This window comes from Pyrgilauda ruficollis, unplaced genomic scaffold, assembly GCF_017590135.1.
Source record: "Pyrgilauda ruficollis isolate IOZ18807 unplaced genomic scaffold, ASM1759013v1 scaffold21, whole genome shotgun sequence".
Taxonomy (NCBI): domain Eukaryota; kingdom Metazoa; phylum Chordata; class Aves; order Passeriformes; family Passeridae; genus Pyrgilauda; species Pyrgilauda ruficollis.
The window spans coordinates 9,630,603-9,700,418 of record NW_024520318.1 but is presented as its reverse complement, the minus strand read 5'-3'; the positions used below and the strand labels follow the sequence as shown (position 1 = coordinate 9,700,418).

Genomic DNA, 69,816 nt, shown 5'->3' with positions numbered 1-69,816 from the left:
GTTCTCACCAGACGTTTTTGATGGGAAAAAAATAACACATTTCCCAAACAGCTCTAGTTACTGCAGACAACTTCATTTCCCATCTCAGACACTGCTGTGGCAGGAATGTAAAAAGCAGAATTGATTAGACCAGATTAGGTTAGATAGGGAGCCTGGTGATGAAAAGCTGCTGCTGCTCTCCTTGCACCCATCCAGGGCCATTAGCAGCCTCCATCCCTCTCACTCAGGGATGCTGCCCCACTGCTGAATTCTGCTCTAAGCAGCTATTCCATGTCTCTCAATTTCTCACTGCAGTCTCTGTTTTCAAGCACATTTTCCCCCACTGGAGGTGGAGCTCCACAAAAATGGCAAGGAATTTCTGTACACACAATTTGACAACATGCTTTGGGATCCCTTGGGATAAAGATTGCTAGATTGGTCCACTTTACTATCACAAGGATGATGATGACTATCCATTTTCCCCTGAAAGCCTTTTTTTTTGTTTGTTTTTCTTTTTTCCTTTTCTTTTAATGCAGCAACACTTCCTTATAGCTTCCCCCAGGAAATCGATCTTTCCAGTGTAGCTTCACACTAGGTCACCCAAATAATCTGGAAAGAGCCATTTTACCAGCCCCTCCTGTCTTCAGCATAAAACTACTATATCTTATTTGCCAGTGCACTAAGCTGGCTGAGAGCAGAGCAGGTTGTGGATGCAGTACAGTTCACTCTAACTCTCTCCTTCTTTTTTCTTTCCTTGGATAATTTCACAGTCCATTAGTTTCCTGTAGCTGCTTCCCACAAACGCACAGGCATCACCATGGTGTGTATGAGCTTCCCTCTCACTAGCACAGGCACTGGGCAGAATACCCAGGTAGCTGCCACACTTGCTCCAGGGCACAGGAAGAGCTGCTGAGCCGTGCCCAGAGCAGGATCCCCAGGGATGCTGATGGCCAGAACAGCCAGCACATGCTACATGGAGCTGTGGAAACGCTGAGCTGAACCACTCGGGGAGGAGTTGTCCCCACTGACACTGTCCCAGCACAGTGTGGTTTAATGAGACCCATCTGGCACCCACTGCATAGAAAATACAGCAGGGAGAAGGATGAGAGGGGGTTTTCCCACCAGTGTTTTCCCACCATCCAGCCCTTCAGCTACAGCAGGAGCTGGAGCATCCGATCACAATCCCTGGCCAGAACAACCTCTGGGCTGCCCCAGCTCACCCTGAGAAGGCAACAGGTCCAGTGCCCACAGCACCCTGCCCTTGCAAAGAGAGCAGCTGAAGCCTCATTAAGAGTCTTGCTCTGGAAGACACAATTTTGTGTCTCTTATTTTTAAATCACCTGGAGGGAAAAAAAGAAACAAAACAAACCTGTGCGTGAGGATTTTGCAGCTACATTTCACCGCTCAGTTCTGAAACGTGCAGATTTGGGGAATCACTTGCCAACATAGAAATCTGTGCTCAGTAGGTGTGAGACTGAACTTTCAAGGAGAGGCTTCCCTGTCCCTCAAGGAAAGGCTGGGGACAGCGGGGTGAGCAGCCCCCTGGACAGGCATGGTGTGGGTGGAGGGGACTTATGAGATTGGTGTCTCTCCAAAACAACAGCTTTTACTTGGAGTACACTTTCATTCTCTGACAATTGAACTTTGGGAAGGAAAAAAAAAAAAAAAAAAAAGAGGCCAGAGCAGAATGTGAATCCTGCAGAGAAAGGATAAAAATAAACAAAAAAACCTCTCCGAACAACCCTCAACAAAACAAAGGAAGGTGGGAATGGGGGAGAGAGCTGATGGGTCTAACACACAAAGAAATGTTATTCACAGGCATTATTGATTAAGTTTTCCTCACCAACACATACATAAATACTTATCTCTCAAACGAATAAGAGGCTCTGTAATGCTGGAGGGAAGGAGGAAAAAGATTATTGAAAACATGAGGGTCAGAGAAGCATCCGGCTGCAACAGATGCACTGAGAAGATAAACGAAGATGTCTTTGTCAACACGATGGTCTGCCAAAGACCAAATGTGATAGAAGGCAGCGACTTTCAGGCACTGGAAACCATGCTTGGACTTTGATAACAATGAAATAGACACTATGGAGCAGATCCTCACCTGGGCTCATTCAGTGCCAGAACGCTCATCACAGGGCAGCCACATCATTTACACCACCTGAGGATCCTGCTGGCTCTGGACAACGCAGCCCATTAGCAGCAGGGCAGAAGCAGGTATTTATGACAACCTCTGTAGGGCACAGGAGAAAAGAGAAGAGCAGCGATGAATGAGATCAAAGGAGAAACAGAGGAGTGGTGGCTCTGACCCATGAGCCCCCAAACCTGCCTGGCTCCCTGGAAGCCATCCCTCCCCAGCGCCGCCTTGCCTGCTGCCACACGGTGGAGCACACAGCTGTTTCTGGGATGGCTGGGACATCAAGGAATTGTGCCAGATCCAGTGACACTAGACCTGGCCCGTTCACCTGTGGCTCCTTGCAAACCAGGCTGGGACCCACACACACCCCCTGAAATGAAAGGGAGCAGAGAGGAAGGTTTGGTGCTGAGCATTTGGTGATATCAGACAAGAAGGTTTTGAGCCATCTGAAGGCTAGGAGGGACCATCAGGATAATCTGTTCAGCACCCCCATGGGATCACCTCATGCACCCTGCCTGGGATTCACATCTCCATCACCACGCCTTTCTCTCAGGGCAGCAGGATTGTCTCAGGGATATTTCCAACCCACTCAGCACAACTCAGGTCTTACCTTTCTACAGCTACATCTCTGCATCTGCCACCATGCAGGGCAGAAATTCCTGGATCATACAGGCAGGATTTTTATCAAATAGGACATTGCAGTAGGTGTGTTGACAATGAAGTTAAGAAGTGAGCTTCCCCCAGCACAGTGGCTTAACAAAGGGGTGCTGGGCTAGCACAGGTGTATGAGTGCAGGATTGAGGGTGCAGCTGCAGCTGGAGACACTACAGTTCTCCCAGAGAAGCTCTGGTGCTTCAGGTCCCAGCCATCAGGTTTGCCCAGCTGTTCCCAGAATTGGGTCCCCCCAAGCTCTCCCAGTGTGTCTGGATTTTGCTGTTATTACACACACACAGACACAGAGACACACACAGGCTGTGCTCCTGCCCCCTTTCGTGGCAGCAGCCACAGACAGGCACTGGGCTCTGTGTGATAACATCCCCCATGCAGCTTTCCTCTGCCTGTGAGCAGGGACACAAGGTACATCCCTGAGGTCACAGGTTTGCTGCGACACCTGCTAGGAGAAGAAAGGAGAAAAAAACAACTTCACGTCTTCTCCTGATTCCTCCAGCACAGGCAGCAAAGCTGCAGTTATCCCAAGGAGTGGAAGCTCAGGAGCTGGAGCAGGGCAGCCTCTAGTGGCTGCAAGCCAGGAAATGTGGTCCCCAAACCCGTGCGGAGGGACGTTTGCTCCCCACAGCACCCACCCGAATAAGCCACAGCCTGTGCTGCTGGACTGCCCCATAGCCCAGAAATATGGGTCCTTGGACTCCCCCTCCCTCTTTTACATCCCTGCCTCCCTGCTGCTGCAGCCACCTCTCAGATGCCACTTCCTGCTCCTCCAAACTCCTCTGACCCCCTGCTCTGCCCAGAGGTACCAAGAGACACATCCCAGACCTCACGGATGTGCCACCCATGCCCACAGCACCTGCAGCATGCCTGGAAGCAGCTCCACCCCCAGCACAGATTTGGCCATGCAGCTGATTGTGGGTAGCTGTTGGATCTACAGCTGTCCAAGTGCTGGAGCTGGCTGTGACAGTAAATCCATCCAAATTCATACATGTTCCATCTGGAGAAGCCTGGCCTTCTCTACTGCAGGATGCTCTGGCCCTAGGGATGCCCAGGAGCCTGCAGTGCATGGGGAAGTTTTCCCCAGGAACTCTTCTGACCAGTCCTAATCCCAATATTGCATCTATGGCCAGAATCACAAATGCCTCCTTCGCTGTCTTGAACTCCCTCTGCCAACAAAACTTTGTCTACCAGGTCAAAGATTCATGCTCTGGAGCCATCCCACAGCTTCATCCCAGGCCTTCAGCTTCCTCTCCCACAGGACATAAAAATGAGTAGAACAACCAAGCAGGACAAAAATCCTCCTGGCTGCCTCCAACAGCCTTTTGTCTTCTCCTCAGCATAACTCCACTCCCTGCCTCATCCCAGTTCTACTGGTGAGTCAGAGTTCTCCTTTGGTGTCTGAGCACTGGGGCAGGAATCAGGAAGGCAAACAGGAATCAGGGTGTTTGTGGGACCTATCAAAGGACAGACACCCAGACAGACGAACATAAATCTGCAGATAAGGCAGAAGGGGAGTTATTTACACACCAGTGGGGGATGGTTTCTTGCCATGAGTTGGACAAAACGTTTTCCTGCCCCATGTTTCAGGGAGAGACTGGTACAGAGCACAGCACCAGTGTAACAGGCTGCCTGACTTCTGGCTGCCAACTCTGCAAGCAATTTAAACACAGTTTATGTCAACAGTACAAGCCTAAAATGAAAAAGGGGTGGGGAGGGAAACCAAGCAAAGAGCTTGATGCTTAAGATGGGTGTATCTGTTCCCACTGCAGCTGCTGAGTAATCCACGTCTGCCAAGACCCTGCCCCACTACGCTTCCCTTGAGAAGAGAGATCAGTCTGTGGCATAAGATCCAGGCATAAGATCCAGGAGCATGGCAAGGGTATATCAAAAGCAGAAACAGGGAAATCCCTTGAGCACTGGAAATACTGGCAGGTAAATCACTTCCATGAGTGCAAGAAGGTTTTCCTCCCCAATTCCTTTAGCTTTGACCATTTCACTAGGAGATGCAGACACCTAGCTAAGCAGCATAGGCAGCCATGCAGAGCATCAGAGATTTTGCTGCTGCTCTGGACATCGATGGAAAGCTCTTAACTGCAGCAGAGCCAGGCTTTGTAGCTCCCAGAGGCTCAATATTTAAGCTAAGGGATGAACACATCCCTAGCCTAGGCTAGGGTTAGGGTTACACCGAGGCTTAGGGTTTTGAAAACCACAAAGCCCAGGGCTCCAGGCACACTGCAGCTGCAAAGGGCATCCCAAGGGGAACACAAAACTGCCACAACATGCCTTCCTTCACAGCTTTTTTCCTGGAACCAGCCCTAGCCCTAGGGATATAAAACACATGTTTATGCATATTGTCATTTCCTAATGAGGAGATTCTCATTAATTGGTCTCTGCAGAAGAGACCCTAATCCTGCACAGTGTCTTCTAGTTAGGAACAGAAGTCAGCCAAACTCAGTTTTGAAATACTGAAAAGGGAGTGAAGCTGACTATTGGTTTGGACTGGATTGTCACAGGGCTGAGAGCATCTTCTGTGACAGCCTTGGAGTCCAGACAAGCTGGGCTACATCCATGGGACAGGAATCACTTGGCCAGAACCAGTCAGGGAGCATTGACATATCAGACAAATTTTTGCTTCTTCCTGCTGAATATCACCTTGTTTCTTTTGACTGTTTCTCCTTTTTGTTTGGGCAAAAGAATAGCTAGAATTTCCCCCACCAAAAAAACAGCTCCTTCTTGTTGCTACTTCATAACTACTCTGTTCTGAAATAATCTCTGCTCTCAAAGGTGTGACACCTTGGAGTGACAGGTGACAGCCACCCACCTCAGAAAATGCATCACAGGCAAGTTAAGGCAGGACAATGCCCAAAACAGCACTGAACAAGTTGTGGGGGAGGAGATGAAAGCAGGACAGGGACAAGATAGAACCCTTCATCCTCTGCATTCACCAGGGAATTTGTCTCTTCTTCATTGAAGCTTCTCAGCAGCACCTGCACCCAAGGACCTGAGTCCAGCTCCTCCTGGACAGTGTGGATGAGGACAGCAGCTGAGTGGAGTGGGAGGTGTTTTCAGCCAGACTTTTGCCTCCAGGAACATTCAACATTGTCTGTGCTGGCTCCTCAACACCAAGGCAATGGCAAAATTAGTGGCTGTGCCTCTGAATGGGATTTACACATCAATAATGAAGAGGGTGGACAGCTCTGCAAGGCACATTAGCAGCCATCCAGGGCTTTACTTGGCTCAGATGGTTGTGAAATGGTGTGTGCAGCACCAGGGTCCTCTTGTGATGGGCGTCCATCTGTTGAGAGTGGGATGGAGATGTGAGAGAGCCTGGCATAATCTTACCTCCACTGTACCCCACTGGTCCTGTCTCCCCTTCACTCCCTTCCCTTTAAGACATAGTGGGTCAGGGTATTTGGCTTCTCAAGAGCATGGAAAGATTGTGTTAGTTCCAAATCTCCCCTGATGTTGCACTGCTTTCCATCTCACACACAGATTACCTGATATGTCCCTAAAGTTTACTGTCCTTCTGAGACTGTGTGTTTGGCTGTTTGAAAACACAGAAACATTTGTCTTGACCAAAACAGGAGAGGGGCCAATGCAGTTTTGTTTCCATCAGAGCAGCTATCAAAGCTGTTCAGAGGAGGAGCAAGATGTTGCATCCATCTCACCCCATTCATCTGATGACAGCATTGGGGCACAATAAAATCAGAAATTCAGTGGTCAGAGGGTCTGGCAGCTCCCACAATATCCTCCCTGACATCAGCACCAAGTCCTTCCCCCATTCAGTGAGACAAATAACCCACGTACCCTGTTCCCTTGTTCCCTGTAAGTTCAAGCTGCAGAGATGCTGCAGACAAATGAGCTCCCCAGGAGGCTGGTTTGGTCACAGTCAGCTCACACATCCTACACCTCAGTGTCCCCAGACATTGAGACACATTCATTATCTGCACTGCTTTGTGGCAGAGGTGTGCAAAGGCAAGACCTCCTGGCCTGAATCTGACAGAGTGTCCTCTGAGCTCTCCTTACTCATTTTCTGGTTGCTGAGCTTCTGAAGTCAATATCAGGCCACAATTTTCAAGCTGTATTCTATGATTATGAGGCATAAAACATCTTTTCTTTTAACTAAAAGCTTAGAGTTACAAGAATGTCTGAATCCAGATTCCAAAGCTTTGGAACAAATGCCCATTCTTGCAAACATCACAATAAAATTATGTGAGCAAGCAATACTTGAAATAACACCCAATTTATCTTCCTATTTCCCCTGTGTGATTATGGCTTTCATTTTGCTGGGGTAAAGAACCTTGAAAACAAGTGAGTCAGTTTGATTTTTGTTTCATGGAGGAGTTCATTTCCTGACTCCTCTGCTCACTTGCAATGTTCAGCTGACGGTCTGCAGTTCTCTGAAAAACTGAAAGACTTTGGAAACTTTGGGCTTTGTGGGACAGGAGGGTGAGTTCCCAGAAACCACTCACCACCCTCCAGTTCTGCAGTGGCAGAGGAGAGCTGCCCTCCCACCTTTCCTTCCCAAAACATTCCCACCACTGAACTCAACACTGAAGATGACAGAGAGCCCCAAAGTCTGGCAAGATTTACCTGACACATTTAAAGTGTAAATAGCAAATAAACCACCTCAGCATCACATGGCGTGCTATGGGGTGGCAGTGGAAGCTTGCAAGCCCTTACTCCTGCTGTGTAACCCTGACCACTGCCAGGACACAGCCACAGAGCATCATTTACCTTCTGGAAATTAAAGAGGACAGTCTTTCACCTCATCCTGAAGAACAGCCTTGCACCCTTGGTCTCACGCTTCTTGATTTGCTTTTCAAGGTGACTCCACCAGGTGATAGAGCAGTGCAAAGACCGTGCAATCATTCCCTTCTCCAGACCTTTGGCTGTTTTCCTCCCTCCACTAGGTTTGTACTGCACCCTTGCCAAGAGGTTAATTGTATCTCAGAGCCAAAACTGGCACTGAGCACCGCTCCCCATACCTGCAGGAGCAGCCCCCCATATCTCCAGCCAAAGAGGCACCTGGAAACCTCATTCTCCTCTCCCAAATCCTCAGCACATCTTTTCACCCCTGCAGCACAGCCACACACTCACATAGTCTTGCCCAGTCCCATGAGATGTGGCCAATTTTGCATTAAAATGAATGCACGTACAGAGAAGTTCTGATTCAAACACTTCCATTAGATTTAGTCACTGGCTTCCAAATACAAAATGATGGTGACACCAATTCCTCCTCAGCCCGAGTGACTAATTGTCACACAGATGCAATTAGGCTTAGTTAAATGATCCATGTCCCTTCAAAATAATGGTCTGTCGAACTGCATTTGCCCAAAATAACCTGGGATTGACTTGACAATCAAAATATCTATTTCTTCAAAATTAATACGAACCCAGAGCTCCTTGTTTCTCCACAGTGCAGCTGCAAGATGAAAGGGCTTCCTCACTGCTCTTGCGGGAGGGTGGGCCACACCAGAGGTGTGAACAGGCAGTACAAGGCAAGAAAAAAGAACTATTACAAACTGCTTGCTGCAGGCAGAACACAGCTGGAATAGAGCTGGAAAGACTGCTCTGGCCTTTAGAAAACCTCCATCCAAAGTCTCCAGCCTAAAAAATAGCTGGAATGCGGGAAGACGGAACAGACAGGCACCTCTGGTTACCTCCACCAGATTGTTACAGAGCCCCCAAGCCACCAACACGATCTGTCCTGATTGCACTCTGGGGGTAACATTCCAGTTCTGAGAGTTTCCCTCTAAAGAAGGACTGCAAACAAAAAAACAAAAAAAAAAAAAAAAATGGCCCTTGACGTGATCCTGCAAAATCTAGAGCCCGTTCAGTCCTGGGAAGGGGAAGAGCCACCTCATGGAAACGCCTTGCAGAGAATACAAAGCTACAGGGACTGTAGGACACTGCCTGCCTTGGGGACAGGGACACTCAGGAGATGGGAGCAGAGCTTCTCCAGGATTCAGACAGCAAATTCCAGAGCAGCCTGCACTTCCCCACCCAATATCCTAACCCAGAGTTAATAAGGACCAACCCTCAAGTTTGTTACCTGTCAGCCTCCACAGGCAGCTCCTACTAATTAAATTTAATGGTCTAATTGGAAGAACCCACACAAACCTCCCTAAGAAGCAAACCCCAGGAATGAGCTTCCCCCACCCCTGTGACCCCATACCACCCCATAAGATGGCTTTTTAGCACACCCACTACAGTGGAGTCACCCGCCTCCATGGGACCCCAGTGAAGGATGTCCTGGCAGTTTTGCTAATTTCTACATCACCCCCAAATTGTGCCAATGCAATTTCCATCCGCTCTGCACAGCTCACTGCACCCAGCTCTGAAAAGGGAATGACAAAGTAATTACCCATGTTAATGGAAGCAAATATTCCATCCTGCCTGTCTTAGTCCCTCTCCTCACCCCCGAGGGCTGATGGCAGAAGGTGCCAAGAGCCATCTAAGCACAGCTTTTAACTTGGCTGCCTCTGCATCCCACTCGCTCACACCGTCTTCCACAGACAGCAGATACATGAAGGGGGCTTTTTAGGGACTTTCCCAGGCGGATTCTCACCTCTGAGGCTGTCACCCCTTGAAGACACCAATTTGGGTCTTCCACCTTTCATTGAACTGAAGAGGAATTTAACATCTTTGAGACTATCAGGTGGCTAAAGGTGCCTGGTGCTGGGGTGAGAGACAGGAGGCCAAGCCCCTTAGCTCATTCCTGGCACATGAAGCTGCAAATGAGAGATTTCACATTCAGAGCAAATTACCACCTGGGAGGTAAGAAGAGTCACTGCCTCCTCCTGAAACATTGGTCCATCCCACACAATTTCCTAAAATCAGTGCAGACTGAGGACAGACACCCTGGGGGAGACTGACCCTTATATTTGTGAGCCCTTGCCAGCAGCAGAAGGTGGGGGAGGGATCCCTAAAGTCTGTGTGATCTTGTGATGTGACAGAAGGGAGTCAGACCTGATGATGCCATAGGTCTCCAACTCCTGTTCTTTACAGTGAACTCAAGCAGCACAGTCAGTAATGCACAGAAATAGCAACTTGCTACTGGGAGAGATTTTTCACCAAACTGTCATTTCATCTGTGACTGTCTGGGCTGATCTGCAAATTATGAGTGTAAAATACCTCTGAAGAGATGGGGGAATAGAAACAGTTCTCTACAGTGAAACTAAAAAATCTCTGACCTTTGAAGGGGTAGTGAGTTATTCATGCTAGTGCTCGTAGCATGTTATAATCACTCTTCCCCAGCACCCCCTCCATGTCACAAGGAGATTAATTACTTGTATTCCTCATTTTTCAATGAAGAAAACTGGCCTATTACTTCTGCTCTAGCTAAACCTCTCTGCTCCACAGGTACCAGCAGCTTTAGCTTTTAGGCTAAATGGATCAACATGCCCACTTAAACTCAGGATGGCTGCTTTCAATTTACTCCTAAACCCAAGGCTTTCTTAAAACACACACAGTGACTCAGCCAGGCCTCCTAGCTCTGGGTCTCCAGCCCGTGACACCCTGAGGCTCCTACAAGTTCCCAGATTTCAGCAAGGAGAAGAACCACAGCTCCCAGCACCGATGGAGGTGGGCAGGAAGGTGTTAAATCGGGAGCTGCACAAGCTCTCCCACTCCCGCAGTGGAGACTTCATCCTTTATTTATGGGCCAGCCTTCTCTGGATACAAGACATTTAAATTTTTCAGCAAGGCCTATGTCCCATCACCCAGGGCAGTTTAAATTTTCACTCATCATGCACAGACATCCAGCAGGGGGATAGTAATTACAGCAGGAAAAGGATGAAAATAAGAGTCAGTTCTGCAGTGATTATCCCCTATGTAACATGGAATGATGTACATTTTACAGGGTGGAAATGATCAGCCTGTTGCACTCAGCCCTGCCTGAACAGAGCAGAGACTTTAAAGGAGCTCCTCATTAAGGTGTTGTCTCAGCCGAAGGACACTGCTGCTGGAAGCAGCCGCTGAACAGGAGAGAGCCCCAGGTAGCAATCAGCTGGTTGTGAGCAGCATGTGACCAACAACACCTGATTCCTCACCAAAAGGCAGCCCAAGAACAGAAAGTTCTTTGGCACAGGGGTCAAACAGAGCTGTAACATGGGATGTTTCCACCTAGGGTGTTGACATTTAACTCTTAAGGGCTGAAATTTTCAAAGACTTGTGAAAACCCAGCTCTGAGACAGCAGGAGAGTTGTTACAGTCCACAGGAAGTCCTCGGGCTTGCTGCCTCCTGTCACCAGCCACACCAAGAGCAGAAGCCACCACTGCCCCAGCTGCCAAAAGAGATGCTGATCACCAGACCATGTCTGAACATTAGGCACGCTCAGACAGATTGGCTTTATGTGTCAGAAAAGGTTCAGGCTCCCAGCAGAAGCTCCTGGGCAATTTGCACAGCTCAATATAACAATTTGCTCATGAATAAGGTAATGGGAGATAGGAGAAATGCTGTCTGAGTGCTAAAGAGGAGAGCTGCTCATTGCCTTGCCATCAAGGCATCACTCCATGGTCATTTTCCCAGATTTTATTTAAGTGGCTGTTATTGCTGGGGGAGAAGAGGCAGACTCTGAGCTGCACAAGGACACGTGCCCAGCCAGAAGGGAGGGTAGGGAGCACAGGGGCTCCAGTTCCCCCCATCCAAGCCCAAGGGCTCCAATCACCCCCATAGCAGGGCTGCTGCAAGGACAGAAATGGAACTCCCACATCACACCCCCCACTCAGGAAACCCCAGCTGCTTTTCCTTGCATCCAAAGCCACCTACCGCCCTCCAATGGAGCTGCACTTTTGCCCCTTTCCCATCTCTCCCAGACACTGCCCCACATTAGAGGGCTGCACATGGTCACCGAGTGGTGTGGATTCCCTAAGAGCACAGCCCAGAGGAGCCCTACACAGAAAGGGCTCACAGGCCACCATAGCAGAGGGAAAGGGGATCCCCCTGGGAACCCCACTTGGCACTTCCGGAGGCAAAAACTTTGTTTATTTTTCTTTCATGCACTGGAAGGCCTCTAATTGCACTAGACTGCTTCTATAAGAAGGATGTAATTAAAAGTGAATGGCTCCAAGTCTTTTTTCATCATGAATATTAAATAAAGATAAACACTACATCAATATTAATTTAAGCAGAAACAGAAAATGAAAGGCAGGGCTTGATCCCAGCTGACACTTCAGCATTTTATAGATGAAATTACACAGCTGGGGGGTGAAAAAAAGACTCCAAAAACCAACGAAACAAAAAAAAAACCCACAAAACATTTCTGACCTTGGCACAAAGCAGATGGGATGGGCTGGAAGTGGCAGCCACTCTATGCTGTGCCCTCTTTCATCACCCAGTTCCCAAAGTTAGTTGCTCCAGAGGAAGGTACAGGACATTCCCAGGCTGACAGCTCCAGCAGTAAGTGGCCCAGGAGCTGGGATCCAGCTCAGCTTTGCTCCCAGCACTGGTGCACAAGTGTGCTGTAGTCACTCCATGGATACACAGTCCAAACTGGATGCTCTCATTGACTTCACCAAGAGCCCATTGTGCTGTGGGGTGATCCAAACCCTGTGGAGTGGGCAACCCTTCCCCTTGCAGTCTTCTAATATGTTAAAAAATTTTCTCACTTGGAAATGGATCTAAAGTTTTCTATCCAGCTTCTCCTTCTCCATCCCTGCTCACACCTTTTGTTTCTCTTGTCAGCACTTCCCCAGCACTGATGAGACATGAAGCATATCTCACCACCAGCACCTGCTGGAGGCAGCTGGATGGTTCCTCGGTCTCTTGTTAAGGCTGCTGGTGTCTCATCAGTGACTGTCTGTGTGGGTTTGGTATCTTTTTTACTGTTTATAGCATGTTTATAGCACAGAACCTTCACCCACCTACGCTAGCTATCGACACAGCTTATCCCCTGCACATTGTGCCCTCTGGCCTCCACCCATCACAGACTGGCTTTCCCCAGGGGGCCCAGACTGAGAGCTGAAAAAAGGTTTGTGAGTCCCAGCTCAGCCCCCACAAGTCCTAAAAGACACCATTAAAGAGAAATTGGACATAGCTGGCTTGCAAGGAAGTCCTCCTGGGCAAGTCAAGCCTACATCCTTCTCCTGCAGGAGGTCACAGGTGCCCCCACCCAAATCACCAAGCTTTCCTAGGGACCAGGCACACCACACCTCACCCAAACTGCATCCCTCAGCTTTCTGAGCAGCTTCTCACACTCCTGTGTGCCCCAAGCCTGATGGAAACAGCAGAGGAGGATGACAGAGCAAAGGAATCATGGGGAAAGTCTTCCCAAGGTCTAGGATAACAAAATGGCTCTCAGCTTCTCTGCAGCTATTTCTGCAGTTTCTAACTGGTCTGAAGGCAAAACCAGTGCAGCTGTGTCAGACCAGCAAGCACCATTACCCTCAGCTTCCAGCCACCTGCTCTGAGAGGGGAGCACAGCCTGGAGCCACGGCCCATGCAGAGCTTTCCCTGAGGTGTAAAACTTATGTTTCAATTTCTTCTGTCTGTAAGGAAGGGCACAGAGTGTCTGGGTCACTGCCTGGCAGTGGCTCAGGCAGACACTGGTTTCAAACTTCTCCCTTGCCCAGTCTGCCCCTGCCTTTCCCCTGCACTGGTAACGTGTCCTGACAGCAACTGAAATCACCTGTGTGCAGTCAATTTGTGATGCTACAAATGTTCAATATAATTTTTCTGCGCTCAAATACACTCCCAAAGAGCTCACTCATGAATGAATAATGCAGAAATTGCTCTTCACAAATTCAGCCCAGGGCACCATCCCTCTCTGCCCACTGCTGCCCTCAGGACTAACAACCTTCTGCTTTTCCCAAAGCCATGGCTCATCATCAGCTGAATTTTTATGTCACAGCAGATGTTGAAGACAACGAAGGGCCCATTGCTGAGTCTCACAATCCAGGTGAGTTGCTGAAATCAGCCCCCCACCCCCCCATACTCCTGTCTCCAGCTATGGGATCTATAAGCTGTGCTCGCCTCCAGCCCACAGAACGGATTATGCATTTCCTGCCGTTCTGCACACCCCCTAACGACCCGCGGTGGGTGATTAACAGGTTGTAATGAGGGCAGAGCTGCTGCTTGTCCATAATCCTCCACTGCAAGGCTCACAAAGCCCTCATGAAGAACGACAGCTCCCGAGCTGGTTCAGAGCAGTGCACACAGGCAGGCAAACAGCTCACAGCCCTCTCCAGCATCCCTCAATCCCTGAGTCCTCTTCTGCTCCCCTGTCTGCCCATAGCCACGAGTTTCTAGTCTTCCTATTGCTGCTCCAAGGGATGGCCAGTGGAAGATTGAACTTCCAAACCTTCCTTGGGGGGCTCGGACAGCTGGCCTTTGAGTTGGCCACATGAGAGGCAGCAATTTGGGAAGCACATTTGCCAGTTAGTGGCATAATGGCCTCAACATTTGTACTGTTATTGTGTCCAATGGCACCGTGAGGAATTGAGGTGGGGGACATCGTGCCTCTGCCATGGATGTTGCACTGTGTGAAAGGGGCGAGGCACACACCCAGCTGTGGCTGTGGGGCCCAGGGGTCTCCTCAGCAGTAACACGGTGTGCACCAGTGCCAAAGGATGTGTCTGAGACCCCTTCTGCTCCTTGCAACACCCCCATACTCCTGCCTCAGCAGCTCCTCAGCAGCCCAGCTGCCACGCCCCACCCCAGAAATGGGAAGCAAGAGGGATGATCCCTGGAGTGACTGAAAGGCCCTACAAACATGTGGGTTTCCATGCTGGCAGCAGCGGTTTCCCCTTGTGGCCAGGAGGAAATGAGTCACTTGGCACAGATGTCTGTACCAGCTGTCTCATCTCTGAAGCAGCCCCAGCACCAGGGCTTTCCCAACAGTTCTGGCTTCACCAAATCCAGAAGCAATGGATGTCACCATGACATTTTTCTGTACACCAGACCTCCTTTAGGTAATTTTCTTTCCAGGCCGTGTTGTTTGAGATAGCCAGCATTGTGAGGACATCACCAGCCTTAAAAATGCTTCCTGCCACAGGCACAGAGGCCTCAGGCATAAATTTGCATTGGTCATGGCACACATGGGCAGTGTCCCTAGCACCAGTGACACACAGCAAATTGTCTGCCAACCCCTGTTCCACCAAGGACCAAATGGCAGCCCCAGGAGCCACCACTCATGACAAATTGCTCCCCAGGCACCATTCTACTTGGTGCCACTGTAACCTAGACCCCATGGAGCAGGTGGACCCAACACAACACTCTCAGGGACGGGACTGTTCATTGCTGCAGCTAACAAAGACCTGCAGCTTCCACATCCATCACACCCTCACCACCGTGTCTAGAAGTAACTACAGCCAGCCAGGGCAGAGGGCTTCCCCTTTGGGGAGCTTCAGGAGCTCTACTGGTCCTGAGGAAAAATGCACATTCCATAGCAGGAAGCTTTGGGTTCCCCAGGGCATTTATTCCCAGGCTTCCCAAGAGGAGAAAGAGGCTGCATTTAGGGTAGACAGAGACACACCTGGAGCAGGGGCTGCAGACCTGAATGCTGGGAGCTATGAGCTACAGGGAATTGCAGAGAACCCTGGGCATGTGAGCAGGGGCTGGTGCTATCAGGACCAGCAATGACTCACATCGTGGTCCAACACCCACCAGCTTCAGCAGGGTCAAGCTTTTGGAAATGAAAAAAAGAGAAGGAAACAATGCTCTGGGATTTTTCTGGGTCTTTTTTTTCCCATCAAAGCAAGGTCCTGCAAACAAACTGTTGAGTGAGCTCAGCCAGCTCATGTTATCTGTGCTTGGGAGCACAGCTCAGCCCCCTCCAGCGCCATGGATTTGCTATCATCCCCTGCCACCCACATAATCTGTCACACCACGCTCTGTCCCACTGCAATTTCACAGCTGCTCTGTCAGGGGGAAATCACAGCAATTTGGGCTTGTCTGAAAGCATTACAACTGCTCTCTGCCTCTTAAGAGGACTCTGGTTTGCACAGAGGGATTGGTCATGGTGTGACCCTTACAGGCTGCAGAGCTCCCCAGTGACTCACTTGTCACCAAGAAAAGTGCTTGGACAAATAAAGGATGCTGAGTCTGGGTACCTGGGGGTGGAAAACTGAGCCCTTCTCATGCCAAGTCTCCCCTGAACTGGGGAGGTGTGGGGCATCAGGTTATGAGGCAGGACCAGGTTTCAAAGCCTTTCCCTACCCCAGGTTTTCCCTGGATTGTTCAAAATAAATTTCAGAGATCTTTCTCTCTCAAAGGTGTGCAAGAGATCTCTGCTGCTTCCCTCTGTGGGTACTAAGTGCCTCAGCCCTTCACAAGTCTTGTGCCTGTCCTTCAACAGTGGTGTAGGCTCAGCCAAGCCTGCATCCTGTCAGGTGGATGATGCCTCAGCACCTCAGGTCTCACACTCTCAAAAGCACTCATGGGCTTCCCTTCCAGTGGAATACAAAGGGGAGCAATGAGAAAACATCCATCAAAGTCAGGCCCAGCACACACGGTTACACAGCAGCACAGTCTCAGATCTGGCAGCTGTCAGGAGCCAGCGATGCAGCGGCTGGGATCCAGAGGAGACGAGATATGTTTGACTTGGCCAATATATGACACCACATCCTGATTTCTCTGGTTTTATTTCAATGTTATATACATGTTTAATCCTCTGTGCACGTTTTTGGGGTCACCCAAGCATCCCTCAGTTTCAGCAGAGAGGGGAATGTCTGGTTGCTGAAACAATCCCGACATCTGGTGCCAGTCGTGAGCGTGCTGTGACAGTCAGGGTGCCTCCCATGACCTCACAGTGTGTATGCAGAGGCAGAGGGTGGGACAGAAAATGAGAAAAAGTGCTCAATATTTCCATCCACAGCATTATGGATCTGACTTTCTCTCACGGCCGAACAAAGCATCGATTTATAGAATAACCACTGGGCTGTGCTGAGAGTGCACTAGATTTTTTTGAGGTACCTTCCAGTGGAAGCCATGTGCTACCTCAGCAGGTCACCTCTGCAAGGGACTGTGGCATGAGCCTCTCCGCATGGCAAGTGCCGGAGGAGAGCCAGCACAGCCCAGGGACGGGAGGGAAGTACCTGTCCCAAAAGCCTCTACGTTTTCTCCTTATCCAGCCCCCAGGGCAGAATCACCGCTGGGAGCTGCTGCCAGGAGCATTTTGGGACGCCGGCGCATCCCGGGAGCCCCGTGTCGCTCGGCGCTGTCCCCCGCCCGCGCAGAGGTTCAAGTGCCATCTAGTGGCACTGGGGCCCGTGGGACACACGGGCATCCAGCCCCCGGCAGCGAGCCCTGCCCTGCCCACCGCACGCCGCTTCTCCACAGAGACCCTCCCTTTGCCACCGCCCCACAGCCCCTCTGCCACCGCCCCACAGCCCCTTTCCCCACCTTTGTGTCGCCTCCTCCCCCATCTCCACCTCCCTTTTTTTCCCCCGTTGTCTCACACCCTCCCTTTCCCGTACATCCTCCCTTTCCTCCAGGCCGGATCTGGGCTCCCTGGGGCTGTCACGTCGAGCAGCAGGCTCCAAGGGCAGGCACTGCAAAGCCACTGAAGGATTCATCTCCTGCCAGGCTCACAAAGCAGGGAAATGGCTTTCGTGTGGGACTGTCTGCCCTGGTCACTCTCCTGAGTGTCTCTGTTGTCACCGCCATGCCCTGTCCGCCCTGTGACATCCCCAAGGTGACTCTAGCCGTCTCCCCAGCACTGGAGCTGCACAGGAGCTGCAGCAGAGGTGCTGCAGGCTCCCAGCAGCTCCCCAGGGGTGGCTTCGGTGGGACCTTGTCAGTGGCAGGAGCCACGAGGGGGCTCCAGGAGCCCATCAGAGATGGGGAGAACTGCCAGGAGCAGAGCCTGCATCTCCTGCAGGACTGAGGAAAGATGTTAGGAGCAGAGCTCACATTTCCTGGAGAATGAGTCTTCTCCAGCATCATAGTTGAAAGAGAGCAGAAGAGACACCAAAGCTCAGACAAGGAGCAGGATCTGCCAGGACTTTTGTCCCTGTTATGACAAGCAGCAGTGCACAGGTTGCAGTGTGCCCTGAGACAGACTGGTGTGGATTGTGCTGGCCTGACCCAGGGAGCAGCAGGGTCACAAACATTTGCAAGATATTGGTTTTTAGTGTATGACCATTTTTACCAGCCATGATTCACCCCACAGTTGTATTCCTGTGGGTCCACACTTATCCCTCATATCTGTTTTATCCCTGTCTAATTCCACTCAGTGCTGGGGTATTATTTCAAGGAGGTGAATTTGTCCCCAGCATTAAAGAGATGTTTTGAACAACTCTGCTGAGCTCAGTCCTTGATGAGCATCATGGACCTGCAGAAGTAATTCCAGAAATGATCTCTCCAAGAATGGGAGACATCGGTGAGAAAGCAGGTCCAAGCCTGTTTGCTGACCTGTCCCAGTCTAACTCCACTGTTCCACCAGCGCCTGGGGAAGAAAACACTCCTTCCTAAAAACTCAGCACGCCCACTCCAGTCACTACATGATGAGACCTCAGGTAACATTTTTGCAAGTGCCCCAGTAAGGTGGGACATGGCCCCACAGCCCTGGCATCAGTGGTAGCTGTGAGGCAGCTGGATGTGTCAGGTAACAGCACACATGAGACCTTGCCTGGACAGGACCAGATCCTCCTCTGGCGATCTTTTTTGCCTTTACCCTTCATGGACACTTCACACAGCCGTGTCAGTGGACAGGCCTGGCTATGATGAGTGCTCTGCTTTATCAGATGGAAATAACACTGGAGAAGGCATTGCAGCCAGAACAGCTTCTGCACCACCTTCCCTTTGCAGGTCCTCATCTGCCTCCCCACCAGCCGACACGGCAGCACAGGGTTTACCTTGCTACAGAGGGCAATCAGGGCTGACCTGCTGCAACCCAGGGAGGCAGTGCAATTAGCCAGCCCAGCTCATTAGGGCTCCAACAGGTCTCATTTGGAGATCAGAGTCCCTTCCTAGAGGATTCAGCAATGTAGGCATTGGGGCTGGAGTTTGGAGCAGGGGACAGTGGGGATGCAGGAGGCTGCAGGTAATTTTAAGCACTTGGCAGAACTGAAGTTGTGGCCATGCAGCCACTGCCCCTCAACTTTCTTTAGGAGCCCACAATGTCTCAGGTAAGATTTGGCACGGAAAAAACTGAGTCCTGAGCTGGTCAGCATGAGCTTTCAGGGAGATGTGATTCTGCACACCAAGGGGGTTGTGGGCTGGGGACAAGACTGGACCAAGGAAAAGCCGTAGGATTCAGCAGCCAAGCAGGGAAATCAGCTCACAGGACTGCTGATGGGATCGGCAGCATGCTGCCCCTTGGGCATCCTCTCCTGCCTTCCAGAGCCTACACAGTCAGCATGGATGCTCTCAGCCCATGCTGCATCCACCAGCATGGTCCAAAAACCTGCAGAGCTTCTGTTACCACTTTACACTTCCCAGTCCAGCCTTGAAGTCTAAACACTGACTTTGACCCAAGGTGATCTGTCTTGAAAGAAGTATCAGCGGGCAAAGAAAATCTCACTTCAGAATTAATATTGTCCCTGAATTAGAGAAGCCATTCCAAAAAGCTATAGAAGACTGCCGTGATGGAAAAATTAATGCATAAAGGACCCACCCTACAGGGAAGAGGCAGGGAAAAAATAGATCACAGTATATTCAGGGCTCAGACAGGACCACACTTGCCTGCAAAAATAAATCGTTGCATTTGACACATTGCTTACATATTAATTAGTTTGATCATCTTGCCTGGGTGTGTTAGCATGAGTGAGAGCTTGTGTCTGTTTAGTGATAAGCTGTTAAAACTTCCCAAATAGAGCTAGAAATTATGGCAGACTGAGATCTTCCCTGTACTCAAGACCTTTCTCCTGTTTTTCTAGTGCTTTTCCACCCATATTTTTCTATTTTCTTTCACTGTGTCTCTTAGGTACCATTTCTTTCCCAGTGCAGAATCAGAGACTCACAGGAACGAGAGAAGCAGCTCCTGCACGGGAAACCAAGGAACCATAACCCCACAAAATACAAAGACAAGAAATGGAAAAAGAAAATTTTACTTTTTTCATTCTATCCCCTTCCCTTCCAGCTTCTCTAGGATTGCTGGAGGGGCAAAGTCTGTGCAGAGGCTGGAGGTACCATCGCCCCTTTAACGCCAGCGCCACAGCCTGACATCAGCGAGCTGTGGAGCCCGGGAGGGCTGGGAGCTGCTGCTCCAGGAGTGGTGCCAACACATCCCTGCTTCCCTGCCTTTCCCAGCTCTTGTTTTTGTGTGCCTTTCAACATGCCGCACGTGTATCCGTGCCTGCCAGTGGATATCTGCGGGGTTTACATTAACCAGCTCAAGCTGAAGTTGGTAAACAGCTATTAAAGTTTTGCTCCTCATGTGTCCAAGGAGATTTCTGAATGAGGGAGTCGCTTGCATCCTTTGACGTCCTACTTGTTATTCCCTTATTTGCAGCCCAGATAGATCTTCTTCCCACTTAGCTATGCAGACAGGGGAGTTTGGGTTGGTTTGTGCCTGGCACAGGGAGGGGAGATCAGTCTCCCGTGGCTTAGCGGGGAGTGTTCATGTTTTTACCTGTTTCCTGAACAGGAGGGAGTCAGGCTCAAAACACTGAAACTTTAGTGTTTAAAGTTTTCACTCCTGAGCAGAGTCCACTTCTAAAGCTGCTCTTTTGCCCTGGGACAAAATACTGGATCTGGCAATTCCTCAGTTCTACAGGAGGATGCAAATTAGGGCTTGATTTTATTCAGACTGTCACAGCTCCAAAGTTTATTGGAAGCCAGATCCCCATCCCAAACGCTGCTCGGCACTAAGCAGAGATGGTGAAAGCAATTCCCGAGCGCCGATCCCAGCGGCAGCACCACCATAAAGCTATTTATCCCCGCGCAGGTTTTTTTTGGTTTTTTTTTGTTTTTTTTGTTTTTTTATTCACACATTCTTGCCTTCTGTTTTTGCTGGAGCCTCAGACCCTATTGAGAGGCAAATTTTAGCCATCTGGCAAAGCAGGCTGTGAGGGGGAAGAAAAAAAGAGAGAGAGAAAACACAATGTGCATGGGCACACACACATACACAAAACTCTGGAGATTAGGGAAGACAAAAACTCCGCTGAATGCTGGAGCGCAGGGCAGCCCCGCGGCGGAGAGGAGGGAGAGGCGGGCGGGGAGGAGGGCTCGGATGCGGGCAGGTCTGCCTGCCTGGATGTGGGGAACGGCTGCAGGCACGGGAAGGCGTGACCTGCATGGAAAATGCCAGACGGCTCCAGACGCACACACACATAGGCGCACACACGCTCGCAAATCTCCGGACAGAGATAAGGCGGACAGCGGAGCGTTGGGAAAGAGGCAAAGCCTTCCCCCGCAAGCGAGCCATCGATCCTGCGCACCAAACCCGCCGGGAAACGCTGCCAGCAGCACAATGAGGTGAGTACCCCCGCCACGGGCTGCCCCCCGCGCTCCGCGGGGCCGGGCACGGCCGGGCACGGGGTCGTCCTGCTCTGGAAGGTTTCTCGGTGATGAGCGCGGTTCCAGTTCCCCTGTCCCTGAGCGAGCAAGGCGATGCTTCGTGCCGCAGCCCAGCTTGCACGCCGGCATCCCGGCAAAGCCGAAGAGACATCCCGGCAAAGCCGAAGGGACATCCCGGCAAAGCCGTGCCGAGGGGAAGGGCTACGAGCGAGGTGGGACCTGCTGCGCGGGCTTCAGGTTTCTGTGCACACCACGGTCATCTGTCACCTTCACATGAGGTTAAGGCTTTGCTGTCACGAGGAAGAAGTTTGATGCTGTTGTGCCTCCCCTGCTTCGGGGAAAGCAGCGGAGCACAAGCAAACAGCCTGTTGAAATGGAGGAGGTGATGCCCATTGCACCAGCTCAGCATCCAGCCCTGTGCATGTCCTCTGACCAGAGGAGTAACAGTTTTTCCCTTCACGCATTTTTGTGGTTTCAGAACAGCTGTCAGAAAAGGGCATGTTCAACCTCATTCTGCTTGAAAGAAAAATCAATCCAAATTTCTCAGCTCCCATTTACTTTTCTTTGTAAAGAATAGCTGAGAAAAGTGATGGCAGTACGCAAATGAACCCCAGAAATGCACTGCCCTGGCTTTGAAAGAACACAGACAGGTTAAAAATAATTCACTAATGCAGCTTCAATTTCCTTACCAGCATACCTAAATCAAGCCCTGATTTTGAAACCAGGTGTACATGTGAGTAGTTCCAATGTCTGTTGTACACACCTACAAGCCTTTGCCAGGCCTTCGTGCCTATTTTAGAAATTTTAATGTCTAATGGCTCTTATTTCCTGCATGTTTCTTTTCCTTTGTATGCTCCACTATGTGTAAAGAGCCTGAGGTCTGCTCTTCTTTCTGGGTCCTATGCAATAGCACAGGCTTTTGTGTTCACACCTCCAGCACGGGTGCTGTTCTCTCCTCGTGCAGAGGAATACTCAGCTCATGCTCCCTTTCATGTCAAATGAAGCTCGAGGCTGGTGTGAAGTCAGCTGGACCACCACAGATTTACCTGTTCTCTCTGCCCTCCTCTGGGATAAATAAGTTGGTAACAAGTTGGGACAAACTCTCCTTCAGACTGAGATTTTTTAAAAGATGGGTTTGATGACAAAACATCTTTATGAATCTCAGCCTCTGTGTAGAGAAGAGAAGAGAAGAGAAGAGAAGAGAAGAGAAGAGAAGAGAAGAGAAGAGAAGAGAAGAGAAAACATGCAGGGTTGCAAAGCTGATGCCTGGTTCCATCTTTGCCTAGCTGCAAAGACGTGTGCTATTTACTGAGAGTTAATGATCCCAATTTGGCAGGATGAGTCTCAGCAGTAGTAGTGATAATAATAATAGTAATGATACTTAGCAGTTATTGCCATGATGCTTTCACTAAATCGATTTAGAAAGCATCATTATTTTATTAAGCATGCTTATGTTTATTCTTCCATTAAATGAAGATTTGCCCACCAGCGCTCCATCAGTTCACGGATGTGTTGCCAATAGCTGCTGCTCCCAGAAGCATGGGAAACACTGAGCTCCTGATGGCACTTCAGGCTGGCTGGGAGCTGTGGAGGTGCCTTTGCATCACTTGCAGCACTTGTGGCACCCACCTTTCAAAGGATCTTTCCCTTCATGGGAGCCACATGCAGATCCTACCTGCACCTCCCAGGGGGTGCTCGTGGTGCCATGGTGCTGCACCTCCTCTTGCATGATCCACTTGGGAAAAGAGATGAGCCTTCCACAGCTATTGTCACTGCCAGAGTTTCATTTCATCCCCTCACATGTGTGTTCCAGGTACCCCCTGGCCTGGCCCTTCTGTGCCTTGCTGCTCTGCGTGGCAGATGCCGTGGAGCTGACAGACATGTTCGGGGAGATCCAGTCTCCCAACTTCCCCGACTCCTATCCCAGTGATTCAGAAATGACGTGGAACATCTCTGTGCCTGATGGATTTAAAATCAAGCTGTACTTCATGCATTTTGACTTGGAGTCATCCTACCTCTGTGAATATGATTATGTGAAGGTGAGCTGTGACATCGCAGGGCGGATGGTGGGATAGACAGCAGAGCTGCTTGGCCAGCTGGGAAAGGGTAGTGCTGGAAAAGCTGGGAACAAGAGATTTCCCCATTTTATTGGGCTCAGGAGATGTCAGTCCAGTGGACCACAGGGAGAACACAGGTAAGCTGGCAGCATCCACTGGACCAACAGTGAGTGGGACACCAGAGTCAGAGCTTACCCAGGGACAAACAAATTTCTGAAAGGATTTGGGCACCTAATTTTTACTGCACCTAGTGGGATTTTCACACCTATGGGCTGATAAAACACCTGTGGCTAACACCAGTTTGTGCCACTCTGATGCCAGCAAGGAGGACCCCTGAGCTGGGGACACTTTGTCAGGCCATGGCTGTGGGTGCCTCCTGCAGCCAGCCTGGATCCTTGGCCACGCCTTGCAGGCTCTTGGGACACCCTGTCCAGCCCCACGGGAAGCAAAAGGGAAAGGTTAGACCTGAGCTTGAGGCTGCTATGGAGGTTTCCAGGGAGCTGTCATGGCCAAAACCTGCAAATATTTCAGTCTGCTTATCTGGGTGATAATTCACTTAAAACTGTGGTGGCCACACACTGCAGTGCCCCAGAGCAAGCTTGCCTTTACACCACAGGTTCTCCAAGCAGGGTTCTCCTTCACATCCAGGACAAGGGTGGCTCTCCATATCTCTGAAAATGTTCAAGTGTGGTGCTTCTGGCAGATCAGCAGTAGCAAGTGGGTGCTTTGGAGGCTGCCTGGCTGAACACACCTTACATCATCACCCAGGACAAGCTCCACCCTGCTCCTTCACACAGAGGCAGGTGGAGCTTGCTCCCAGGTCTGGAACCACACAGCTTTGCCCTGGTGCTAGTTACCAGATAATTGAAATTATTGTTTTATTCTTGCCCTAAGAAAACAAAGCAAACATTTATGTGTTTTTTCCTCTAGGATCTGTTGCTCCTTGCTTTAATTTCCCCTTTGTGCTGGCGCTCACCCTGCTACTAACAGCTCTCATTGAGGTTTGATTAGCTCTTTCTGCTTCTCCTGGATCTTCTCCAAGCGCAAGGGCCCAGGGACATATATAGAGATATATTGCTTTAAAACCTCAGTAAGCTCAAGGAACAGATTTCTTGGAAACTTTCCCCATTCCAAGCCTTACCCCTCCTCCTGCCCTTCACCCCCTGCTCTTTTTTCCTTTTTCATAAGGCTCCTGTTATTTGGCCATGGTGCCAAGTTGGCACCACAGCTCTCCCTGCCGCTGGATTTCCATAAGAAGGAGGTATTTTTCACAGGGATTTCAATCTCAGCTGTATAAATTTCCTCAGGGCTGTAACTCAGCTTGCGGAGCCTCCACCACAGAATTACATTTGGAAAGTAGTGAAAATGGATGGATTACAGGAGATCCAGAGGTTACTCTGCTGGGTAAGGGTGCAATCTTGATGCTACTAAACCACTGGCTTAGAAAACATTAAGGAGAGCAGTGAATGACTCTGTGGCTGTTTTCCTCCTTGGGTTTGTGTGTCCAGCTCTTCTCCACCAATGCAAGCTGTAAAAACAGCAACAATCAGCCCCCTCTTTGACAGAGGCCACAGTGCATGGCTATAGAATATAACTATAGATCTAGCATATACACGTGCTTCTCTGTAATATTCTGCTGATGACAGTGAGGAAGCTCAGAAACACAAGCAGAGCTCTGTGTTCCATGATGCTCAATGGATTCCCCATCTGTGAACTTGTACCGCTGCTTTCTGAGCTCATGGGTAACTTTAATCTCTGCAGCACCACATGCCAGAGAGTTGGACAGGTTAAATATATCATTATGTGCCTCTGTGTGTGTGAAGAAACACCTTGTTGTTTGTTCAGGGTCTTCATCACCTTGACTGCCATAAGAAGGGGGTTAAAAAGGGACTGGGCAGGTGGGGACTCAGTTCAGGACAGGCAAAAAGCCCCTGTGCCCTGGGCTTTTCTTCCCTTACTCCCTGGCTGCCCACACACCCAAGCTCTCAAGCAGTGTAGAAGCTCATCCCAAGTGGCACCTCAGGGTGATCTGAGCTGTAAACCAACACAGACCTCTGCCTTCACGGTGGTCTGCAGAAGGGAACAGTTTCCAGAGCTCTGAAACAATGGCTAATTAAAACAATAGCTGTTTATTTATATATATGCACATGCACGCGTGCTCGTGTGTATAAAAAATGAATGTGGCTCCTAAAGAAACGCTCACAGGATGGGAGGCTTGTTTGTGCAAATGGGCATGGCAGAGAAGGGGACTTGCACTTGTAAGGAAGTGAGCCAGGAGGAATGGGAGGAACAGCCATCCCCAAAATACCTGGAGAAGCCCCCCATGCAGGTAGAAAACTCCAGTCACATGCTGGAGAGCCAAACTCCAGGCCTCAGCACACTGGATACAGCCTCTCCTCAAGTTTTGGGTGGCTGCCGTCAGCCTCCTGCCAGGTGCATGTGGACAGGGATGGAGCAGCCACCCACCCTGGGCTGCCCTCTTCCTGCTCCTCCCTTTGCTGTGCTGCTCAGCAGGCTCTGCCCAGCTCATCACCATCCACAGGGAACCAATTTGGGAGTTCCTCATTTGCAGAGGGATTCACCATGGTTTGCAAGCCTGCAGCTCTGGCCCAGGGCACCCAAAAAGCCACAGCCCTGACCAGAAAATCAGGTTAAATGACTTGAACAGTGTCACTGAGGAGCACAGTGACAGGGACATGGGCAATGAGATCCTGGCTTCTAAGGGACATCATGAGTAAATTCCCAAGCTTATTATAGAGATCTGAGCCTGGGGAGCTGTCAATGGGGTTTTGCACATTGCTCAGTCAAGCCCTGGAATGAAATCAGCCCCCAAGAGCTTGGCAGCCAGCTCCTTGATCGGAATGAAGATGGGGACACCCCATCAGCGATTGATGAGGCACTGGTGGGGCACATGCAGGACCAGGGAACAGGCTTGGTTTTTCATTCAGGGCAGTGTGCCCAGCCTGGCGCTGCAAGAAGGGTGCACAGGGCCCCTTTCTCTATTCAAATGAAGGAGAAAAAGCACAAATCAAGGTTTGGCATGAAGTGGAGGTTCAGGAGGAGAGCATCCTCTTTTGGTCCTGTCAGCCAGCCCCAGCCAGGGGGTCATTCATTCCCTGGGAGTGCGGGGTCCCAAAAGGAGCACTTTGAACCCCAGGAGGAGCTGGGAGTAGGGAGAGCCCAGGGCTTTGCTGCTTGTCTTTGCTATCCTGATAGCTCTCTGCAGAAGTGTCTGCTGGCACTGGCCATTCCCCTGTGCCACTGGGGACAGTGCAGGGGGAGGAGGAAGACCAGGCATGGGAGCAAGTCATCAGCTCTTGCAGAACCCCAGCATCCTGCCTGGGTCTCTTTTCACCCCCAGCCCCTCCAGGGGACAAACCTTGCCCAGAAACAGGGCACATGGGTGCAGCTGCCATGCAGGAGGGGACAGTCTCTGGAGCCAAGCCAAATCCACAGCACAGGAAACCAGCTATCCTCCTTCATCACCCATAGCAGGGCTGCCACCTTTGTTCCCATGGAAATTCAGGGCAATTTCATGTTTGCAGCATATGAAAGAACCCTAGATATATCTTGGGGAGAAGATCTCCAGGAGTCTTAAATGGAGGCTTTTGCAGGGGCTGTCCCTGCTTCATTCCCAGCCATCAGTAGCAGCAGCATTGTGGAAAAAAAGCCCCGTTGCTCTGGGTGTTGCCTTCTTGCCACGCTCTGCGGGGCCGCTCGGCGGGGGCCGCTTCATGCCCTGCCCTGGCTCTGAGCATCTCCTCCCCATGTCATGTTCCCAGTGTCTTCAGCCCAGCACTGCGATTTCTCTGCCTAATGAGCCATTTATATATATTACAAGTGGTATGTTTGGCCTTCATCAGTCCAATTAGTGCATTCCTGGAGGGCTGGAGGGGGGGCTGGTGGCGGCTGTGTTTCCGTATTGCCGACTGCCTGCTCCTCTCCAGCAGCAGACACCAAACTCCCCTCGGTGTTTCTGGCATTTCATTAACCCCCTGGCTGCAGGAGGCACCTCCGGAGCATCAGTGCTCCCAGGCATCCCCAACAGCCCATGCCCTGGGACAGCACTTTTTTCCTGCCAGCCAGGGCATCCCAGTTCCTTCACCTAAGGGGGGAATCACTGTGGGGCAGAGAGGGACCCCAGAGCTTGGGACACCCATTAGCCACAGCACCAGCCAAAATGCAAAGGGATAGAGCCACAGCCAGAGAGGGACCCCAGTCTGCCTCCATCCAGAAGGGCACAAGTCTTAATGAGGGACTGAGGATGCAAGAAAAAACAGGGAAGACAGCAGGAGGCATTGGCAATGGTAAATTTAAGGCACAAGGGTGTCGCTGTATTTTATTTTTCAAAGGAAGATTCTTTCAGCGTATTTTTATAGGGAATTTCTCTGTGGCAATTGATATTTCCCTCAGGGACACATCTTCTCTAGTGAAAACGTCGACATCGTGACCCGAGAGGGAGAAACTCCAAACAAACAACCAGGATTTAATTACCAGCCTGCTCGCTGGATGTAAATGATCTACAAAAAAGTATACAGTCCCCAGCAGAAGCAGCAAATATTAACCAGGGATGATGACCTCTCTGTTTAGTTTACTGCTGAAGGGCTGCCTCTGCTCCCTGTGGCTCAGGGCATGGGACCCATCTCAGATAAGGGGCTGTGATACCTCCAGTGAGGAGAGCACAGCTCTCCCGGGGCCCATCCTGCTGCTCCAGGGCTGGATCCAGGGATGCTGGGGGCAGTGTTGGGTCTGACCCCACGGCTGGAGCATCCTCGAGCAGAGGCACAGGGCACTGGGAAGATTTTTCCAGCACTTTGGGAATGCTCTGCTGCAGGTCCTGCATTCCCTGGGCCTGAAGGCAAGGAATGGGAGCACACACAGTGGCTCTTGAGTCCTGGCAGAGGTGACAGCCACCAGCCCCACACAGAGCAGCTGGCTGGAAATTCCTCCTTCCCACAGATTTCCTTAAGAAAAAGCATTTTCTGTGGAAGAGGCCGTGTTCCACGTGCTGGCACAGCCAAGTCTGTGCATCAGGGCTGAAATGCCTTTTTGCTTTGCTTCTGGTGATGGCACTCCTGTTTTTCAGTCTGAAACACTATTTCATTTCAAAACAATCTTTCGGATTTAAAAGCAATTCTAAAGCACCACAGTATATTTCAAAGGGATTGAAACCAGATGGAGCCCAAATTACTTGTTTTCTTTTTTTGCCCCAGAATGCTGTTACAAAAAAAAAAAAAATTCAATTGGGTTTTTGTCCCCAAAGCAGGGTGCATGTTTTTTTTTTGAAATTCCCAAAATTTATCATCGGAAAGTGTCTCTCTTTTCTGGCCAGCTCCAGCTTGTATGAGAGGATGGAAAATATCTGGAGGCAATGTCAAGGCATGCTGAGTTGCCATTTCCATGTTGGCTTTCCCTGGTGTGAACGAGTTTCCGCCTGTTTGTTCAGCTCTGGGAAATTTCCCTTTCAGCCCCAGACCCTCCCCAGCAGGCACATCCTGGGGGTCTCTCAGTGACAGGGACAGAGTCAGAGAAGGGTCTCTTCTTGCTGAGGCCAAGCAAGCCAGGGACAGCATTCCAGCACCTCCAGGACCCCATGGGCAGATGACTGTTTTCCCCAGGCATGTGCTGGGGGGCTGCGGACTTCATCACAGCCTCAATAGCGGTGGCTTGGCTCGAGGAGTGGCAGCCAAGCCCGTGGTGTTCATCACATTCCTCTGCCAAGGCTTATTCATATTCACATCCCTGGGGGAAAACAGGCAGGGTGCTGGGAACTGCCTGGGAGAGGTCGTGGTTGAGACAGGGCTTGGGGATGCGATGTGTAGGAGAAGGAGGTGGATCAATGCTGGAGAAAACGGCAAGGAAAAAGGAAAGGAGAGGGTTTCCAGGGAAAACTGAAGGGCTTTCTGCAGGGATTACAGTGCTTTAAGGCACAGATATGGCTGTGTTTTAAAGGGATGCACATAGAGGCTACTGAATGTGCCGATATGACAACAGGGCACCCTGGCTCATCATTCCCCTTCCTCAGCCCTCTGGGTGCATGGTCACAGTCCCAGCAGTGCCTGGAACCACAGCTCTGGAGCCAGACAGAGAGCCTGGGTGGGAGGGACAGAGCCAAGCTTGTCCAAGGCAGCCCAAGGGACAGGAATTACAGCTGCTGCTTTGAGCTGATGCAAAACCAATAGGCAGGGACTCCTCTAGGCCCCTCACACAGATGCTTGCTGTCTGGATCAGTGTTTGAGCCATGGGAAGAGGTGAGGGGAAGCATCTCAGCTACCACCAACTCTGAGTGAGAATGACACAGCCCAGGGCTGATTTTCACATTCCTTCTTCTGCACTGCCGCCCCATGATCTCATCCCACGTCCCAAATGGGCTCCCACCCTGCATCCTCCCCTTACACCCCCCAGCTCCTCCCCACACCCTGGATGCCACCTGCTCTTGGCATGTGCCTCAGAGGCCCCTCCAGGCTGAGCAGGCAGAGCTGAGTCCCCTGTGCCCCATGCACTGGTGAGTGCTGGCAGGGGACAGCCTAGGCAAGCACAGGCAGAGGTGTGAGCTCCTGGATAGAGAGGGTGATTCCAATCCCAGCCTGACCACCCCAGGGAACACACAGCAGGTTCTCCAGGCTCACCCCTTCTTTCTGCTAACAGATTGAAACTGAGGACCAGGAGCTGGCAACCTTCTGTGGCAGGGAGACAACGGACACAGAGCAGGCTCCAGGACAGCAAGTGATCCTGTCCCCAGGGCCCTACATGGGGCTCACCTTCAGGTCTGACTTCTCCAACGAGGAACGCTTCACTGGCTTTGATGCCCATTACACCGCTGTGGGTAAGCAGCATTTGAGCCTGCAGGGCCAGCTTGCTAGGCTAGGGAACCAGCTCTGCAGGGACCACATCTCAGGTCAGCCTTGGGTTCCCTGGCAAGAGCAGAACTCGTGTGCAGCCCTTGGGCCATGTGGGACTCACTGTGTGCTCATGTGACCCACCACATAGGATAATGGATTTCTTAGTGTTGTGACAAATGTCCCCACGAAGAGTGACGTGTGGAGAGCTTCAGGGTGACCTCCCTTCCTTGTTAACTCCATTCTAGATGTGGATGAGTGCCAGGAGAAGAGTGATGAGGAGCTGGCTTGTGACCACTACTGCCACAACTACATTGGCGGGTACTACTGCTCCTGCAGGTTTGGCTACATCCTGCACTCCGACAACAGGACCTGCAAAGGTACCACAGGCACAGCCCAGACACAGGGATGGGCACACAGAGGGTCCCTGTGTAGGCATCATACAGGCACAGGCAAAACAGCCCTTTTTTTGCTGCCAGGAGGGATGAGGTGCTTCTTCCCCTACAAAGCAGTAGTCTGGGACTCCTTCTCCAGGAGCTGTGCTCCTCAGATAAGCTCTATAGATATCCACAAGTCAGAAAAATGAAAAGCTTTAGTCCCTGCTCTGAATCTGCATCATGTAGATCAGCTGGGACTAGCTCTCAGCTCAGGGCTTCTCTGCCATGGGCACATTTGGAGTTGGCTATGGGAGATTCTCCTTGCATGGACACATATTTGGGATCCATGTACCCATATTTGGAACCCATGGATCCACCCGACAGACCCCATACCACTGGGAGGATTCCTGAGTATGGTCAGGGCTGGGACATGACTCTCAGGGCCCTGATGGAGCCACGATTGTGTTTCAGTGGAGTGCAGTGACAACCTCTACACCCAGAGGAGCGGGGTGATCACCAGCGCTGACTTCCCCAGCCCCTACCCCAAGAGCTCGGACTGCCTGTACCGGATCGAGCTGGAGGAGGGTTTCTTCATCACCCTGAATTTTGAGGACAGCTTTGATGTGGAAGACCACCCTGAGGTGACCTGTCCGTATGACCACATCAAGGTGAGCTGGGCTCTGCACTCTCCTCTCATACTCGCCTTTTGTGTCCCCAGTGCTCTGGTGATGGCATCAGAATCACCCCAGTCTAAAGAGGGATGATAGAATCAGCAGGAGCTTTGTGCTCTGTTCACCCTGTGTCTCTTACCACATCTGCTTGTGACCCTTCCAGCCAGCAGTGACCCTCTTTCTGTTCACATCCCCCCAGCACATGGTGCTTAAGCCCCACTCCAGCCCCATCCATTGGGCTCAGGGATCATATCTTTGCCTCGGCAGATCAAAGCAGGCCAAAAGGAGTTTGGACCTTTCTGTGGAGAAAAGTCCCCAGGACGCATTGAAACCCAAACCAACAGCGTGCAGATCCGCTTCCACAGTGACAACTCCGGAGAGAACAGGGGCTGGAAGTTGTCATACACAGCAATTGGTAACTCCTGCTGCTTTCCTGTTTGCTGGGCTTGGGAATGGGAAGGACTTGATAAAGGTGGACAGCATGAATTTGGTAGTCCATGATCCTGTCTCCAGAAAGGATCTGTTCCAAAAATCACAATAGGAGAGGCATAAAATAGCATGAAGCCCTCCCTCCTAAGGATTCTTTCTTTCCCTACAACAACTGGGCTCTGAAACAAGACCATATTGCAGAGCAGAGCAATTTTGGGCAGGATAATTGTACAAGCTACTGTTATTAGCTCCCAGATTTGTAATGCTCAAAGACAGAGAATTACAGACTGAAGGAAATACATGGAGCCTCCATGCCTTCTAAAAGAGCCTGGCTGAGCCATGCCAGTGGAGACTAAGGGTAAAAGGGCAGAGATGCTCAAATTCTGCTGCATGGGCTGGGTGGAAGAGCTGGGAGTTTACACCTGCTCCATTTATTCCTCTGTTTAGCCTCATTTGCTTTCTATTCAAAGGAAACCCGTGCCCACTGGTGCAACCACCAATCAATGGGAAAATTGAGCCTTCTCAAGCCAAGTACACCTTCAAAGACCAGGTTGTCATCAGCTGCAACACTGGATACAAAGTGCTGAAGGTATGGGCTGACAACATGGAGCTGGGAGTGTGGGTAGGAAGAAGAGGATACTTCCTCTCAAAGCCATTGCATCTCTGGGAGAGTGAATGCAATCACACATCAACCTCATCTCCTCCCCAGGGGCAAGGAAAACACCTGCTCTGAGAGCCAACACCTTTCCTTTCCAAAGATGCAGAGGGAAAGAGGAGATAACACTTCCCTGAGCCACCTTCTCAGCATCCCTCCTGAGCCAGCAACCTCATAGAATGTCAGGCCTGGCACCCCTGCCAGAGAAAAAGTCATCAAAAACTCGGAGGCTGCTGCCAGGGCTCAGCCTGCCCCCCACCTCAGTGGGCACCGTCTCAGCAGCCCTGCAGAGGCCAGCCTCCACTGACTGGGAGGTCCTTGGGGACTTGGGGACAGCTTTAGTGAGTCAAGGGGGGCAGGACTTTGGCAGGCTCTCTCTGGGAAACAGCTGAGAACCACAGAGGGCATGGCTGACTCATGGGGTGGCTGTCTTCCTTCCAAGCCAGTAGCCCACTTTGACTTCCAGCATGGACTTGGGTATTTCTCTGATCTCCTCCCAGACCCATCCTTCATGCAGAGCTGCCTCCTTACTCATCTCGTCATTTACAACAGGAATAAGTGACTCCAGTTCTTTGGCTTTCAGTGTGCCACAGAGTTGCTGGCAGCAGGAAAACTCCTCAAGTTTTTCATTACGATTTTATTGCAATTTTTAGCTAAAAAGGTCCTCTTCCAGGGGACACTAGCTATAACCTGACTAAATCACAAAGAAATCCCCTTTTTATTGAGAGATTTATTTCTTTGCCTTGAACACTGATAGGTTGTTTTTTTTGTTGGTACCTTCTGCACAGGATAATGTGGAAAGTGACTCCTTCCAGATCGAGTGTCTGAAGGATGGCACATGGAGTAACAAGATCCCTATCTGCAAAAGTAAGGACACCCTTCCCTACCCTGCCAATGTCCTTTTCCTGCTAAAATCATTTCATGCTAATGGGAGCTGCCCTGCCAGAGTGGAGTTCCTTACTCAGAGACACAAACCCAGCCAGAGAGGCTACGTAACCCTGCAAAGCTCTTCTGGCTTGTTCTTGGATAACATAACGGGGTCAGGCCAAATGCCACAAGCAGGAGATCGGTGCTTTCATTTAGATTACTCATATAACTTGGTTTGTGAGCCACTTTGCTGTCTCTCTGTCAAGGAAAGAGCAAGCCTGGCTCTTGAGAACTGTCTCAGGTAAGCCTGGGTCAATGTGAGATAATCTAGTTCCTGGTCCAAGTTTCCTTCCAAATGGAGGCTATTAAAATGCAGGGCATTAGGGAGGTCCCAGGTACTAAACTGAGCACTGCTCAGGTAAGTGAGAGGGGAGAGAAAAATGTCCAAATATTTACAAACCTTAAAATGGGAGAAAAGGAGAGAAGAAAAGAAATGCCATTTGAAAGGACAGGTGATAATTTGAGTCATCTCTTGTTTCATCTAACCCAGCTCTTCTCTCAGCTCAGGTGTGAGATATGTAGCTGATCACACCTTTTCCTTTTCCCCCAAACTTCTCAGAGCTCAGGGAGGCTCTCACTGCTGCTCAGGGCTGTAAGGCTGGCCCAGAGAGGAGAAAAGCAGCAAACATGGTGAGAGATTGTCCCAGGTCCTTCCAGGAGAGGCAGGAGGGGATGCTTTCTAGGGCACTTGGGATCCAGGTTCTCATTTGGGCAGACTCTTTTAATAGTTGTGCATCTTGCCTTGGAAGAAAGAGTATTTCTGGAGTTCTAATTCATGTTTTCTCAGGCCAAATGGAAATTGGGAGGCTCTCAGTCTTGCTAAATAGATTAATAACTAAAAGGGCTCCTTAAAAGCTGTGGGGTCAGTGATGCCTCTGCCCTACTGAGGACCTCCCCACTCCTGCATTCTCACTACCACAAATTCCCATTGATTTTATCCAGCTTGAACAATGATTGGAGAAAATTTTGCATTGTCTAAAACTTAGAACAAAATCTAGGTAAATATTTTTAACACCAAAAATTATTAATTTTTTGAGAAAATTGAAATTATTACCTGCATTGTTCCAGCTGGTCTAGAACTAAACCCTTCTTGTATAATATGACTCACTACACCAAATTTCTAAGACCTCTTTGAAAAGCCAAGAAGCCCCTAAATGGGCAAAGACTCCCACCTCCCTGGGATGTCTGTGCGAGGCAGGGAACAAACAATGCAGAAAATATAAAACTTCTCAGCAAAGTGGATAAAATCCAGCTCCATAGCCTGGAGATGCTAAACAGAAACCTGTGACAGCTTCTCCCAGGCAGTGCCCCCAGGTTGCCCTGGCTGAGCAGAGTGAGGGGGTCCCCAGCAGGGCCGTGGCTCCGCTGGCATGCACGGCACCCTGGCACAGCTCACCGGGAGCTCATTAACGATTTCTGGTGTTTTGGGGGCTGGGTTTCCTGCATGTCTCTCTCTGCTCATCTACTAATTGGGCTTTCTCTCTCTGCTCTCCTCCTTCCCCTCTGCTTTCGGTGCAGCTGCAGATAGAGCCGACAACCAGACAGAGGGAAGAGCCGGCTCGGAGCAAGTGGCCGCGTGAGGCTGGCGCCGGCCGTGCCCCCCGACGGGCAGCCTGCCTCGATGCCCCTCTGATCTGTCCAGTACCCAGGGCAGGTTCCCTTTCCACTGGCCTGGCTGCCAAATCCATCTCTGTGGCTTGTCTAACCGGCATGGCACTCTTAACCCCCACGCCTGGTGCTTTCTTAACTGCGTCTCGAGAAGGGTGAAGTAAATGGGTGTCGAGCCCCCCTTTCCCGCTGACACACTGCCCCAGGGGAAGGGGGCCCCCCTGGCCCCAGCACTGCTGCCTGGGCACCACGTGCTGCTGCTGCTGCTGGCTTCCAGCATTTCTGCATCCCTCCCTCTCCACTCGGACTCCTGGGCTGCCCTGGCTCCCCTCCAAGGCAGCCGTGCAAGGACAGTGGCACGGCCCCCGCTTGGTGGGTTGGTGGGCTGGATTCATTCTCCCACTGTCCTTCCTCACTGGCCCAGCGCTGCAAATAAGAAACACTCCTTCCCCTCCTCCCTCCAAGAGTCCTGGTGCCTTTCAGACCCTCTGGACAAGGAGGCCTGGAGGATGGGTTGGCATCCCCAGCCCTTTCCTGCAGGCACTGAGCCCTGGCACCAAGACAGGGGGATGGATGGTCTCCACTTCCCCTTTGCTCCCCACAGCTGGCCTGGAAGAGGTGAGGACAGACTGGCCTCAGGCTGGCTGCAGCTGAAGGAGGTCAGAGCCTGGTACCTGGCCCCATTCACATCCTCAGGAACCATGGGCACGCACGCTGTGCTCCCTGGGGCGTTGGAGGCTCCACTAGGAGGATGCTGGGATGTGGACCAGAGGCTGGGAGAGGAGGAGGAGGAGGAGGTGTGTGTTGGGGATATCAGTCCACTTCTGATCCTCCAAAGACAGAGGTGCTAAATGGCCCCTTTCCTGAGGCAAAACTCTAGAAAGGCTCACAGAAGGAATGCCCTCCCCTCACCCTTTCAGCACAACCTGGGACACTGGTGCAGGAACACCTCTCTGCAAGAGCCCATTCTCCAGGGATCAGGCCTGCCCAGGTCTGAGGGGCACACAGGGATGAGATGGGCTGTGCAGGCCAGTGAATCCTGCCCTGCAGCCATGAACAATCCCGGAGTAGAGACGGTCAGGAAGTCCCCTGACATTCATTCCCTCTTTCCTGCAAGGAAACAGGTATCTAGAGTCTCCACCCAGACTGCCTGCACCTACACACTCATCCCATCACTTGCTGTCTCTACAGACAGTGAAGGGGACCCTGGTGCATGGTGAGCTGCAGTATTTTGCCATAAATCAGGCTTGTTTCACCCAAGGAATTAGGCAATCCTGACCAGTGGTACATATCCTTGGTTCCAGCTATTATGTCTATTGAATTGTCTCTTTGTTAGTCTGGATCAGTCAGGACTGCTGTCCAGCTTCCCTTGACATCCTGGAGCACATGGGAACCAACAGACGTCACATCATCCCTGATCCACAGGACCTGCTTACTGCAAAGTCACTGTTTCCCTACTCAGCCCCTCATCCTAAGCATAGCAGAACCCAGCTGCACAGCCCTGCATTTCCTGGCAGGATCAGACCCTGGTTCCTGCCTTTCACTGGGGCAGGTCACCCAGGATGGCATAGGGGAAGGCTGCACAGCATCACCTGAATGTGCTGTGAACTTCCCATGTGCTAGGGAGACTCAGCTCCAAGGAGCTGACTCCTGGATTTGGCAGATGAACCCTTCCACAGCCTGGGGTCCTCCCTGGAGTGTTTGGCAGAAACCTAATAGGGGGACAAGCCATGGGGAGAGGCTGTGCAGAGCACTCAGGGATCATGGGGAGAAAGGGAACCATGGATAGGCCATGGGGAAGGGCAATGCCACCCCAAAATTCTCCCTCCATCCCACCCTGAGTCAACACCAGGGACTGGTAAAGCAGAGCCAACCCTGCTGATGTCTTGGGGGACGGAGCAGGTTTGGTCTCACCCACATGTACTGGCCTCACCCCTGCCTGCAGAGCAGCTGAGCCACACTCAATGTCCTTCATGTCCTGCTGTCATAGGACAGCCAGGACCAAGGCTGATCTGTAAATGCTCGTCAGCACTGTTTGGTGAGCAAGACCAGAGCAGGAAGCACAGGGCTGTGCTCTCAGCCATGCCTTGTGCACAGAGGAGCATCCCTGATGCACAGCTGGTGAATCACTGCCTGCCTCTCCCTGCACACTTCTACAATGCTAAGACACACTCTGGGACCATCTCACAACAGATCTCACCTGCCAGGACAGGCTTCTTCCCCTCCCACTGGTGCAGCAGAGAGATCTTAATCCCTCATGGAGGTGCTCCCAGGCCTGAGGTCTCCACCAGTGTGAGTGCTGGTCACACAGCCTGCGGGTGGGACACGCTGCTGGTGTTCCATGGTGCCACTCATGTGCTCTGCCTGTGCAGGGTGGCCGTGGCAGGGTTTACAGAGCCAGGCTGCCCTGCCACAACAGAGCCTCCTGCCGTGCCACAGAGAAAAGGGACACAGCATCATCCGGCCCTTGGTCTGCCCCACGAGACCACCATCCCATGCCAGAGCCCAGCACCACGTGCCTGCTGGCTGGCTGAACACCCCAAGATGCAGCACAGGGTTCAACCCCCCCTTCTGTGTTGGCTTTCAGTTGCTGACTGCAAAGCGCCGCCGGAGCTGGAGCACGGCTTTGTCACCTTCTCCACCAGGAACAACCTGACCACCTACCAAGCAGCCATCCAGTACCACTGCCAGCACCCCTACTACCACATGGCCCCCAACAGCACCGGTGAGCAGTGGGGCCAGGCCACGTCCCCACGGCACAGCGAGGGTGGGCACATGGGATGCAGGTGGGGGAGCTTGGGATGGCAGCTCCAGGGTGTTCTGCAAACGGCAGGCTGTGGATGTAGCCTACACATACCAAACCCTGTGTCTGCCCTGCCTGGACTGTCAGACTGGACAAATCCTGCTCCACAACGAGGTAGGATGGAGTTGGTCCTGCCAGCTGCTTTGCCTGAGTGTTTCACAGCCTCTCCAGAGAAGTGTGGGTGTTTGTTTTGCATTCTGCCTTCTTAGCCTGCCATCTGCTCCCTGCAGACTACAAAATTTTCTGTGTCTCTTTGAAAGGAGCTGCTGCTGGAGAGAGCACCATGTCCAGCAGCCTCTGGAAGGGCTATGCAAGGCTTCTCATCCCAAATGTTCAGCACAGACAAAGCTGAACAGATAGTGGTGGGATCATATCAGAGTGAGTTTTTCCTGCCATCCCCCTTGATCCACAACCACAGAAAAACTATAAGTTGGTTTATCAAGCACCACAGTTCTCTGTATCCTCCAGACCCAGTTCTGGACAGTAGAAAGGGTGCATACACAGCCCAGCCTTTCTCCCTTTTCCTCCCTCAGCAAGCAAAACCAAAAGAATTCCTCACATTCTTGTCTTCCTGCTTTTATCTCCCTGCATATGGTCCCAGCATCACATATGAATTAGAAGAATGGGCATTGGCAGCATTTTTACATGGAGGCAGCTGCCAGCAGAGGCTGAGGCTATAGCACAGCCCTCCAGACAATGAAACCAAGGATGGAGACATGTCCCTGCATGGGGGCAGGGCTACCATGGCCCCCCAGGAATGGGGCAAGTAGGGCATTAAAAGGGAGATCACTTGCTGCTTGAAAAAGGGTTCAAAGGGCCCTGACAGCTGGATGAGGTCTCCTCACTGGAGAGGACAATCCCTCATGCCAGGACCAGAGCCCAGCTAACACTTTGCTCTCTTGCAGCCACCTACACGTGCGATGCCTTGGGGCAGTGGAGGAGTGAGGAGCTGGGGACCAAGCTGCCATCCTGCAGACCAGGTACTGTGCTGGGCTGGCTTCACCACAGCCAGGGGCGCAGAGCAGGGACACGCAGGGAGGGGATGCTGCCATGCAGGAGCCCTGCTCCTGGTGACAGTGCCAGCTATACATACCCAAATGCCACAATGCATGGCCAGGGGGGTGGTGGGGACAGAGGCTTCCTGCTACCCCAGCAGGCCCAGATGGTCAGGGTGCAGTGGTGGCACTGGGGTCACAGCCATCCCAGCTGTCAGGGCTCCCCAAGCTCCCCACTCCAGTGCAGAAGGAAAGCAGCAGCCCACTGGCCGTGTTCAGCTGCCAGCATCCCTGGAGATGGTTTTAGCCAAGAGCAGAGCATTACCTCACTGTCAGCTCCTGTTGGCAGTGTATACACATCCAGTAGCAATTATCACCTCTTCAAGCCTTCCAGAAAAAAACAAACTGCTTTACAGGGAAGGAAAAGTCCCAAGTCTTTGAGCAGTGGCAGAAATGTTTGCAGCCAGCAAGTTTCCAGGCCAGGCACCTGCTCAGGATTAAACAAAAGTCTCTGGGAGCTTCTGGCCATAGCCAAGCATGGGGCCAGACTGGCTGGCGCATCAGGGGCCTGGAGGCAGCTTGGGGGTGGATTGTAGTGGGATGTGCAAGGATGGCTCTCCAGAGAGGTGCAGGCATCCAGCTGCCATGCAGCAGCTGCAGCTGCAACCACCCTGGGGTTCAGACACTGGCCCAACCCCGTGGAGGGTATCTGCTCTCCAGCCATGCTGAGACACTGCAAGGCTAGAGGAAGGACTCCTAAGATTCCCTGGTGCATCCCACAAAACTCCAAAACAAAAAAACACAAAACTCCAGGGCTGTGGCTGCTCTTGTTGTGGCAGCTGCTCTCTGCATCTCTGCTTGATGTTTCAGCCTGAACTAATTTGAGCTGGGAGCATATGGGGACAGCTTTGGGGCCATAGCTGCTTTCATGGGCCATTTCCAGGCCTTGTGATTAGTGACAGGAGTCAGAGAGACTTCAGGAAAATGGAAAATCCCAGAGAGAGGGTGACGCTCTCCTGAGATCGGCATCTGCCGGCAGCAGCTGGCCAGCTGCTCTTCAGATCTTCCCGTGTCTCACGCACCTCCCCATCAACAGGAACCTCTCTTCCAGGAACCTCTGCTCCATGCCTGCCTCTACCATTAGTGGGAGCATTTGCAGCCTGGTCAGCATTTTTGATATGTAATTTAATAGAATAAATATTTGGCTGGATGCACTTCCTCTAAAAGCATCTCCCTGGGACAGCCATCGGCTTCGGTGCAGCAGAGCAGCTGGGCTGGGACACAGGGATTCTTTTCCTGAGCGTGTTTTTTATTCCTTTCAGCGCTGGGAATGACAGGGGTGTGGAGCACATGCAGAGACACATTCACCATGTTCCCTCCCTGCTCGAGTTACATTTTCCTAGAGACAGACCCCAGCCTCAGCAAATCCACAGTAGCCGCTTCCAGTGCTCCTGCCCTGCTTCCAAGACTGATTCTTGCCCTGACCCCACCACCCTGAGGGGTCAGACCCTCTGTTTGTGAGGCTTTGCACCCTCCCCTCACAGCACAGGTGGCATTGAGGCAGAGTCCCAGCATTTCCATGGAGGATCTAGGGGTTTTTTGCAGACTGAGAGGTATGAGACCAGCACCTGAGTTTCTGTGATTCGGAATTCTTTCAGATGTAGGACAAGACCAAATAGGCTCCCACAACCTCCCAGTGACATGAGCATTCCCAAGCCACCTGAGAGTCCTGTTCCACAGTGCTGCCATAGGCAGGAATCAGCCCCACCACCAACAGCCATATCCCAAGGCTTAAATTCTCTAGACACAGGATTGTCCCTCTCCACCCTGTCCAACCTCTCAGCCACCTTCAGCATCCTGATTCTCTCATCTTCCTAACACTGTGCCTAGATAAAGCTTCTGGAAGCAAAGCAGGCACTATGTCAGGGCTCTTCAGGCTTTAATTCTGGGTCTGTTGAAGAGCTGAGCAGAGAGCTTCTGGTTTGGCTGCCAGAATTGTGGCTGACGAGATGCAGGAGTAAAGCCCATGGTGCTAGGCAACATCCCATGGCTAAGCCTTCTCCAGCCACAGCAGCTCCAGGAGGGCAAATGCCACGGCTGTGAGAACACAGACCTCATGACAGGTCTCAGAGTGAGGGGTGAGACTGGGTTGATGTCAAGCTCCAGTCCTCCCACCATCATTCCCCTGGGTCTCTTGGCACACTGAGCAGGAGCCAGGCAAGTGCCTGCAAGGTCTGGGAAGGGCTGAGTGAGCTCACAGGTCACAGTGAGGCTGTAAGATTACTCATTTGGCCTTTCTGCTTCTGAAGTGGCGCGGATCTAGCTAAATCGCTCCAGAAACTGAAAATGAAAAAAAAAAGGACAAAAGAAAACGTTTGGTTTGAAGATAACCAGCCACATGGCCCTTTTCATTTGTTCCCTAGATAAATAAGGTGGAAGTAACCATCCTGTCTCCTGTCCCTTCTGTCCCCAGTGTGTGGCCGGCCGGCTCGTCCTCTGCCTGGCATCATCAAGCGCATCATCGGCGGGCGGAACGCGGAGCCCGGCTTCTTCCCCTGGCAGGCCCTGATTGTGGTGGAGGACATGTCCCGGGTGCCCAACGACAAATGGTTCGGCAGCGGGGCCCTGCTCTCAGAGTCCTGGGTGCTGACGGCCGCCCACGTGCTCCGGTCCCAGCGGCGGGACAAGACCGTCATCCCCGTCTCCAAGGAGCACGTCACCGTCTATCTGGCCCTTCACGATGTGAGGAACAAGATGGAAGCTGTCAACAGGACAGTGGAGAGGATCATCCTCCATGAGGAGTTTGACATCCAGAACTACAACCACGACATCGCGCTGGTCAAGCTGAAGGAGAAGGTGACCATGGGGAAGTACGTCATGCCTGTCTGCCTGCCCCAGTTTGAGCACGAGCTGGAGGGGCCTCACCCCAACACGCTGGGGCTGGTTGCTGGCTGGGGGATCTCCAACCCCAACATCACGGTGGACGAGATCATCAGCTCAGGCATGAGGACCCTGTCTGACATCCTGCAGTACGTCAAACTGCCCGTGGTGCTGCACGCCGAGTGCAAGACCAGCTACGAGTCACGCTCAGGCAACTACAGCGTGACCGAGAACATGTTCTGCGCCGGCTACTACGAGGGGGGGAAGGACACTTGTTTGGGAGACAGCGGGGGAGCCTTCGTCATCCAGGACCCAGGAACGCGCAGGTGGGTGGCCCAAGGGCTGGTCTCATGGGGTGGCCCGGAGGAGTGCGGCAGCAAGCAGGTGTACGGCGTGTACACCAAGGTCTCAAACTACGTGGACTGGGTGGAGCAGAAAACAGGCTCCTCAGAGAGATGGACATTTCTGGACCCAGAGCTGGAGAGATGAGTGACTAAGCAGCCTGCTGCCACCGCAGCTCCCTTTCTTCTTGTTGTTATTGTTTAATGTGCTCCAGACTCGGGTCTTTCGCAAGCAATAGCCACGATGCTCCACGCATGCCAAGCCCCTGCCAGGTCATTTGTTTCGCTTGGTCCCGCATCCCTTCGCTTGCATTCTTAGGAAATGCTTGCTAGGGCGCTGGAAGGAGGGGGCGAAGGACAAGATCTCAGCTGGTGTCCTCTGCATGTGCTGCCCATCTGCAAACCTCACCCATACTCCAGGGAACTTCCCTCCAAGCCAGGAAAAAGGCACAGCAATTGAGGCAGCGTTTCCCTGACACCAAAGCTTTGTGCTGTGTACAGGGAATTGTCCCCACCCCCAGGACTCTCTGGCCAGATCTCTCTGTCAGAAGACGCAACTACAGAACTTCAGAGCCTATGGACAGTGCAGGTAACCCATGTGGGCAGGCCTGCGCCTCAGGTTCCGCATGCTGGTGAAGCCCTTTTCTGTGCAAGGAGTAGTGAGAGAGTCCTGGGAGTTTGCCATTATTTTTATATGCAAATAAACATCCTTTCCTGGTAGCATCTCAGGTGATGTCCACCTGGCCCCAAAGATGTGAGGATACATCCACATTTAGCCCTAAACTTCAGCCATGGCTGCCAAGACAGCACCAGCCCAAATGGGATACCTGTATCCCACCATGTGGGATGAGTGACCCACAGAGAACACGAGGACACAGAGCAGGGTTTATACTCAGCATCACCCTGACCTCCAGCCACAAAAATTTCTCCAGTCTTCTATCACTTGAAGCCCTCTCCAGTCCCACCCCGAGATTAGTTCTGTGGTTTCCAGCCACAGCAGACCTCACAAGGAAAGTGTTTTCCATTACAAGACAGCTTCACATCAGCTGTATCTAAGCAATACTTATTTTCAGCAGAATCATTTAATATAAAACACCCTTTCTTGGCTTTCATCTCTTTCTCAGGAGTCTGGTTAGTCCTGCATGACAGTTTATTCATTCTTGCAAGAACCTAGTCCCTTTTCACTGCTTTTGAGGCCACTGATTTATCTGATTTACAGGTTACCAGTGGTGTTCAGTGTTTGTTCATGGCACTTGTGGCCTATTGCAGATGTCCAAGTCCTTCTAGACTGACTCAAACCCACCTAACACACCAGAAGTATTCATATCTCCCCAGCTTCCCTCCATGGCCCATGCAGACAAGTTCCAACAAGGAACAAGGTCAGGTGAGCTTCCTTCCTTCAGCAGGACCTTCTTCATTTGCCAGCATAGATGTAAGCAACATGCAAAAACTGCCTGCTGTGCTCTCTGCGTGCCTGTAGCCTCCTTCAGGCCTCTCTTTCTCCTCCTCCTGCTGCTTTGGTTTTTCCATGAAAGGAAGAAGCCAACAGTGGATGAGACGCTCTGACATTTTGCTATCATCCAAAAAGCCATTTGTAGAACTTGTAAAGGAGCAGAAGGCCTAAGGAAGGTTGAACTTGCAGATACACTATGAACTGTACTCTTGGCTATGTCATGTAACTGCAAGGTATTTTTTAATATATGTATTTCTTTTTTTATATCTATTACATTCTGTAAAATACCTGATGTCAGGTAAAGATGGTTCTCTTAGTCTTCCTCCTGAGAACAAAATAAAACTTTTGTATGTACTGAGCTTGTGCCCTGAGGCTTTTATTGCAAGAGGAACATGGTTAAGGCTGGTTGCTGATGTCTGCCATGCACGCCTGCACTCCCAGGAGAATCTTCACACCATCCCTCACTCTGACGGCTGCTCAGCCTTGGCCTGTGCAGCTTCTTGGGCTGAGACAGACCCTGAGCAGCCCCTGAATACAAATCACAAAAAAGGGCGACAGAGGAGATCCTGCCTTCAATTATTTATAGCCTTAGCACATCACTGAAGATGCGGGTTAGTGGCAGGAGCAGAGGGCAGCAACCTGTTTGCTGAGAATAGCAATTAAGTCTGAGTTCAACTGACATGAGGGAAAAAAATATGAGGTATGTGACTTTTGCTTTAAAAAGTGTGAAAAATCAGCCTATTCCCACTAGTGGTTGGACTGAGAGAGCATGTCCTCACAGCAGAGGACCTGCAGTGAGCTCAGATGTGAGCTGAGGCAGGGACAAAACTCTGCCGGACATCTCTGCATCAGAGACTGTGAGAATCTCCACTCTGGAGAGAGCTTAAAATAATGGGGGCTGTTTTCTCCCATGTGCCTGTATCCAGGGCTGGGAGCTGGGTTATTGATCCCTATTTTCCTACGGCACAGAACAGAAAAACAGCACCAGGCTCCTCTGTGTTGATGACAGGGAGGAGGGCAGTGGATCTGGCTGGCTCACGGGTCTGCTAACACATGCAGAGACATCACGGGAGTAAAGGAGAGGAGAGACAAGAAGCAAAATAAAGGCCTGGTCCCCTGAGCATTAAACCATCATCTGAAGGATCTGAGCCTAGACAGCCCTGGGGCACATTATAAAATATTGCTGCCCTTTAACAGATCGCTGGCGAGCACAGACTCTCCCCCGCCTCCCGTCAATAGCTTTGCCGGGAAATCCCCGAGCCAGCCCAGCCCTCGCCCCCCGCTCACCGAGCTGCGGCTGCCGGGTGCCAGCCCCGGGTGAGCCCCGGGCACCGCGGGGGCTGGCAACAGGCAGCCCAGGAGAAAAGTGAGACCAACAATGGGCTTTGCATTTCTGGCACCTCGCAACCTGCCAGAGTGGTGAGAGCTTCTCTCCAGGGAGACAGGCGTGGAGACAGCTATTTATCAGTCTGGCTGTGGTGAAAAGCCAGCAAAACATCCCTGGGTGAAGTTTTGCTGTCCCTGGCTGCGAGTGAGCTGAGAGTTGGCTGTAGCAGAGCCCAATCTGAAACAGACCGGGGGGGACAGACAGGACCTGCTCAGAACCCACAAAGAGAACATCCTTCTTCCTTCATCCCCTGGGATGGGCTCACTGCTCCCGTGACAGCTGGGGGCCTGGCCCGGCCAGGAGTGCTTGCTCTGAACCCCAAAAGTTCCAGGAGCCACAGAAAGCAGAATTTTGAAGGCAGTTTGCTAAGAAACTAGTAACAGGCACAGCTGCCTGTTGGAAAGGGGTATCCTGGAAAGGACCCCAAAAATGAGGCCCTGGCTGAGAAGGCCATTTATGCACAGGTGGCTCTGAGTACTGGGGAGGAGATGAAGGGGCTGCATGAGGGAGGGGACTTGCTTGCACAGGATGAGGACACAGGCAGGCAAGAAGGCAGCAGCAAGGAGGGGACCAGGGGAAAAGGAGCAAATTCACACAAGGCCATGGATGGGGGAGCACAGTGGGTGTGTAAAAGACTTGCAGGGGAATAAGAGGTGAGTCTGCCCTTGTAAAAGAGCAGAGAGACTCAAGCAGGAACATAAGGACTCCTGCAGGGATGCAGTCCCCACCAGAACCGGCATCTCAGGCAGAGACCAGGGAGTTCCCACTCAGCAGCTGGGGGGCTGGAGAGGCGGCAGACAGCCCAGACATGGTGACTGGGGCTGGGAAAACCTCAGCGTGGAAAGACCAGGGCTATGGACAATGGCAGCAAGAAACTTGTCCGTATCTTTGCTGGCGGGGAGGGGCAGGCTGCTCCCAGCACGGGACGGAAGGAAGCTGGTCCGGGCAGGATCAGCCTCATCCGAGCAGAGCCCCGGCAGAGCCGCAGCAAAGGCACTCCTCGGAGCCGCTCCCTCACACACCAACCCAGGAACCTCGTGGGGTGGGCTTGGGGGGACCACGCCACAGGGCAGCAGCTGGTCACAGAAACAGGAGGGACGGCATCCCCCATGCTGTCCCGTCCCAGTGCTGGCGGGTCGCTGGTCCCAGTGCTCCCAGAGCGGTGCCGGAGACCTGCAGCTCCATCTGGTGGCTCCGTGGCCAGGGCTGCTGAGGCTGCAGGGAGAAGGCGAAGAAGAGAACGCTTCTCTTCTCTCTGGTGAAGAGAAGGGTTGGCTGGATAAAAGCAGGTTAGACAACTTAAGAAACCAAATCCACACGGCGTCTGGACCACACATCGTTTTGTTGTTATATTATTTTTTTTTTTTAACCAATAGCCTGCAGGTTGTCTAGCTGAGAATAAAGATGAACATTACAGTAGCAGAAAAAGCAGCATAAAGGACCCTTCAAGATACAGCAGGGAGGACAGGACAGCACCTGGGAATCTGCACAGCCAGGGATTGATGCTGTGTGAGTTTGGTATTTTTTTTCCTTCGGCCTATCATTCTTCCACTAATTCAGCCACGAGTCTTTGATATCATACCCATCTTCATTTGCAAAGCTATAAGAGGATGGATACAGCTGCTTCAGTGGTTCTGCAGGTCTTCTCCTTGTTGGACTAACTTGACAGACAGGCCTAAAATCAATTTCAGTACCCGAAGTTGTTTGGGGGTTGTTCAATTCAGCTCTTGCTACTCAGGTAAGCAGCATGTCCCCTGGTGTCTGTGTTTCAGCTCCTCCACCACACAGGCAATGCATGAATCACAGAGAAAGCAGCAAAGAAGAGGGAGCCATGAAAGTGTCAGAAACCCCCACTTAGCCCCAGCGATCAGCAGCCTAGCACAGCAGGTGCCTGGGGCCACTGAAGCAGAGTAAGCCAGGAGTTAATAGAAGTCATTCACCAGCCAGGATCACTGGCCAGCCTCTCTGTGAGAGGTATCAAATGAAAACAAAAGCTATGATGAGAATGGTGCAAGCACACCAAGGGGTGCTGTCTCTTAAATTGCTCCTAAACCCATCCAGGGCTCAGCAGCGAGCTGGTGACTGCGTGCTTGTCACTGGCACCTCGCTTCCCCAGGGAATGGCTGCCTCTCCTGATTCTCCTGAGGCCCCATGGAGATGGATTTCCCATGGCATCCCTGGTGTCCCCAGTGCACTCCCAGGTGACAGCCCTCACAATGCTCTCTCTCACAGAGCACACCATGCATCCCCCCACCACCACTTGCTCACCCCAGGATCCTGGAGAAGACAGACCTTGGTAATCATGGTTGTGTTTGAGGCTTGTGATGCACAGGCTACAGGCTATTTCAAAAGTTTATTGAAGTTGCTGTGGTTTTTAAGCTGAGCCAGTATCTAAGTACAGCACAGCCTCTCACTCAGTCAAACCACCCTGCCCCAGCAGCATGGGGAGGAGAACTGGAAAAGGGTAAAGTCTGTGAGTTAAGAACAGTTCAATAATTGAAACAAAGTAAATATTAATAATTATTAATAATAATAACAATCATGAACAGAGAGATAAAGAGAGAGAGACATAATAAAGACAAGAGATACACACTGCAGTTAGTTACTCTGACCCATGTCCAGCCCATCCCCCAGAGCAATCAGCCCATCCTGGCCAACTCCTCCAGTTTATCCACTGAGCAGGATGATCTGTGGTGTGCAAAGTCCCTTGGGCCAGTTCTGGTCAGCTGTGCTGGCCCTGCTCCCTCCCAGCTCCTTGTACACCTGCTCCACTGGCAGAGCACAGGAAACAGAGAAGTTTTTGACTTAGAGTAAGCACTACTTGCAACTACTAAAACATCAGTGTGCTATCAACATTATTAATCCCATATTAAATCCAAAGTACAGTGTAGTAACAGCTACAAAGAAGAAAATTATCTCCATCCCAGCTGAAATCAGCTGTGGCCACAGGACATGCTGGGTAAGTTCTGCAGGAGCCCAGCTGCCCTACAGGGAAGGTAAGAGTCAGGGTGCTAGGCTCCATGGGGACAGCACGTTTCCTCCCAACCTTATGACACCCACCAGCTCCCTAAAGCCCTGAAGGGTGAAGTAGCAGAAGGCAAGAGTCTGCATCTTCCCTTTGCCCAGACCCTGTAGCCCAATATGTGTAATTTCTGCATAACCGGGGCATTGACTTTGGACTTGCTGCCACGGCCTTCTTGCACTTGCCAAGTTTGGCACCCTTTGCCCCCTCTGCAGGGCACCCAGACAGCTGGCCAAAGGCAGGGCAGACTGGGCATGTGCCTCCCTGGCCTTGCCCACACCAATCAAGGGCTCGCAGTCATCTGATCCCAGGGACGACCATGACTCAAGCAGAGCACCACTGGGAGATAAAAACAGCCCCAGGCTTCCCTCCAAGATGCCCACACACAGCTAGAAAAGGCTTTTGAGACATTAAAAAGCACAAATGCATTCCTGGGCTGAGGAGAAGGGGGTTGTTTTATTCTTGCAAGTAAGAAACCTCATCCTGTGCATGGGGTAGCTGGGAGGTTCATCCTCATACAGAATATGTCCCATAAGAATCCATCAGACCCATGAGTCTTCCAGAGATTGTTGGACAAGATGCCTGGATGAGGCATCCCAGTGTGATCCCATGCCACCAGGAGCTGGGGAGCTTGCTGAACCAAGAGCAAGGGCTGACCCTGGGTATCCAATTTTCCAGGCAGTTCATCAACTAGCCATCACCCCAGCTCATCTTTGTGATCCCCAGGTCCCTTTACATCTTGGTCAAATAAAACACAAGGAAGATGATCAGTGCCAAAACACAGACCAAAGAACTGCTGAGGCAGCAGCACCATTTCCAGGAGGAGTTGCTGTTGGAGGGTGAGGGGTGGTGCGTCGAGGCTTCACGGGGTCTTAAGCCCTGGTGTTTCAGGGTCTGAGAGGTCCAGGATTCGTATGTATTCCAGGAAACCCATGCTGGGGCTGGCTGCAACTTAGTGTGATGGGTCCTGGCCTTGCCCACACCCATCAAGGGCTCGCAGTCATCTGATCCCAGGGACGACCATGACTCCGTGTGATGTGTTCCAGCCTCCCCCGCATTTGTTAAGGACTTCCAGACATCTGATGTCCAGGCCAGCCATGGCTTGCTGCTGTGCATCCTGGCCTTGTTCTCATCTGTCAAGGGCTTCCAGGCATCCAGTGCCGGGGCCTTCTGTGACCTGTTGCAAATGCCAAGCTCGCAGGCCTCGCAGTGGGCACGGTCGTGTGGCCCCGTCACCAGTGCATCCACCACGACTTCCAGGAGGTCAGAGGGCTGGACAGGCTTCTTGTAGAAATACTGGAGGATCTTTATCACCAGGTTGTGCAGAATTGTCTCCACAGTGTCCAGGCTGAACTCAGGATCCTCCAGCCGGGAGTTAGGGCAGCGCCTGCATTTCTGGCGAAAGATTCGCATCCACACCGTGCCCCAGCCTTGGCAGTGGTACATGCGGAACAGGATGTGCACTTTGGCAGAAGACCACTTATGAAAGCACTGGGAGCACTGAAACCTGTCAGGGCAAAGAGAAACCAGCTCATCCCAGGTGCCCCATGCTGAGCTAGAGGCTTTCGGCACAGTCAGTAGGGACGAGGGTTAACACAGACTATGGACTAACTCCACTCATGAAAGTTTACACCAAACTGTCCTCCCCCTAACAGCATGATGGCAGCCTGGGAAGTTCACCACAGATGTGAGCTGAGGGCTGGCCCCAGCATTAAAGATTTCAGAAGCCAGGCTGTCTTTTGGGATCCTGGCCTCACTGCCAAAAGCAGAGGCCCTTGTGGTGGGAAACATCAGGTCCCTATTTGGGACTCCAGCCCCTCACCCATGCTGGCTTATCACAGCTCAGCGGAAAGCCAGCATCAAGCCCAAGACTGGGTAAGACAATAACAGCAAAATAGAAGGAAGGTGTGGGTGGAGGGTGCAGGGCAGGTGAAGAGATATCTTGAGGAGCCAAAAGGTGTGCAGCCCACAGCTCTTCATCTTGCACAATCTGCATGGGGACTGGCAACCAAAGTCTCCATTTGCTGCCACCGAGGCAGGGTGTCTGAACAATGCCCAGAGTGGAAATGTTTGGGGTGCTTCTTATGAGCAATGCAGAGCCACAGCCTCCCTCTGCCCAAGGCTCTGCAGCCTGGTGCAGGTACAGGGGCTGCTGAGACATCACTCCATGTCCCAGTTCACAGTGGTTCTCCCTCTCCTTACCCTCTGAGTGCAAACCCAGAAGATTTGGTTCTAGTGAGGTATAAGTCCCCCTACTTGCTGACGGAGCTCTTTTCATCTTAACAATGACATGGAGAAATTCTGGCCAAATAGCAGCTGCCCTTTGGACCTGCTGAACTACTCTCACCTCCAAATATCATGTTTTCCATTTTGGCAATAACCCACCGAGATTCAAACAAAAATGAAGAAACCCTTCACAGCCTCACCCACCTCCAAACTCCCCCTTTTGCTGAAAAACCTGCTTCCTACAAGCAAAAAGGAAAAGGTCCACATGGCAACCTATCAACCCTGATCCCCCTCCAACAGGGACTGTCCGCAGCCCCCTACCTCCCAAGAGCACGGTGCTGCACAAACTCCTTCCAGCCAGGCCTGCAGGCCTGCACCTGCAGGGCATCATCCTCCAGAAGTGTCCACGGATCTGTTACGTGCATTTCTCCAATCTTCACTGCAAAAATGTCCTGCCACAGTCTCATAGTTACACTTTGTCCTGGGTTGATAAGGAAGTGAGTTTTTCGGGAAGTTGTGGCCAAACCAATCAGTGCTCAGATTTGAATACTGGCACCTGGTGTGGCCACTGAAGACATGGATACGCCTCTGAGGACACAGGGGGTTAAAATGCAGAGAACAGCCAGGGAAACTCTCTCTTGGTTCCGGTTGTGAAAGAGGTCAGACCTGCCCTGCCCAGCTGGGAGTTCTGGGCGGGCAGAGCCCGAGATTTTAACCCTTTTCTTGGACAATGAAAACTTTGAACATTAAACCCTCCCAGAAGAGAGACAGACATGAAATAGAAGGAAATGTGCAAGTGTGGTGAAGGGCTGAGCAAGTGAAAGATGTCAGAAGGAGATGAGAAGAATCCTAGGTGAGAGGAGATGATGGAATGGCCTTTGGCTGGACTCTTCTCTTGTATGGCCATGGACAGACCCATTTTTCCTGTGACACAGAGACTGCATTTAGGGGGAGGCAATGGCTTGGAGCCAAGAGGGTGCAGTGATGTTATGTGAAGCAGTGGCATGAACAGAGACTGATGAGGAGAGAGTGGTGATGCCCTCTGTCTTCAGTGAAGAAGATCTCTGTTCTCGAGACTCCTCGGCCCCAGGGGGTGGATTTGGGGGGGACTGGTGTCCCAAAAGTGAGGGACTGTTGCTTTTTTGGACCTGGGCAAAGCATCCTTAAGAGAGGAACCCCAGAAGCAGATCTGGTCCATGCACAGTGGTGAGAGCACTGGACATGGAAGGAAGAGGTCAGAGGGCAGATGTTCTCTGGGTGGTGCCACGAGTGACATGGAAACACAAGAGGTTTCAACTGTGTTTCCTGGCGAAGCCTATGGTACAAGAGGGACTCCTCTCTCCTTGATGAACTGAGAGTTGATTATCTGAGGGGTGGTGATGACCTGAAAGTTAACTATCTGAGGGGTGGTGTCTGGATTGAAAATCTAAGGTTTTATCTCATTGTGCTGTGGTGGAAACTGGGGGGAGGAGAAGGAGTGTTTTGGAAGGTTTTCATTCTAAGTTCTGTGTATGTTCCTTTTTATATATTGTAAATTAATAAAGGTTTTTCTGTTATTACTAAGCTGGAGCCTGCTTTGCTCTACTTCTGGTCACATCTCACAGCAGCCACTGGGAGAACTTATTTTCATGGGGGCACTGGAATTGCACCAGTGTCAAACCATGACACACCTGAAGCTGGGGAAGGGGTAGCGACCAAGCTTGCAAGTCAAGCTTGCAGCTCCTGAATGCACATGTGCAACTGCCGTGTCCCTATACTTTTTGTACAATGTTTTTGTGCTTGGAGAGGGGAACCTTTGCTCCTGCATGAGCAGCAACCCCCCATCCCAATCTCTGGGTCAACACTCTCTGCTGACACTGCACCAGGTCTTGGCCAGGTGAAATGTCCCCTAAAGTAAGGACAAGGTGGGTTTCCTCAATATATGTACATGAGCCCCTGACCTTGGAAAGCCACAATGCTGCTCTGTCCTTAGGCAGAAAGACTGGAAACAAAACCCCCTGCCAGGCTGCCCACGCCCATCACATTCATGGCAGTGGGGAGAACTTAGAGAGATTTGCCCAGTTTAGGAATAATGAAAGTGAAATCCATTGAAAATGCAGGACTCAGCAGTTGATAAAGCTCCAAATAACCTTATCTATCTCAATAGCTGCCACCAACCATGGGCTATTTTTATCTATTTTCAGCCAATTTGAGCAAAAAAAGGCCTAACATGAAACTTCAGGGTGGAAAGTTGGGGAGGACAGCATAGTACATAAAACCAAAACAGATGAGATGCTCTGAGCTGAGAGCACCCAGGCAAGGTATAAACAGCAGGGCTGGGGCCACCTGCAGCCCTTGCCTCCCAGCTCACCCCTCTCGGGGTGCACAGCTCCCCCAGGAATTCCTATGGAGAGCAATGCAGGATGGAATGCAGGTTAGATAAGATGCCAAATGATAACAGGTCTTGAGTTTGAGAAAGATCTTGATTAAGCAGGTTTAGCTTCAGGCAGTCCATGTAGGTAAATCCCAGGAACCACAGCCTGGCAGGGACGCTCTGACCTTTGCTGCTGGAAGAGAAAAGGCAGTAAGTCATGTGTACCAAGAGCCCTATAACACCTTCACAAGGTGCACTGCCTCTCCTGTGACAGCAGAGGTAGGAGACCCCAGGAGATCCCAGCACAGAGCAAACCTTCAGCTTCCACATTTTCCTTCTTTGTGGTTCCTTCCACTCCAATTACACCTTGATACCATCATCTGGAGCAGGACTGGAAGGACAGAAAGTGCTTGGAAGCAGAGAAGCCAAGACAGTGTCTTCAGGAGGCTTATGAAGAAAGTCCTAACCTATGGATAGACCCTGAGTCACCCCCTTGCCAAGACCCTTGTCATGGGTTCATTGGGTCCTGCTTGGGCTGGGGCAGTGAACTACAAGCAGGACAGTGAAGGAGGGATCATCCCACCAGTGTTTTCAATGTTCACAGAAGGGAGCTGGCAGACATCCCTGGCTCAGGGCTGGTGCATGAGGAGGAAGAGACAAGGCAGCAGATCTTTACGGCCTCCTCTCATTCCTTTCCCTGGGGCTTCCCTGTCTATAGGTTCATTATAGAAGACCCCTTCATGTATTCTGCCACAGAGGGGTCTTCAGGGCTGCAAATCTCATGGTGCAGAAGGTGGAAGCTAAGTAGGGAAAGAGTTGGCCTCACAGCTGGCACCATGGCCAAGCATGGCTTGGGGACCCAGCCAACAGCAGGTGACCAGGATGGAGCCCCCACCCTGCAGCATCTGTCTGTCCACTTGACCCCTTCTGTGTTATTGTCCAAGATTTACCCTGGTGGGGGGTTGAATGCAGGAAAGACCCAAAGGTTTTGACACCTTCCCTTTACATCTAGGGCATGCCTGTGTTAAACATCTCCAGCTATTCTGAGGAGGAGAAGTCCCCTGGGGACACAGCCCTAGCTCCTGACACTCTCATATTCACCCAAACAAGGATCTGTGGTTTCAGCCCAGCTCTTCCTCCTCAAGGCTGCTGACACAAGGCATTCTCCCCTCAGGACAGGCACCACTCCACACACTTCCCATCCCAGGGGCCAAAACCCTGCCCCTCAGGCACATTGCTCAGTGGGGATACAGTGGCATACCTGGTTCCTCATGTGGGAACAGGTCCCTACCTTCAAAACCTGGCTGTGATGGAAACCAATGCCCTGTTACGTCATGGCAACACAACTCAAATCACGACCCACAGTGTGCTGAGCCCTCACAGTCATCTCTGAGGCAGCTGAGTGCTGGTCCCTCTATTAAAGCCTATGAGTTGCTTTTACTAAGGGGACTTTCCTAGAACAGCCCACAGAGACGAAATTGCTTCGACATCCTGTTCCATTTCACACGCACCTCCTGGCTCTGCCCAAGCACCTTGCTGCTTATCAGTACCTGCCTGGAAAAAAAAGCTTTTCCTACAGGATCTCCCCACAGCCTGGCCTCAGCAGGGAGTGGGGACAAGCTCTGTCCTGCACACAGCATGACCTCGTTGGGCTGGCAGCCCTTGCCAGGCTCAGACCCTGCCAAATCCTCTTCACTGCAGCATGCTGGTCATGGCTTCTCCGTGGGATGCGTGAAGGAAGCACACAAGGTGCAGCCTGGGTGGTAATTTCCCTGCTGGTTTTGCGCAGCACAAAATTATTTTTGACTTGAGCTCCCACCCTGTGTGAGCCGCCTCTGTGTGCACAGGAATGTTTCCCAAAGTTCTTTCTCCTCCTCTTCATCTCTCACTATGTGTCAGCCTCCACATTCCCCACTCTTCCAGGCAAGGGACAAAGTGCCCACATTGCCCATGAGGACTTTCCTTGGCCCACATGCACCCCTTCCTGCTGGGACATCCATCCCTTCCTTTGGCATGGGTCACCTCATTCCCTGGTGGCTCCGTCCTGCCAGCAGTCCCTGGAAGGGGCAGAAAGGGGCATTCAGCCCCAGACCCCCTGCAGGACTGCAGAAAAGAACATCCCTTCAGCGGTGGGGATGCTGTGTCCATGGGCACATCAAGGTTTACAGGACAGATGAACTGACATCTAAGCAACAGGGCAGAACCCTAAACACTTCTCACTGCTTGCTTCATACTGAGGCTTTTTCTATTCTGAAGACTTCCCTCATTTTTTCCTGTGTTGAACACACCCAATTCTTTTCCATCAGTCATTCTTTCAAGAAATTTTTGCTCTTTTCTCCAGGTCATCAGGGAGAATTCAATTTCTAACCCCCACCCAAACAGCCCCTACACCCTCTTTCAATAGCATCTTGCTTTCATATGAGCCTGGATTCCCCAGAAAATCTCTGTTGGATGTGTCTGCTGCATGAGCTATTGATAACTGCTCATGGGAGAGAGCTTCTTGAGAATCCATCCACCCACAGTGGCAGAATTTCTCATTTCCTCATTTGCTTGAGAATGTCATGTAAGGCGGCACAAAGATAGCATCACTCCTGCTTTCCCTGTGGTACCCAGTCTGTCACCCTAATGAAGAGAAAATGAGGATGGTTTGACACAAGTTCCTGCTAAATCTGTGTTCTCAGCCCCAGCACTGCCCTGTCAGTGTTTGCCACTTGGTGGTAATTTGTTCCAGCAGTTTTCTGGATACTGAGGTAGGTTGACTCATCTAGAATTTCCTGGATCCTCTTTTTTCTGCTTCCAAGAAGCAGATGGTGAATTGGACATCCATATCCTCCTGGGACATGACTCCATGACAGCTCTGTGTGCCTCCAACCTTGATGCATTTGACAATGAATGGTTGTCACCCCGTCATGGTGAAACCCACCAGCTCTAGGGACAAGCAGTGACTACAGGTTCCCTTCCAAGCTGGACTGTCTGCACAGCTGAACCCTTGGAGCAGAAGGGTCCACCTATCTAAGGGTGGATTTGAGGAAAGGAGGATCAGTTCCTCAGGAAATAGGGCTATGCCCAAGCGGGACTGTAGAGAGGGCTCATTGCCCCATCATCCTGGACTTCTGGGGTGGAGAGGGATGCTGAGCAATGGAGAGAGATTTAAGGGGGCAAATGGATGTGAAGACATGGGCAGGTATCACCCCACATGGGTTTAGGCTCCTTGTTCGGTGATGGTGCTTCCAGGCATAAGGAGCGAGCTCGACCCCCTCCAACAAGGCTCTGTGCCATGGGCAGAGGGTTTGGTCTTGGGACAGAGGAGCAGGCAGGCACAGGGCTCCTGCCTGCCCCTCCAAGCCCCATGCACCTGGGTCTGGACTGTCAGCTCCCTCACTGAGCATCACATCCTACCAAAGGGAAGAAGAGAGAGGAGAAGAAACTCTGGAGGCAAGTCAAAGCAAAACTAGAGAAAGCAGAATGAGGGCGGGAGGAGGAAACACAGATACTCTATAAGCTACAACAGCTCAGTGACAGGTAGGGTGAGACTCTTGGTGGGACAGGATGGAGGAGATGTTTTGGACCCAGACCCCTCAGGACACACCAGAGCTGTGCAGCCTGGCCATGGTTAGGGGTCCAGGCAGCCTGCGCAGCAGCCACCCCTCCCACCACCAACCACAGCACCCACCAGCTCCCTCCAGCCTTTCTCTTCCAGGTACAACAGTCACTTTCCCAGATAGTCAAGGCCATGGCAATGCTCCCACAACACAATTCCTGACAGACCAGTCCCACCCACAAGCCATCTCATTACCCAGTGGACAAATAACCCACACACCTGATGCATCACCTCCAGTCCAACCTCTCCTAACCAAAAATTTCTGAGACATCCCAGTGACCTGGACAGTGCTCACTTGAAACTGACCCTGCTGTCCTACAGCCTGACCACCCCTTCTCCCCTCAACATCTGCAATGCCCTGGTGTTCAGGAACAGTAATTTGCTGCTTCCTGGCATGGTTCTCCTCAAAGACGCAGCTGCAAAGTGCAGGAGAGGATTTCCTTTCCATCTTCATCCGCCTGTCCAGTTTTCCCAAGACATGGCTTACGAGTTCAGGTTTCTTGAAGAGATGCTTGCTCACATGTTATTTCCAACCACCTTTAATCAAGACTGGGGTGTGTAAGGAGCGGGCTGGCTCTCAAGCATCATGTAGGAGGTTTTTGCTTGCTTAGGTATAGCCCAGGCACACTGCCACACATCCAGCTTTCTGCAGATGCTGACAGGGACCAATCCCAGCTCTCTGAGGTCTCCCAAAGGGCTCTGGCCATTCCCCATCATCAAGACCTTAGTGTGGGACCAGGGTGAGGCTCTCCAGAGGTCTCAGCAGGTGTGTGGTCTCAGGGGGCTGACGAAGCATTTTGGCACTGAGGTGGTGGCAGCCACTCCTCGGGGCGTGCTGGGTGCCCGTGGTCGGAAGCAGCTGCTTTAACTGCCAGACCAGACTGCACAGGAAATGCCACAGCTCCAGCAGCCACAGCCTTCCCCTTGGCTGGTCCGGGGTCCCAGCACAGCAGAAGCTGTGGCACAAGGATGGGGGGGCTGAGGGGATGTGTGTCTGTGGCGGGGGGGGTTTCAAATCTGGGGGTGTTCACACAAATTTGTCTGGTGACATGTTTGCACGTCTGTGTGTTCATGAACATTTGTGTGTGCTTGCACATGTGTGCACACTTGATCCCCCATTCCCAAAAAGGATACTGGGGTGTGGGGCCTGACACCCATCTCAGGGCACTGCTTGGTCTGGGGATGCTCAGCCAGCACAGCCAGTGCCATGCCAGGTGCAGGGGAGTTTAGCTCATGTCTGTTAGTGCTGAGCATCCTGTGCTCCAAGCAGGGATGGGAAATGGTGTCTGGCAGCCTGGAGCACCCCCAGCACTCAACCCATGCATCTTGAGGCCCCAGCCTTCCTCCCTGCAATGGGCAGGATTGCAGCCAGGCTGATGGGGATTGGAAGTGCACAGGCACTGTGGCAGGCTGGATGCTCTCCCATCCCAAACGGCAGTGGGAGATGCTTTTGCTACACCTCCAACCCCACTGGATGGCTTGGGAGACTCTGGTCAGCTGCAAACCACCATCCAAACAGAGAGGAAAGGACTCAGCCCCAACTGCATGTGTAGAAGTCATAGCTGCAGCCAGGGAGTGCAGGAAGTGCTGAAGATCTGGCACCTCTGCTGTCAGAGAGGTAGGATGGAAAATATGAAGCAGGGTCCACCCTCTCAGCTATGTCAGTGTTGTGTCTGACGGGAAAGCAAAACGCAGAAGTGCTGACTGAGCTCCCACTTTCCTGCTGCAGCTGCCTCCTTTTCTGGGGCCTGCTGGCCACAGCAGGTCTCTGTCTGAGCTGCTGGGACAAGGAGCAGGGCTGCTGCTGGCAAAAATCCCCAGTGGGCTGAGCCATGAACTGACATGAGTTATGTGAGTTATGGGCAGTTATGGCACTGCCCGTGGAGGCTACTGGGAGCCTTCAGCAGCACTGGGGACCAAAGGGGACACCACATCCACTGTCCTACCCTGAAGAAAGCTGTAAGCTATCCCAAATGGATATTTATCCCATCTAGTCCCCTCTGGAAGTTTCTCATGGACTTTCCAGTCCCCACAGAGTACAAGATATGGTGCCTGGCTTGCCTCACCCCTTCCCCCAGCACCCAGGTTGGCTCCCACAAGGCTGTGCTGGTTTTACTGGGGGTAAGGGAGGAGAAACCTGCTGACAGTGCTGCCAAAGTGTGAGATGCAAGTGACTCTTCTCAGTTTTCACTGAGTTTCACACTCTCCTGGCAAGCCTCTGCTTTCTCCCACAAGGCTGTGCTGGTAAGGGAGGAAGAAACCTGCTGACAGTGCTGCCAAAGTGTGAGATGCAAGTGACTCTTCTCAGTTTTCACTGAGTTTCACACTCTCCTGGCAAGCCTCTGCTACCTCCAAAGCCACTCCTTACTGGGGTTTCTCCTCTCTCAAGCAGTTATCATTTCTTTCCGCTCTGGTTTCTGGCAGGTAGCACATCTCTTTCAAGAGAGAAAGTGGAAGTTTGAAGGCACTGCACTGAGCACCACGGTATGAGCTTTGCCCTGACTAATGGCAGCCAGACCCCTGGCACAGCAGGGATGCTCATCCCCATGGAGTGGGTGAGTGCCCTGAGACAAGCCTGATTAAGGGCGAATGTTGGCTTGTAGCCATGCCTGGGTGACCAGCTCAGACAGGGGCAAGGAGAAAACGAAAATCGACCTCTCTAAATTCTTAAGAGCAGCTTTGTGGAAGAGCAGCTTGCATATGTCTCAGAGAGGCCCTGGAACCACAACAGATGCTGCCACCTCCCAGCTCTGCCCTGCACTGCAAGAGCAGTTATTTGCCTGCCCACGCACTTGCCACCATGAGCCAACAAACTCCTCGGATCCAAACTCTTTATTCACCCCCATGGCCATATCTGACTCCCGCCTGGGGAGGGAGGGACACAGGGGTAGATTACCCCTCATGCAGAGGAGGAAAATGCCTGGAGACAGGCAGAAGACCAGCTTCCTGCTTCCCAGGGATTTCTGAATAGAGGTACATAGGGCAGCCTCTGCTCCGAGCAAGAAGCTTGCAAGAAGCCTTGGGCTCCCGTGAGCAGCATCTCACAGGATTCACTCCAGTTCTGACCTCCAGCACTTTCTTCAACAGTCATGCTTTGATAGTTGGTTCAGACCTGGGGCAGGGAAGCAGCATGGCCACTCCAGAGAGCGCTGGGTGGAGGTAGAATACCAAGGCATGCTGTAAGTCACGTTTGGGACAGACCTGTTGGCATCACTGCTCTGCCTCAGCCCATTCTCCCTGCCCTGAGTGAAGAGGCAGCACATGGAGCACAGCAGGGACCTTCCTCATCCTGTGGTACCCACCTCATGGCCACAATAACACTGTGGCCAGGACTGTTCAATATCGACTCCAGCAGCAGCATCTCTGTTGCTTTAGTCCTGATATGCTGGATTATCCCACAGTGAGGGGCTGGGGCAGCCCACACCCTGGTGAGGAGGGACCCTGACCCTCAGCAGGGCTGTGATGGCAGCTGTCGAGTCCTCTCATCCAGGTGTTTCTTGCCACGCTCTGGTGTGACAGGTTTCTCCTCAGGGAAGATGATGGTGGCGTATTCAGTCTGCTCAACCGGCTGAGTCTTGGGGGGCACTGGGCTGCGCTGGTCCCTCTGAAACTCCAGCACACCATAGTCCACAGTGGATATGAACACCACAGGGGGCTTCTCTTCCTTCTGCAAGGTAACCCCATCATGGTGGTTCAGCTTCCAGAGGTACCCACCATCCCCAGCACAAGCCCATTCTTACAGCAAGTGCCAAAATCAGCTCTGAAGCGTCATGGGAGAGTGAGAGTGATACACAGAAGAAAGATGCACAGACCTGGGGTAGAACATGCATAGAGGAACCACAGCATGAGCCTTGGGGTGTCAGCTCTCTGCCTCTGCAGGCAGGCTGGACTCTCTGCCTGCCTGGCCATGGAAGGCAGGGCTGTGCTAGGAGCCCCTTTCCCACCTCTCCATCGGGCTCCAAGGTGGCATGGTGTGCAGGAGAAGAGCCTAGGGCTGAGTTTGCTCAGCCGAGAATGGAGAGAGCAAAGGGCAACCTACTCACTGCCTTCAGCCACCTAATGAATGGGGCTGGAGAGAAGATGGAAACAGATCCCTTCTAGAGGTGCCTGGCTAAAGAGAGAGGAAAACATGCACCAGCTGCAGCAAAATAAATTTTAGCTTGTTATATTGGAGGAAAACATCCTCCCATTTTCTACAGCAACACAATCCACTGTCAAAGATAAGCCTGCTTTGAAGAAGAATTGGATTAGAGAGTCACATCCTATGCTGGGTAGTTTTATTTTGATTTTGTGATGGGGCTGTGCTGCTGCAGGTGCAGAAAAGCAGTTGTAGCTGTGCAGAAAAGATAAAGGAGCAGTAGAGAAGATAGCAGCAGAGAACACAGCAGCAGAGAAGAAGTGAGATGCTTGTGAAGAGCTGATAAAGGAAGGCCCAGCACCCTCCTCACCCCAGCAATGCCACGGTGCTCTCCAACAGCACAGCAGGGTGACAGAGGCAGAAAACTCACCACTGGCATGTTTTCACTCGGTGGTTTCTGCACATCTGCAAAGTAACACACTTGGTTAGAGGAGGTTTGTGTGCCATGTAAGCTGGCTCAGTTCCACCAAAGAGCACACCACAATCTTTTCACCACACATTCTCCTTGTCCATAGGGTTGAACACCCTGAGCATTACAAAGACAAGTAAGACCCACAGTCTAGGGTTTATTTTGGGATTAGTGGCGTGCAACAGAACTCTCTGTGAGTCCTTGGGTGCCTGTGGCGTGTCTGAGGTGATGCCCTGTGCTGCAGCAGGGTGAGGTGCTCCAAAGGTACCTGGGCAAGGTGCATGGGAGGGATTCAAGTGCACCATTAAGGCACAACACTAACGAGTGGTGTAGAGCCACTGCATAGGGTCTGGGGGCTCTATGAAGGGCAAGCAAGGCTCAAAGCTCCCCTCTCTCCCCAGCATGGAGTTATCTGTCCCACAGAGGTATGCCACAGCTGAGTTGAGCACGTTGAACCAGTCCATGTACCCCAGGCAGCTGCAGACATCTGGCTGACCCCAGGTCCCCAGCTGGGTTTGCGTGGCCTCCAGGGGAATCATACCTCCTTTCCTGTATGTGAAGGTGAGGTAGCCAAAGATCAGCAGCACAACCACTCCAGCCAGCAGGAGGATGCCCAGGAGCATGGCCTTGATGTGCTCTGAAGGGTTGCCTTCCTCCATCTCCGGCTCATCAGTAGCATTCACCTGGGGGGCTGCTGCAATAGGCATTCAAAAAAGGGGGAACAAAACAGCAGGTCAGGAGTGTAACGTGGCCTCTACAGTCCTTGTGAAAGGTAGCAGGGGAACATGGGGCTGTCCTCAGAAAGGGTTCAGTGCCAGGTAGGCTGTCATAGTCCCATTTGTCCTCCAGGGTGCAAAGGAGACAGGACAGGGCAGGGCTGTGCTCTCCTGACCCATGTCAGGTCCTCTGCCAGCAGGTTACTGCCTGCCTTAACCCCTGGTGCTACAACAGGCTTGGGACCCGTCCCCATCAGCTCAGCCCCCAGGCTGACCTGTGACTATCAGCTGGGACCGATTGCTCTCCATCACTTTATCGGGATCATAGAAGGTGATCAATCCACAGTAGTAGGAGCCTGAGTCATTCTGGTGCAGGTTCAGGATCTCAATCTCAAAGACAGAAGTGTGGTTGATGAGCCGGTACTTTTCTGTCTCTGTCATGGGCTTGTTTCGGATCTCAGCAGTTTTTTGGGCTTGGCTGTGGTTGGTCTCCTTGTACCAGTTGAGGCTGTACTCTGAACCAGAGTCATTCTCCATGGAGATATTGCAGAAGAAAGTGGCTTTGTCACCTTCAGGGAGTGTTAACACTGCTGGGAAGATGGTCACTGTTTGGGAGAGAGGATACAAGGAGCAGACATGGTTACAGCAGGCACAGGTCTCAGCCATACCCCTGTGTGGGAGCCAACAATGCAAGCCCAGTCCACATCATCACTCTGGGACATGGGCAGGTACATCAGTCCATGTCTCTCCCATTCCAAATGTATGCCTGCTGGCTGGAGAGGGACTCTCAGAGGTAGCAACTGTACTGTGAAATGGTTTCAGCAGACCAAATTGTGCTCTGGGCTACCTAAAATTAACACTGAACACCTGTACCGGGGAAAACAGAAGGTGGGGGTTGTATTACTTTTAAATATATGCTGTATGTTCATGTCTGAGTCATCGTCTCTCCAGCTGAGGCTGACTCTGAAAGTGAGCAGAAGGACAGAGTCCCAGGCTGGGGCAGTGTCCTGTGGTGCAGCCCATCACATGCCTGGCTGCCTGCTGGGATGCTCTGGCTCTCTCCACTACACCGTGCTGGGAGCTCAGAGCAGGCAGGGGCCATCCATGGCACAGTATTTGTCATCTGCAGCCTGAGACCACCTGACAGAACTGAACAACCTGGAGCTTACAGTGCCATCCCTTTCCAGGGGCTGTCCTCTCCTTATGTGTGCGTGGGCAGCCAGGTCCTGGGGTTCCAGCTGGGCTTGCCAGGCTGTTCCCAACACAGAATCCAGCCAGCCACAGCCACAGGCTCCTCTGCTTTAGCACCAGCCCTGCTGCTTCACCTCACTTCCCTGCCCATTATCCTGGTGGGTTCACCCATCCTGCGTGGTGGGAATGCTGCAAACATGGGCCAGGCACACAATGGCTCCAGCCAGTCCCACACAGCTGATGTATTAATTTCTGTTCAGAGCAATGAAAAGTGGGAAGAAGCATTTTTCACGTGGGTCACCCAACCAAGCTATTCAAACCACCACAGCTTTGAAAAGTCTCTTCAAAGGAAATTTGCCTTCCCTTTCCAGAAATCACCACCGATAGCAGCGCCAGGGCTTGCACACAGAGTCAGAAAGTCCCTCCCGTCCCTCCAACTCTGCCCTGAGACCATAGAACCATAACCTCAGCATCACCAACCAGAAAAGGAACCTGGAAATTCTGTGAATAATTACAAGATCAGATGGAAAACTGGGCTGAGAAATGAGGGTTGAGACTAAACAGGAGGAGGGAAGAAGTGCCCCAATTCCCACAGGCAGCACTGGCTGTGGCAGTGTCCACACCAAGAGATGGAATTTCTGCCACGTTTTGGATTTCTTTTGTTTAGCAGGAAATATTTGACAGGTTCAGGGCTTTATTTCCTACTAGTGCCACTGCCAACAATGAATGAAGCATTTGGAGGACTACTGAAAGTAGAAGCTGGATTTACATGTTTTCCTGTATCTTCCTGGCTCCAGAGGTAACATCTGCTCCAAGGGACACCCAGCCCTCTGCCCACCCTCAAGGCAAAAAATACATGAATCCACCAAAGAAACAGTGAGCTGGAAGGAAAGGGAGACACAGCTTCATCAGAGCTCTCACTCACCCTGCCGAGACTCACACCTTCCCTTCAACCTCTCCTTCTCCCACAAAGTTCATCCAGAGAAGGGATCCTGGATCCCATAGGATCAAGTCCAAACCAGGAGTTACAGCCTAAGGGCACAGACTGAAGCCATGAGAGCTAGAAAGAAAACCCTACACCCCACTGGCAAACCCATAAGCTCAACACTAAACTCCAACCACCATCACTGTGTCACAACACAGCTCTGGTGTCAGCACTGTGAGCTCGGGACCTGTCCCCTTCTCCATCCTTTAATCCCATTTATGCACCAAGAATCCCCAAGTCCTTTGCTTCAGCTGCACATACCCAAAAGCTTTGGGGTTTCTGCCTTCTTGATGCCAGAGCTAATTTTTAACTACAAAGCCCCCAGCCATTAGACATTTTCCACCAGCTTAAAACAATATGCCCATGCCAGCGAGCCCGTCACACTCCTGTACCTACCGTGGCGGCAGCAGGTCAGCATGGGCCCACAGCAGAGCAGGATGGCACAGAGGTCAACCAGGGCCACCTCCACGCTGCCCCACGACTTCTTTGAGGCACCTGGAGCCATGCTGAGCCGCTATGTCCCCTGCCCAGGCAGGGGAGGTGCTGTGCTGTGTGCGCTGTGCCGCTCCCGGCTCTCTCTGTGCTTCCTTCCCCGCAGCGGCAGCTTGTTCTCTGTGGTACACAGCAAGGGCTGGGTGGAAATGAAACGTACCCATCTCTGCCCCAGAGGGAAACCCAGGGCTGCCTCCCACCCCCAGCTTCCTCCCCACACAGGCAAGGATCAGCTGAGCCAGACCTGGCCCCTTCCCCTCCCTGTGTGCTCCTGGCATGTTCCCACACAGATACCCAGCTGCCAAGCAGTGGGGACAGGCACCTCTGAGCCTGCACCCTTTTTGGGGAAAGCTTCCAGGGATGGAGGAGACAGGGACCACAAGGGACATGTCCTCAGCTCTAAGCCTGGCCCATAAATAAAGGCAGTCTTGGGTTCCCAGGCATCCACAGGTGCTCCCACTGGGTGCCCAAGGCAGTGGGGTTGTGTGACATGTGGCACTGGGTAGACAGGGTCTGAGAAGCCATGGGACACCTATTGGTAGGCTGCTCCCACCAGGATGGGATGGGATAGGAGATGAGGAAGAGGGGGAGGAGGACGAGTTTTGCCTCCTTAGGTGTGTTTCTTCTCAGATTTGAAGAGAGCAAGGGCAGGTGCCCAGAGCCAGGGTGCTGTTATTGAGGCAGAAGACTTCTGTAATTTTTTGCCATCCATGCTCACCACACTGACTAATACTGGCAGAAGAAATAACCAGCGGTGAAAGCACATTCCTCCACTTCTCTAAAACACAGCCTCAGTGCCCCACAATTTTGGAAAGTTTCAGGGGAAAATTAGTAACTGAAAATTAATAAGAAGGGTGTGATTCTAATGATGACTTCATTATTTTTCCAAGCTTCCACAAACAAGCTGTGGGGCTGGGGCTTGCTCACCTCTCACTTTCAAATGTGTCCCTGGCAGGCGAGTGGGCTGGGACAGCCACCCCTAATTTCATAGAATCATGAAATCATAGAATCATTAAAATTGGAAAAGACTTCTAGGACCATCAGGTTCAGCCATAAACACCATACCACAAGGATGGCCAAACTGGGATGGCCAAGGAAGGAGTTCTGAGCTGGGGCAGACAGGCTCACCCTGGGACGGTGGCTCAATCCAGCCTGTCTTGGTCCTCCGTTCCAGTCTCCTCCTGACATTGCAGCATCATTCCTTTCTCATGAGCTCCTGTCACTGCTTGAGCTGCAGAGCCAGGGTGGGTGCCATGCTCACCTTGTCACCTCTCTATGCCACCTGGCCAGAGGCCACCATGCTGCCTGGATGGGTGGCAAAGGGAGTGCTCTCTACCATGTGCAAAGGTGCACGTGGGTTTTGACTTGGACATCACCTCTTCCTTCATAACATCCTGGGTTCCCACTAAAAAAAGCCCTGACTAAACTAAACTAAACTAAACTGAACTCCAGGAAAAAGGGAAACTGACAGCAAGGAGGCTTTTCCACCTTGGGGTTTTATGTCCCCAAATGGTGACACCAGGCACTCAAGCCAGGTGTGGGGAGGCTTGTTTGGCACTTGCCACATGTTTTGGTTTCTAGAGGTGGAAGATGTGATGGGTATCACCACCAAGATCACAGCTCAGCAAGCCAAGGATAGGCAGGAAAAACTGGCTCATCCTCCCCACCCCATGCAGCAGCAGTGAAGGGCTGATTAGAATCATAGCACAAATTGCTCAAACTTTCCAATGCACACTTGAAATAGGTATAAACTGGTACCCAGGGCGAGGAGGCTGCCATGTCCACGAGAAACCAACAACGGCAAGATGCCTTTTTCTCTGAAACAAAACCTCATGGTGATGAAAAGAATAAAAGAAAAGATCAAGCTACTAGGAAGCTGCTGTGGAGGAAAGTGAGGTGAGCAGCAGTCCTAGCCTCAGGTGTCAGCACTGCAGAGGAGCATGGCCCCAGCCCCACAGCAGCCCGGGAGCTTCAGGCAGGCTTTAAAAAACATAAATTCTTTCTGTTGGAGCATGGCAAATTGCATAGGATAGTCCTTTTCTATTTGGCCACCAACAGATGAAAATGAAGTCTAAAAAGTAAGGACAAGCAGAAATAAGTGAAAAGACAGTTTGTCCTTTAAAACTAAGAAACAGCAACTTCAGCAAGCACATATCACACCAGTTCATTGGAGCACAAATGTCATAGTTTTTCTCCAGCCAGAAGCTGGTGAGTTCTATCAACACAGCTGTGACCCAGAGGGGAGGACCTGGTCTTCTGCAGCCATCACTGCTGGGACACACAGCTGTCACCTGAGCACTCACCTCAAAGGGTAGAGAGTCAGCCCCAAAATGGTTTAAAAGCATCTGGAGTATTTAAGGAGCACTGAAAAATTGGAAGAAGAAAAAGAAAGCTGTGATCAAACATCTCTGATGGAGCTGACTGAAGCCCAGAGCTGCATGACCTTGAAGTCCAGGGAAAGCATAGCTTTCCAGGTGAAACAGGAAACACAAACTGCCACAAAAAGATGCTGAGGAAGAGAAGCCCACACGTTCCAAAGATGCTTCCCGGAACGGTTTAACTGAATTCGCATCTGTGGGTCTGACCCAGGCGGGAGCCGAGTGGCTGGGGTGAGAAGAGGAAACGGTTAATAGTGTTTGCAAATAAACACAGAATCTTGAGGTCTTTCAGATACTTCTCAGAAATTATGAAGGTCTCGGCATGATTTGCATGAATCTGCAGGGACAGGCAGCGTCCTGTGGTTGTGAGTAAGCAGCAGTAAGCAGTGAGTAAGTACAGGGATGGAACAGAGACACAAAACTGTTCCTTTAACAAGCAGAAACCTGCAGGGCCTGGGCAGAGCAATGGTAACTGCGATGGGAAGGTGCCACATGGGTATGGCAAGGGACCAATGTCACCTCCAGCAAGGCAGTGAGTGCTCCTTCTGGCAGGCAGAGCTGACACCCAGCCCAGTGGTACTAAGGACTTTGAAGGTCCATCTCTAGCAGGAGGTGCTGGTAGAGTCTGTAGAAATTAAGAGCTGCTGCTGCTCAGGGTCTCAGCAACCCATCCATGCTCAGAGCAGCTTGGGGCAGGATCTGGCACCAGTTGTGATATGCCTGTGCACCCCAAGCAAAACTCTGACAGTGGTACCCCTTTCCTCCTGGGGCAACCTCACACCTCCTGTACCCGAGGGGCACCTCCAGGCACACCTAGGCCTGTCACAGTTCATGGCCCCGTCCAGCCTCTCGTCTGTGGCAGCAGCACCACGCCACAGCAGCGCTGGGTGTGCCTTCACACTGTTTCCATTCGGAGCTGGGTGAGGCACACAGGGACCTTTCTCAGCTGCGTCATCCGCTGCACGTGGGAAGCACAATCGATCGCAAAGATCGCTGCTTCGAGATAACCTGCAGAGGAAACAGCATGTCAGCTTCTCAGCAGGGGCTGCAGCACACACAGCCTTCGCTGCGACACACAGCGGCTACGGGCAGGGAAAAGGGCACAAGGGGTAGGATTCTGGGGAGCAAGAATTTTAGGTCTTTATGGAGGATTTAAGAAGTTGCTGGAGGAAAGGAGCAAGGCTGGGATCTCCTCCCTGACGTCTGGGATGTGTTGTACAGAGGCAGGAAGGGAGCCCCCAAGCAAGGCCGAGTGCAGGGGCTGTGCCTGCTGGCTGGTTTGGGGCAGAAGGGGGCACCGGGGAAGCACCCAGTGAGGCCAGGCTGTCTTACCCCACTCTCTCCCCATCATACCTCCAGCCACATTCCAGGCAGCAACCTCTTCAAACCCTTTACTTACAGAATCACCGAATGAATCAGGTTGGGGAAGACCTCTGAGATCGTCACATCCAACCTATGACTCAACACCACCATGACAACTACAGCATGGCACTAATTGCCACATTCAGTCTTTCTTTAAACACCTCCAGGGGCAGTGACTCCACCACCTCCCCAGGCAGTCAATTCCAATATTAAGAAATGATTAAGAAATCCTCCTAATTCCAACCTAAACCTCCCCTGGAACAGCTGTGTCCTCTTATCCTGTTGCTGGTTTTCTGGGAGAAGGGGCTGACCCCTGCCTGGCCATACCCTCCTTTCAGGGAGCTGTACAGAGGGATAAGGTCCCCCCTGAGCCTCCTTTTCTCCAGACTGAACACCCCCAGCTCCCTCAGCTGCTCCTCACAGGATCTGTGCTCCAGACCCTTCCCCAGCTCCACCGCCCTTCTCTCGACTTGCTGCAGCGCCTCGGCATCTTCTACAAGCCATCGCAAAATTTTGCAATTATTACCGTTATTAAAATAGCCTGCAGTTATTTAACACTTATTTACCAACTACTTCATTGTACAAGTCTTCTTATAACAAAAAAAAAAAAAAAAAAAAAAAAAAAAAAAAAAAAAAAAAAAAAAAAACCACACAACTTTTTTTTTTTTTTTTTTCTTTTTTTTTCCTTTTTTTATTTCTTTTTTTAATACACAGTAGTACCAGCGGCGGTAGGAGCACAGACTCCGGCAGCACGCAGCCGTAGCGCCGGGGCGGCGCGGCCGGGGCGGGCGGCGGAAGCGGCGGAAGCGGCCGCGGTTGTCCCGGTAACCAACGCGGGGCCTGCGGGGCCATGGGCGAGCTGGGCCCGGACGAAGGGGCCGAGAACACGTACAGCCTGCGGCCCGGCCTCCAGCACCGGTGAGGCCGCCGGGGAAAGAGGGGCCAGCGCGGTGGGGGACTGGGCATTGGGGCGTGTGGGCCCCGGGAATGTGGAGCTGCGGGGGGAATGTGGGGAGGGCGTCCCTGGGCATGAGGGGCATGAGGCAGTGGGGTGCTGGGAATGGGAGCACCGAGGGTTTGGAGGGCACCAGGCTCCCAGACCTGCTGTGACACCCGCTCGAGTGGGGGATGCTGCTGGAGGGGCAACTTCCAGTGGGGCTGGTTTCACCCCTGTTGTTTGGCTTTTGGCAATATCTCCATTTTAGCCGGGCTTTTTTTCCCCATGGCTTGTCATCTGCTATTTTTCTCTAATACATGAAAGCTACATTTTTCCAGGTGGCATTTGGCATTGCATACGTTTCTACGCATTGTGTGAACTTTCTGTTGCACTTTTCTTTTTCTTTTTTTCTTTTTTTTTGTTGCCATGATAGATTTAAGTCGTCCACAGTAAAAGAATGCATCCGTGCAATACTGAAGGAGAAGCTGGCCGATGTACAGTACATCCCAGAAGAAATGCCTGAGCTTACAAAGTCTTTATCAGACACAATAAAAGACAGACTGAAAGGTAAGGAGGTTTGCTGGGGATGTAATTTCTTTTCTTGCCATGTCCTCTCCCTTTTGATATGATCCCTCTTTCTTCCTTTGTACTTGAAATGTATTCCTTCCCTGTTTACTGACTCGAGTCTGCTGGTATGAAGCAATCTGTCCTATATATGTACATTCCTTGCCTGTGGAATTGGAGACCTAATTCAAGCAGACAAAATTTTAGTATAGCTTGGCAGGTGTGTGATGTCAAACTTGGAGGATCTGCAGGGAGAAAGAAGCTGCATTAGAGAGAATAAAGAAGTGATGTTTCATTGCTTCTTGCTTCCATAAACAGAACCATTCCCGCTCTTCTTCTGCTGTGAGTAAGATCAGAGCTGGAAAGGCAGTGGAGATCAGAACAAGGCTCAGGGAGCACAGGGAAGGGGGAGAGAGGAGCAGTCAGCCAAGGAGAGGTGTGACTACAGCCTTACAGCTCTGGAAAAAGGTTATGCTGCTGCACAGGATGCCCTCCAGCATTTTTGAGTTCAAGAAGAAAAGTGCAGGCACCAGCAGGTGTTTCCTGAGTTTTGTGCTGGAATAAGTATATGTATGAGTGTGCTGGCACGGACACTTTTTTCCCCTTCCTCCTGGGGACACGCTGGTGCTCCATCTGCTGGGCTGGCCTGACGTGGTGGCACAGCCGCGCGGTCACCCTCGGCAGGAGCCACGGATTTGTGTTTCTCCCTGAATTACACATCTGCTTTAAAGCCAGCAGCAGCTGTAGTCCCTGCACGTGTTCATGCTGATCTCCTCTGCACAGGGCTTGGCTTCAGTAATGTGTAACCACGGTGGCAGCAGCCTGAAGC

General features: G+C 51.7%; 4 protein-coding genes across 4 annotated transcripts in view; 2 read left to right on the top strand and 2 right to left on the bottom strand.

Annotated features, from left to right (window-relative positions):
* Positions 1–20,928: 20,928 nt before the first annotated feature.
* On the top strand, positions 20,929–42,473 carry MASP1 (MBL associated serine protease 1). Its single transcript, XM_041467890.1, has 11 exons — positions 20,929–21,149; positions 23,005–23,230; positions 29,897–30,074; positions 30,336–30,467; positions 30,936–31,132; positions 31,403–31,550; positions 32,035–32,153; positions 33,008–33,086; positions 37,342–37,479; positions 38,463–38,537; positions 41,026–42,473. Exons 1-11 carry the CDS (start codon positions 20,929–20,931, stop codon positions 41,919–41,921), a joined length of 2,409 nt encoding a protein of 802 aa, XP_041323824.1. The 3' UTR covers positions 41,922–42,473.
* Positions 42,474–47,280: 4,807 nt separating this feature from the next.
* Positions 47,281–50,328, bottom strand: RTP2 (receptor transporter protein 2). The gene is made up of 4 exons (XM_041468006.1): positions 50,183–50,328; positions 50,066–50,100; positions 48,619–49,098; positions 47,281–47,384 (listed from the first exon to the last, which is right to left on the bottom strand). Exons 1-4 carry the CDS (start codon positions 50,326–50,328, stop codon positions 47,281–47,283), a joined length of 765 nt encoding a protein of 254 aa, XP_041323940.1.
* An 8,935-nt stretch (positions 50,329–59,263) lies between these two features.
* PDCD1 (programmed cell death 1) lies at positions 59,264–65,313 on the bottom strand. Its single transcript, XM_041468030.1, is given in 7 exon segments — positions 59,264–59,482; positions 60,324–60,358; positions 60,904–61,056; positions 61,354–61,683; positions 63,651–63,809; positions 63,812–63,885; positions 65,216–65,313. Coding segments are annotated over 7 exon segments (1,068 nt in total).
* Positions 65,314–68,284: 2,971 nt separating this feature from the next.
* DYNLT2B (dynein light chain Tctex-type 2B) overlaps positions 68,285–69,816 on the top strand; it is a 5,098-nt gene continuing 3,566 nt past the window's right edge. Inside the window, exons 1-2 of the mRNA XM_041467662.1 lie at positions 68,285–68,404; positions 68,857–68,990. Coding sequence (XP_041323596.1) covers positions 68,337–68,404; positions 68,857–68,990 — 202 coding nt within the window. The 5' untranslated portion in view covers positions 68,285–68,336. The remainder of the gene's footprint in view (positions 68,405–68,856; positions 68,991–69,816) is intronic.

What these genes read in the sequence shown, in the direction of transcription:
- MASP1 (XM_041467890.1), top strand. Translation starts at nt 20,929, where the DNA reads ATGTGGGGAACGGCTGCAGGCACGGGAAGGCGTGACCTGCATGGAAAA. An exon ending in CAAGATCCCTATCTGCAAAA is followed by an intron (nt 33,087 to 37,341) that starts GTAAGGACACCC and finishes GTTGGCTTTCAG; the next exon opens with TTGCTGACTGCAAAGCGCCG. An exon ending in GCTGCCATCCTGCAGACCAG is followed by an intron (nt 38,538 to 41,025) that starts GTACTGTGCTGG and finishes TTCTGTCCCCAG; the next exon opens with TGTGTGGCCGGCCGGCTCGT.
- RTP2 (XM_041468006.1), bottom strand. Translation starts at nt 50,328, where the DNA reads ATGAGACTGTGGCAGGACATTTTTGCAGTGAAGATTGGAGAAATGCAC. An exon ending in CAGCACCGTGCTCTTGGGAG is followed by an intron (nt 50,101 to 50,182) that starts GTAGGGGGCTGC and finishes TTTTGCTTGTAG; the next exon opens with GAAGCAGGTTTTTCAGCAAA. An exon ending in TGACTGCGAGCCCTTGATGG is followed by an intron (nt 47,385 to 48,618) that starts GTGTGGGCAAGG and finishes GTGCTCTGCCAG; the next exon opens with TGGAGCAGGTGTACAAGGAG.